This window comes from Pristis pectinata, chromosome 15 (genome assembly GCF_009764475.1).
Source record: "Pristis pectinata isolate sPriPec2 chromosome 15, sPriPec2.1.pri, whole genome shotgun sequence".
NCBI classification, from domain to species: domain Eukaryota; kingdom Metazoa; phylum Chordata; class Chondrichthyes; order Rhinopristiformes; family Pristidae; genus Pristis; species Pristis pectinata.
This window is the reverse complement of record NC_067419.1, coordinates 242,472-314,560: the sequence shown is the minus strand read 5'-3', so window position 1 is coordinate 314,560 and position 72,089 is coordinate 242,472. Positions and strand designations below refer to the sequence as shown.

Sequence of the window (72,089 nt, the reverse complement as noted above, 5' to 3'; positions counted from 1 at the left end):
TCCAAGCACATTTCCTTCCTTTATCCTTGAGTGATTTTACCCTCTCCCAATTAGCTTCTTACTTTTGATGTACGTATAGAATGCCTTGGGATTCTCTTTAATCCTACTTGCCAAGGAATTTTCATGGCCCCTCCTGGCTTTCCTAGGTCCTTTCTTGAGTTCCCTTCTGGCTTCTTTTTAATCCTCAAGTGCTCTGTTCGATCCTAGCTTCCTAAACTTTATATTTTTTTTCATCTTGACTAAATTCACTACCTCTCTCGACATCCACGGTTCTCTGACCTTGCCATCTTTCTCCTTTCTTCTACTGGAACATACCTGTCCTGTACTCAGTGAAGTTGGTCTTTGAACACCCTCCACATGTCAGATGTGAACTTTCCCAAAAACAGGTGTCCCCAATTAATTCTCTCTAGTTCCTGCCTAATGGTCTCGTAATTTGCCTTGTTCCAATTTAATACTCTCCCGTAAGGTCCATACTTATCCTTATCTATAGCTATCTTAAAACCTAAGGAGTTGAGGTCACTGTTCCCTAACTGTTCTCCCACTGACATGTCGGTCAGCTGGCCAGGCTCGTTACCAGATCCTGTCCGGCCCCTCCTCGTGTTGATTTACGAAACCCTCCTGGATGCACCTCTCAAATTATGCCCCGTCTAAACCGCTTACACTAAGGAGGACCCAGTTTATATTAGGGAAGTTGAAGACTCCACGACAACAACCCTGTTCGTTTTACACCTTTCCCTAATCTGCCTGCATATCTGTTCTTTAATGTCCCAGTGACTGTGGGGTGAGGGGATGTTGGGTGGGTTCTGCAATGTAATCCCATCAGTGTGAATGCATCTCTCTTATTTTTGAGTTCTACCTATATATACTCAGTGGACGAGCCCTCCATTTTGTCCCCTCTGGGTGCAGCTATGATATTGTCCCGATTAATAGAGCAACTCCCTCTTTCTTTTACCTCCCTCTCTAACTTTTCTAAAACATCGAAACCCTGGAACATTAAGCACCCATTCCTTTCCCTCCCTCAACCAAGTCTCTGTTATGGCCACAACTTCATATTTCCATGTACTGATCCATGCTCTACATTTATCTATCTATCTATCTATCTATCTATCTATCTATCTATCTATCTATCTAGCTAGCTAGCTATCCATCTACCTACCTACCTACCTACCTACCTACCTACCTACCTACCTACCTACCTACCTACCTACCTACCTACCTACCTACCTGCCTGCCTGCCTGCCTACCTATCTATCTATCTATCTATCTATCTATCTATCTATCTATCTATCTATCTATCTATCTATCTATCTATCTATCTATCTATCTATCTATCTATCTATCTATCTATCTATCTATCTATCTATCTATCTATCTATCTATCTATCTATCTATCTATCTATCTATCTATCTATCTATCTATCTATCTATCTATCTATCTATCTATCTATCTATCTATCTATCTATCTATCTCTCTCTCTCTCTCTGTCTGTCTGTCTGTCTGTCTGTCTGTCTATCTATCTATCTCTTCCTCTCTGTATTCGCTAGCATTTTGTTGTTAACTTCAATCATCACGTTGGCCTGGAAGATGCAAAACTTGATGTATTGTATTTTTTTCTGGAGTCTTAATAACTGGACAAGGGTGGGGCTCACAACGACATGACGTGAGACGTTTCAGAAACAAACTACCATATTTAAATCAAAGGCATTCCTGGCTATGGAGCGAATCCAACTCAGTGTGCAAAGACAAATCAATAACACAAGATGTCCAGGGCGGGACTCCAACAGCAGAGATGTAGTTCGGGTTAGTTTAGCAAATGAGAATGGTTCGAGTACAAACATGAAAACAAAGGAATTGTTGCATATCCAGGCAAAAGAAGCATTCATGGGAGTTCATCAGATCAACTGAGGTAGCAGAGAAGGGTAATCTCATTGGGCTAGAATCCAGGAGGGGAGGGGGACATCACCCGCATACTGCATCTCTACCCATTCTTGGATCAGAGATAAACTAAACATACAGAATACAATTAAACTAACATTGAAAACTGCTTCTTTTCTTTACATGGAAGATGTTCAACAGAAACACAAGGAGACTCTACGGGCAAGTACTGAAAAACTGAGAGTGAACACGATCCTGATGAGGGAGAAGGTTAAGGTTTTCCAGCTGGCTGATCGGTACGCTGAGCTCACGGTCATTTCCACTGTTCGAGATCGGAGACTTGTGGAACACGAGCTGCTGGTAAGAGGTCGCGACCATGAGGAGTGGAGAGAGAAACATCTCCGGGGAGAGCTGGAAAAAATCCGGACAGATCAATTGGTTCAGAGCCGCTTTTCTCGGAGTAAATCAAAATCTGGGAGTTCGGTAGCAGTGGCCGGAGTCCCGGGGATCGGAAAAACAACTATGGTGCAAAAGATTGTTTATGACTGGGCCACGGGAAAAATATACCAACACTTCCAGTTTGTATTCAGTTTCAAATTCCGAGAGTTAAACTCCATTAACTGTAAAAAATGCCTGAGGGAACTGATTCTGGATCAGTATCCTTATTTTGAGAACATTCTGGGAGACATCTGGAAGAAGCCAGAGGGATTGCTGTTTATATTCGATGGTTTGGATGAATTCAAGCACACGATTCATTTTGCTCACAGTCGCGGAGACACAGAACTTCAGCACATATGCCCAGATCCCGAGAGGAGGTGTGAAGTGTCTGAAATTGTGTACAGTTTAATCCAGCACAAGCTGCTCCCAGGGTGTTCAGTGCTGGTGACCACCCGCCCCACTGCTCTGCATTTACTGGAAAAGGCGGAGATCAGTGTCTGGGCTGAAATCCTGGGATTTGTTGGTGAGGAACGGAGGGAATATTTCAGTAGATTTTTTGAAGATCAGAAGGTGGCAGCAGCTGTTTTAAAACACTTGGAGGAGAACGAGATCCTCTACACCATGAGCTACAACCCCTCCTACTGCTGGATCCTCGGTCTGGCACTAGGCCCTTTCTTCACACACAGAGACAGGGACCTGCAGCGAGTTCCCAAGACCATCACCCAACTATATTCCTACTATATTTACAACATCTTGAAAAACCACGGACGTGAGACTGAAAGCCCCCGTGATGTGTTACTGAGGATTGGTCAGATGGCCTTCACAGGAGTGTCCGAAAAGAAGATTGTGTTTACAGATGGAGATTTGATCAAGTACAATCTGCAGCCTTCCCAGTTCCTGTCCGGGTTCCTGATGGAAGTGTTGGAGAGAGAGGATTCTGCCCGGAGCGTGGTGTACACATTCCCACACCTCACCGTCCAAGAGTTTGTAGCTGCACTCGCACAATTCCTCTCTCCAGATCCCGGTGATGTCTCGAAACTCCTCACTGAAGCCCACAGCAAGAAGGATGGTCGGTTTGAGATATTTCTTCGTTTTGTTGCTGGTCTCTCCTCCCCAGGGTCAGCTCGGCGTCTGGAGGAGTTTCTCGGTCCATTTCCTCATCAAACAACCTGCCAAGTGATTGACTGGATGAAGGAGGATGTGAAACGTCAGTCTGAAAACTCATGCAGTGAAGCTGGAAAAAGAAGCCTCCTGAACACATTGCACTTGCTGTTTGAGTCTCAGAACCGTGGACTGGTTCAGGCCGCACTGGAATCTGTGGAAATACTTTCATTCAGTGGATTGCGACTGACCCCAATTGACTGCACGGTCCTGTGTTATGCCATTGGGTTCTGCGATACAATAAAAGACCTCGATCTGTGGGACTGTCACATTCAGGGTGAAGGACTCCAGCGGCTGGGACCCGGGCTGCACAAATGCCAGAAGCTGGGGTAATAATGATTTGTCTGTTGGTGTGAATTTGAAAACTGTCCCACTCTTTGTTGCTGAAACATGAAAGGGAAGACACATTTCTGTTGAAAAATACAAAAAAAAGCAGATTTAGCATATTTTCCAAAATTTGTTAAAGGATCAGCCAATGGAACGGATCTAAAATGGATTCTTGTCTACGAATGTTGAAGTAGATTAACAAATAAAAAAAAACAGAAAATGCCAGACAAACTCAGCAGGTTAAACAACAAACATGGAAAGAGTAAACGAACAAGGATCAGAAAGATCTTGGTATATGGAAAGGAAATATTTAAGTACATGGGTAGGAAAGGTTTAGGTACATGGATAGGAAAAGTTTCGATAGGGAATGTTTCGAGGGATTTCGGCCAAATGCGAGCAAATTGGACTAGCTTCAATGGGAATCCTTAGTCGGCATGGACTCGTTCGGCTGAAGGACATGTTTCCCTGCTGTGTTTCCCTATAACTCGTTTACACTTATTCAAAACTGGGAACGAGAGATATAAACACAATAGGCTGATCCAGAAGATTAAGGCACATGTTATCCATGATACCTTGGTAGATTGGATTCAAAATTTGCTTGGCCATAGGTAGTAGTGGAAGGTTGTTTTTCTTATTGGCAGTTTGTGACTAGTGGTGCTCCGCAATGATCAGTGCCGGTACATCCATTAGTCCCGATATTAGTTAAATGTTATGATGAAAATGGAAGTAGGCTGATTAGTAGGTCTGCAAACAACGGAGAAATTTGCGGAGTTGTGGATAGTGGGGAAGGTTATCAATGTATTCGGCAAGATACAATCAGTTGGGAATGTAGGCAGAGAAATGGCAGCTAGAGTTTAACACAAACAAGTGTGAGGCGTTCCACTTTGGGATGTCAAATGCAAAAGGGAAGTTCTGGTCGCCGCGTTACAGAAAGGATGTGGAGGCTTAGGAGAAGGTGCAGAAGACGTTCACCAAGATGTTGCCTGGGTAAGATAGTGTTAGTTATAAGGGAAGGTTGTACAAACTTGGATTATTTTCACTGGAGGGTAGGAGGCCGACGAACGACCTGACAGAAGCTCATAATTTATGAGAGGCATAGATAGAGTAGATAGAGTCATTTTCCCAAGGTAGAAAGGTCAAATACAAGATTCAGAGGTTTACAGCGAAAGGAGTGGAAATTTAAGGGAGATTTACCTGGCGAGATGTTTTACACAGAGAGTGATGGGTGCGTGGGACGGGCTACCTGGGGAAGCTGTGGAAGGAGATACGATAGCAAGGTTAAAGAGGCATTTACACAGATACCTGAACAGGCAGGAGATTGGGGGATCTGCAGGTGGCTGTGCATTTTAAATTGGCAGCATTGTCGGCATAGGCATCGTGGGCCGAAGGGCCGGCTCCTGTGCTGTACTCTTAGAAATTTCTATATTCTTTGACCTCCGTGGCTGTCTGCCCGGAATTTGCACGTTCTACGCTTGACCGTATAGATACTATCCATGTCCTTCCCAGTTGCTAGATGCGTGCTTGATAGGTCAATTGGCTTGTGGAAATTGCCACTAATGTCAGTGGTTGGGGAGAGACTAAGGTGGAGGTCGAGAGTAAATGGCGATGTAAGACGAGTAATAGGCAACTGCAGTATCGCCTACTTCTTCCACCGGTCAGACAGCTGTGGCTTAAGCGCCCTCGTACACAACTTATTCAGTGTCTGTAAACTATTCTAGTCTACACAGTGAGATACTGCAGTGATACTGGGGATTCCCTGTAATATGTCACCGATCGTGGAGGGAACTTCCGAAAATGACACCCAAAATTGTTGGACCAATTGAACAGGAAACGTTTGTTAAGACAGATGTGCACTCCAAGATCTGGTAGCATATGAACAGTGAGAACTTGCAACGAGACAGAATAAACGATTTGTCCCATAAAATTCTGGGGGTGGACTTATTCTGAGCATTAGGCCCCATTTCAATACGAACCCGAGACACAGCACCGATTAATATAATGCGCAGAGTGCGATCATTTAAAACTGAATATTGTCACTTCAATAACAACCGGTATTTCAGAAACAGCAGAAATGACAAAGCTTTCTCCAAACGTATACGGGCGGTCGGTGAGATCTAGTTTGAATGAGTTTATTTCTTACTATGTTTGCGTTTAGACTAGGTCAAAATGATTTGAGAGACTCAGGGGTGCAACTATTGTCTGCAGCTTTGAAGAACCCGGAGACCAAAATACAGAAACTGGCGTAAGTACCAGACTACGAATGATTATGTGTCCAGTCACTCGATGTATGGAACTGAACATTGGGTTACTAATTATTTCTGCGGATTTTCATTGCATCGTGTCTCTTTGTGTCTCCTACCATCGTTTTCACTGACATCCAGGCTTGATCAAAATGGTCTCACAGAGTCTTGTGCTGAAGATCTCGCTTCAATTCTCCGTTCAAATCGCTCAATAACGGAGCTGGACTTGGGTTTGAGCGAATTGAAAGATTCAGGATTGCAAGTCATATCTGCGGCTCTCAGGAACCCAGACTGTAAAATAAAGATACTTCGGTCAGTTCCAGACTGTGAGAGTTTGTGATTCCAATCAGCTGCTGTCTGTCATTAAAATATTGGGGAAGGTCATCAGTTGGGGGTGAAAGTACTTGCTTTTCATAAAAATATCTACCACAGAAAGAAGAGCCCAAGCAATCGCGCGGAATATTAAACATCCATTTACAGTAATTCTGTTTTATTTTCCCCAAATTCCCCGCCCTCCACTTTTTGCCCCTCGCGGACAAAGTAGGGAAAATTTACAGTGGCTAAATATACGAAGCACCACACGATGTAGGGATAAAACCTGCAGGGAACTCAGAACAAGCGGGTGCAGACTCCACAAAGTCAGTGCCGAAGTCAGGATTGACTACGAGGAGCTGGAGCTGGGAGACAACAGCTGTAACAGCTTGGCAGGTGTGCCGCACAGGCCCCTGTTTCTCCACGTTCAGAAATTCGGCGCTGGGTTTGACTTACTCTGGCAGCGTCATCTTCTGCCCTGCCGCCTGTTTTGCCACTTAACACTGTGCTCCCACAGTGGAGTGTCTATTGACTGCAGCAGGGTAGCGCAGACTTCTCGGATTTCTTAATTTAAGGCCAAGAAATGTATCCACTGAGCCTGCGGCCCAAGTGAAATAGCCCCAGTGAGAGCAATGGGCAGGAGCGGCTGCTGAGAGAAAAATCAGTCGATCTTTTCACTGCAGTTCATTCGGGTCAAGTGTTTACAATTGCATGGACTTTTAAATGACGATTGTAAATGTTGATATTAATATACTTGCTGTTGAGTGTCAAACATTCACAACTGTTCAATTTCAGAGACGCATTTGACAGTGGTGAGGCTGGGGCAGCTCCTTACCAGTTGCTCAAAGCTTTCTGTCTGCGCATCCGGATACGAAGGATAGGATGCCTGCCGCTGGCCAATAACTGGGAGTTGCTTCATTTAGAAGACTGAACCCAGTACTATGTTGGAAGGAGCTGTGCAGTCCCATGAGAAACATCCTGCAAACTCAGGGTCAACGGCAGATCTGCGTCATCACTAATGTCTGCGTCAGTGAGATTAACGCGTTCTGGCCTTACAAAATTCCTGATATTTCTCTCTTTGCTGCACAGTTTGTATAGGGCCGGTCTCACGGATTCTTGCACCGATGTTCTCATCTCCGCTCTCGATCCAATACTTTCGCTGGAGGGTCTGGACCTAAGATCAAACTCTTTCACAGACCAATCTGTCCCCGCCCTCCGCCACCTCATACGGAGCCACCAAAGTCTTAACAGGGTCTGGTGAGTGTTTTTGTTCATTTTGATGTAATAAAGTAGCAATGGATCCGTGGGCTTTTCTGGAGATATTTCTCTGTAAGTGTTGTTGAAATATTAACCCTAGTGCGCTGCCATTAACACTGTTGTGAAATCTGTTCATATCCTTTTTTTCTTCAATCTGTTACAGGCTGTGGTCGAATCGGTTCAGTTCAAACGGGAAGAAGGATTTGGACTCCCTGCATGAATGCAGATCCCGACTGGTAATAGATCTATGAAAATCGCAATCTATTGTCACGTACCAGCAACAAAAGATGCACACCAATTCATGTATAAATGTTTAAAACTATTTTATTAATAACTACTTATGATAATAAGAAAAATAAAAGTAAAAATTGTTGGAATGTTAGAAGTAAAAATATTAGATCTTAAACATTAACCCCAAAAACTAAACTCGAAGTGTGTGTGTGTGGCAAATTCCCAAACTACAAGTCTAGAAATAGTTCTCAAAGTTCAGTTCCACAACCCGTAAGGTGAAACGTGAGCAAAGGCTTCTACAAAATCACATTTGACTGAAGAGGAAATGTAGAGAGAAAATAGAGAGTAATTACGAAATCCAAATGTTCCACGATGGAAGTCATACGACACCTCAATCACTGATGATGTTGTCGTGGTTTACCGAGATTCGAGACTGACCAGGAGACGCAGAAGATTCTTCAAGAGGTTAAACCTTTATTTGCAAACAAAGGCTTTGATGGTCAGAGAGCTAGGTACTGATCGCCCCAGAACACAGCTAACGGCCCCTTTTTATACCCCTCCCTAGCCCCATTAGCATAGCTTAATCACGTTAGTTTCAACTACATATTTACATCTTATCACAGATCACATGTCCCTCAACCTAGTGTATTTCGCCACAATTGTCTTCTGATCTAATTACAACGTACTTGTATTTTGTCACAGTTATTTTCTGATCCCTAGTTATCTCTGCAGTGCAGACATTGTTACTGGGTGCCGAGTCATGCTCAGGTTGCTGCGCTTGCATCACCCTCGGATCAGCTGACTCTTCCCGCGCGCGGGATTTCTCTTACCTCTGTAGTGCAGAGCGCCCTTCAGTGAAGAAGGAGAAGGAGACAGCGCCATCTTGGGCACATAACAGATTATGAGTGGACATGTGTGTGCAACCTTTATTTTCCATATATTCTATAACGTCCATTCCTTTGTTCTGAAGTATCTTCCACCCCGAAAGTCATTCGAGACGTGGCCGTACACACAAATATCTGTTTCCTTCTACAGGTTAACGACAAAGTGGACTCCACTGGGTTAGTCGAAAAATCCATACGTGGATTGTAGTGACAGACACAGTTATTGTTTCTCACCCATCGATACAGGGACCAGTAGGCTGCTCTCTCTCTCCTCTGACTGACTCTGACTGACTGCTCCAAGAACGTCATTACGTCCTTTTCTCCTGTTGTCCTAACACACACACACACACACACACACACACACACACACACGACTGTGCTAGGTCTTAAAGGGACATTCACCAATAGTAACCTAATCCATAATAGTATACACGGGATCTAAATATTTTGGCCAATCTCCCCACCCCCACTGCATCACCACCAGCAGCACCATCATCCGGGTTTAAGCCTTACCGTAATTTAACTGAGCCGAACCAGTTCTCTCCTCCGCTGCGATATCAGAGGTCCACACACGCGGCCACGTGGCCCAGCCACCACCCCCAAAAGACAGTTTCTGCCGATAACCGAACCTGGGTGCCCACAACTCAGTGCAATAACAAAGAGGAGGAGTCCAGAACAGGAGTTAGGCTTTGATATCAACATTGGCGTTCAATGTCCCTGGAGTCTGAATTATCCGTGGAAGGCATAATTTCGGGCAGACTTCTGAGGATGGTGCGGCTGGAATTTTTATTCTAGCCCATGCATTATCCTTCCGATGTAATCACAATTTGTCAGGTTATTCAACATTGATCCTGGATTGTTCTGTCAATCTGCAGAAAATTTCGGCATTATTTTGAACAGTAATTACAATCAGTGAAATCAGTGGTTCCCTAACTGTGGAAATGTGGTGATGAACAGGGGTGATAGTTCAACTTATCCATTCATGGTCTTATGTATATTCATGGTCCACTGATGAAATTGAAATGTGAAATATCCGCAGCTGGTCTTGTATTTCGGTGTTTGGACACTCAGTGTTTTAGATAGCTGTTGTGACAGTCAAAGTAATAAACCGTTGTCGGTTCTTAATTCTCTCTGTGAACCACCATGGTTTAGAAAGAAAACGGGGTATCGTTTATTCAACTTGTGTGGATCCGAACCTGGTGTAACGATCCGATGGAGCATCGCAACAAAGAAAGCCATATTGTGCAGCGAACAATGTTGGGTATCATTCCGTTAGATAAGATGGGGTAGCAAATCAGGACATTCTCTCTTCTCTCCTCTTCCATCGGGTAGAAGATACAGGAGCCTGAAGGCACGTACCACCAGACTTAAGGACAGCTTCTACCCCACTGTGATGACTATTGAACAGTTCCCTTATACAATGAAATGGACTATGAATTCACGATCTACCTTGTTGTGACCTCGCACCATATTGCACTGCACTTTCTCTGTAGCTGTGACACTTTACTCTGTACTGTTATTGTTTTACCTGTACTACATCAATGCACTCTGTACTGACTCAATGTGACTGCACTGTGTAATGAATTGATCTGTACGATCGATTTGTAAGACAAGCTTTTCACTGTACCTAGGTACAAGTGACAATAATAAACCAATACCAATACCCATACCAAATATCAATTTTGATATGCATCTATTAGTACATTGAATCCAGCTATATCCCCGAATTACAACGTTCCTCTCTTTGGTTCAGAAATGATTGGGTTAGCACCAACATTATCTTTTGAATAGGGTCACAGCAGTGAGGTGTATAAATACCGCCATTTCTTGTGCCAGGATAGGAACTGGAACAAGCTGTGAGTCAGGGATAGACAAACAGCGGTAGTACAGGTACAAACTTAGGGTCAACTTGCCCTGTGACGTGACTAAGATGCAGCTGCTCCCCTCAATATTACCGGGTCGGTGAACAAAGCATTTTCTTCGGCCTATGTATGATAAACCTGGTTGTTGAACCACGCGACCTTACGGATGGGAACACGCATCCCCTCCCCTTTCTATTAACCCCATTACAGGAAGAATCTCTGTGCGATCAAACTGAGTTCGTTGAGCTTGAGTTGTGTAGCAACAGAGACGGTCCGCACTTGAGTGCAACATGACCGAGCAGATGTTCGGTCTGCTTCTCCAGTGCAAATGATGCAGGGTGCTTAATGGGTTAATCTTCACACAACAGGACAGTACAACAGACATCTCTGGTTAATATACTAGGAGTGAGAGACTGAGTCGGCCGCTCTTGTTTTCACACAGGAAGCTGCATTGTGAACCAGAGGACGGTTAGTTCTCTGCGTACGAACATGGGGACTAAACGACCCAACCCTGCCAATTTGTGACTACTAAGACTTCTGGATAGTCTAATTCTTGGTCTCTGTAACTGGCGGGTATATAGCCGGCCTCATCGTGGAATATATAGCGGGCTCGGTGGTCTGGGTGTCCCTATCCTGTCCCGTGCAACCGTCCACACGGCGAAATGCGCTCAGCTCGTTACTGGTCTAGTAGTCCGAGGTTTGAGGTGGGTCAAGCTTACATTTTCTAGCCTCTGGGCTCAGCGTCGGTATCCAAATGCCTTATTGAAGGTGATCCTGATGCACTGGTGGTGGGCATAGGAAGTTACCCGGGAGAGTGGCCGGATTCGGACACGCTGGGATCCAGGGTGGACCGGTCTGTGTATACACACTGATTGTGCTTTCACACACCTCACGGTTGTACACAGATCGTGGCGCACACCTACACTCATCCAGCTTCACATTGGGCAGGATGGTATAGTTACATCATTATCCACTGAATCTCTCTCCGTCGCCGATTTTATTGTTTTCATCATGAACGGACGACCTGCAGCGAACTGTCGGTGGACCGATGGCGCAGCAGTAGGTATCTGTATGCTCGCGGGGCTGGGGGTCTTTCTGATGGGGAAGATGTGAAAAGAATGCAGCAGCATGTTAGTGGGGGTGGGTGTCGCACTGATGGGGAAGGGAGGGGAGTAGAAATGAGCAACTTGTTCGTGGGAGTGAGGGTAGTTTTGTTGGGTAGGGTTGGAAAATAATGGAGCAGAGTGTTAGTGTGGATGAATGGGGGTGGCCAACAGACTCCGGGGATAAACCAGCCTCTTCATGGGAAGTCGAGGGAAGAAGAAAGGACGGGCTTCTCTTCTCCCTGTGCAACAGGACGGAGAGGCTAAAAAGCCTCACATTGTCGCCATGACAAGGATGAACAGAGAGATTGCGATCAGAGAGTGGTAGAGAGAAGAGAGTGATGGAGAAAAAGGATCAGGAATGGATAGAAGAGAACATGAGGGAGATAAAGCGAGAGAGATAAAGAGAGCGAGAGAAGGACAAGAAGGAGAAGGAGGATCATGGATAGAAAGAGATTAGATGAGACCAGAATGGAAGGAAGGACAAGGCCAAGAGAAGACAGGGAGAATCCAAAGGGCTTGGCGTGGGTGGCGGGAGGAGACAAAAGGAAAGGAAGGAGACGGAGAGAATCAGCAGTCCGGCTGATAAAGGGTTGAAGCCGCACCGCTATTCCCAGGATCAGGGCCGTGCTGAATCCCCCAAATCTACACTCAGTCCTTCCACCCTATCATCACTTTCCACCCACCCGTCACCCTCCACCCCTGTCACCAAGCCCTCCCAAAGCACCGTCCACCCCAGTCCACCCACCACCTCCATCATCCTTCTCCCGCTAATGGAAGATCACCCCTAGGTGATAAACTCTCCAAATTGCCACTCACCACCCTGTGAGGAAGTTTACGAGATACCGGCCTCTCTACCTCCGAGAGAGGTTTTAAACCACCTCACCTTCTCTTCATTCAGCCGCCGTCATAAACTCTCCCAACATTCCTCGTTGGAAAATTAAGATAAAGAAGCCGGACTTCTGTTCTGAGATTTGTTCTGGTTTTATCAGGATTTTGTGGAGGGACCGGGGATGAGAGTTAACCTCCATATCCCCCCCACCCTCCTTCCCCCATCTGCCCCCCCCCCCCCCGGCGTGTCTGCTTCTGCTGTTGTGTGATTGACGTTCGTTTGCAACAATAGGAAGGCGGCAAGGCGCTCTCCCTTATTTGACAGTTGCGAGTCACGTGGATGCTAATGATCACACGCACGGCGTGAAGCAGTCTTACTGCGAGCCGGTTAACGCGTGTGTGACGTCAGATCATCCGGGTGGGACGTCTCAGCGTGGTCGCGAACAGAATGTGGACATTCCCAAGGTGTTCCGGACTCTGCTGCTCTCTCCACAGATGTTGTCTGACCTACTGAGCGTTTCCTGTATTTCCTGTTTTCATTTGGAACACTTCCGGAGTCTGTCCAGTGAATGACTCCTGGGTTACGGACCGGTCCTGCAGTCACACGTTCGATCGCCACAACAGCTCTGACACATATCTCACAATGTCGCATGTAAAAATAAGCTTTAATTTAATTTAAACACAATGATCTTTTTGATCAAAGTCACTTTGATTAGATAGCTTCATTTTACATAATTTATACTTGGTGGCATGCATTTATTGATCTCATGGAAAGGATACTAGTCAACATTAAGATGAGAAGAACTAGAAGAAGTAATGGCCATTTGTCATTTGCAGCCTGCTCCCCCATTCAATAAGATCACCGCTAATTTGATTACTGCCTCAACTCCACAGGACCGCTTCGTGTTCCTTCCCGCCGCTCCTTGTATTCATTGCCCAGGAAACAGCCATGGTTGCACGGCCGGAAGGAGGCTAGAAAATGGACAAAAAATATCCCATCCCTAAGTGGGTGATTCCTATACATCGAGATGTTCACAGTTCCACACTCAGTCCAGGTCTGGATCCCCACAGAGACTTCAGCTAATTCTTTCCATCCGAACTGAAATGGTTCTCCCGCAGCCTGAAACAAATCGCAGAATAAAGAGGAAATGAAGAGATTGCACAACCGTGTGAATGACAAGAGACTGGGGTTAATAGTTCAACAGCGCTAACTGACAAATATCACCAGAAAAGCTCGTGGATCCACTGATATTTTGGCAAATTAAACATTAGCACAAACACTCACCAGAACCACTCCACACTCGGGAGGGTCAGTATGAGGCGGCGGAGAGCGGGGACAGATCGGTCTGTGAAGGAGTTTGATCCCAGGTCCAGCTCAGTCAGTGAGCGGTTTGTACTGAGCGCGGAGACAAGATACTCGGCACAAGAAGCCTTGAGATCGTATTGCACAGCTTGGATCAGAGAGAGCGTGAGGGTGAAAAACACAGAGAGACAGGAGACGGTGAAAATCCCCGTGTTTATCACTAACACAAAAACAGATCGTAATAGAATTTAATGTCAGACACCCAGTGACTGCAAACACAATCTTTCCCAGGCTGCTTCTAACCCCAGTTTCTGTATTTTACATTCCATGTTCCTCAGAGCCACACATACTAGTTTTACCCCTGAATCTCCCAGTTTATTACCACCGAGGTTGAGCTCTGTCACTGAGCGGTTTGTACTGAGAGTGGAGGCGAGATCCTGGGTACTCGAATCTGTGAGACTGACTGTGTTCACCCTGCAGATCAAACAGTGTAAGAATGAAGGATGCAGAGAGACAAGAGACGGTGAAAATTCACAATTGATGATTCTATTAATGTTCAGTGTCAGACACCCAGTGACTGGAAATGCAAACTCTCTCAGTCTGGGATTTATACCAGTCTCCGTATTTTGCATTTCGGGTTCCTCAGAGCAGCAGAAAACAGTTTTACTCCTGGACTTTCCGGTTTATTATCACCCAATTCCAGCTCTGTCAAGGGAATGTTTGTATCAAGGACGGAGGTGAGATCCTCGGCAGAAGACGCCGTGAGACCGGACTGGAAACAATGAGGTTGAAAGACACAGAGAGACAGGAGACGGTGCAAATCACCATGCTTATCAGCAATAAAGTCGCTTATCATATCATTGTTCAGCGTCAGACACCCAGTGGGTATAAACACAATGTCTCATAGTCTGGTACTTCAGCTTCTGTAGTTTAGAGTCCGGCCTCCTCAGAACCGCGGACATCAGTTTCACCCCGAGTCTCCCTGTTTGTTGAAAGATATGTTCAGCTCCGTCAGTGAGCAGTTTTTACTGACAGCGGAAGAGAGATCTTGGACTCCAGAATCTGTGAGACCGATGTTGTTCCGCCTGGAGATCAGAGAGAGTTAGAGTGAAGGACACAGAGAGTCAGGAGATGACGCAAAACCACAGTGTTTATCAGCAAAACAATTAGTTATCATATTGATGTTCAGTGTCAGACGCCCAGTGATTGGTAAACACGATCTTTCAAAGCTTGTTACGTACCACTGTTTCTGTAGTTTACAATCCAGTGTCCTCAGAACGGGGCACCGCAGTTTCACTCATGAATCTGCCAGTTTATTACTAGTCAGATCCGGCTCCGTCAGTGAGCGATTTCTACTGAGGGCAGAGACGAGATACTTGGTACAAACAGATGTGAGACTGTTAGCACGTAGGCTGGAAAATAAAGAGAGTGAGTGTGAAAGACATAGAGAGAAGGGATACAATTCAAATCCCCAGTGTTTATCAGTATCGGTCTGCTCCGTACCGCAGTTTCTGTATTTTACAGTCCGGGTATCTCAGAGCCGCAGCCAGCAGTTTAACTCCAGATTCTTCCAGTTCGTCACGTTCCAGATTGATCACAAAGCGAGAAAGAAACTGATTCAAACACGTGATCGGATATATTTTGTCTGATCACATGCTTCAAGAATCAGGAAAAATATCAGAGGATTAAGGACCAGAGCTTCCGAAAAAAACAATGACACTTTGCTGTCAAATTCCTTGTTATTCAGAACATACTAATTCTTTACATGTTAACGGAAGTAATATCATGTGAAGCAATTAAACGTTCTTCAGTCGGACGCATTCACTGCTGATCAGAATTTTCCTCGCTTGGATGGCATTCAGCAAGGCCTTTGACATGGCTCATGTGGGAGACCTACCGAAGATTTTGGGTACCAATGGGTCCAGGGCAACTCAGCGAGCGGGATCCAAAATTGGCTCGGCAGTGTGTCAGAGGATGATGTTCGAGGGTTCTTTGAGGGATTGGATGATTGTTACTGGTGGTGTCCCTCGGGGATGGGATCTGAGATCTTTGCTGGTTGTCATATACGAGCATGACTCGGATGTGGATTCCGGAATCATGATCAGTAAGCTCACAGATGACAAGAAGCTTGGAGGAATCCTGGATAGTGCAGAGGTTAGTCAGCTTACCGAGTGATATCGATGTGTTGGTGAAATGTGCTGATAAATGGCAGATGGGTTTCAATCCAAATAAACGTGAGCTGATGCAGTTTGGGAGTACAAATGAAGCCAGGAAAAGATCAGAATGATAATATCCCAGAAAGCAGAGATGAAGAGAGGGATCTTGGAATACAGGCCCAGAGATCTTTGAATAAAAAGGTTGGTTATACCTCAAATTTAAAATCGTACTTTGTTCAGGCCTCAAATCTCGTAATGCGCAGTTCTTGATACCATACTGCAGGAAGGACGTGGTTGCACTGGAGAGGGTGCAGAGATTACCAGGATGTTAGATGACACGGAGCGTCTCCATTGGGCGGATCGATTGGAGAGGCGAAGTATTTTCCCATAGAGTAGAGGAGGTTGGGAGGGGGGCAGGACGACTGAGGTAAATAAAATTATGACGGGTACGGATCAGGTAGACTGCAGGAAACTTTTCCCCGTTTCAGGGGCAGGTAATGCAAGCGGACATAGGATTAGGGGAACGGGAAAGAGATTTAGAGCAGAAATGAGGGGAAGCTCTATTACTCAAAGAGCGGTGAATATGTGGAATGCCCTGCCCGAGAGAGTGGTTGAAATTGGGTCGATGTCAACATCTGAATGTCCAGACGAGCACTTCAATCATGTCGGGATGGAATGATGCGGGCTGAGTGCTGTAAAATGGGATTAATGCGAATGGATGCTTACTGGTTGGCGTGAAACTGGTGGGCCGAATTGCCTTTTTCCATCTCTATGACTCACTACATGGGAATAAAGTGGAGCAACAGAGGACCACCATCCTGGTACAGGGAGAAAGTGCAAACTCCAAGCGTAGATCACCGGGAATCAGAGTGGAACCAAGGATTCTGGGACAATGATGCAGTGGCTAAAAGAGTAGCACCACAGTGCCCTCGCTGTTCCTCAATGCTTCAGGGGAACACGATATTCCTTGTGCACGTCCAAACCTTGTTAGTCCCAGCAAAATGCAACATCTCGTATTCTTCATGTTGAATTCCACCTGTAACTGTTGGGGCAGTTTGCAGGACTTTCAGAAGGGCACTCCCGAGGAGCGTCTCACACAAAATGGGCGAGATTAAAGGGGATTTCCGGCTTCACTTTTATTATTTACCCGGGGAGAGAATTCTATTGGTCACTTTGCTGTGTACGGTGCAGCTGGAAGTCTTACTCCGACTCATTCAGTATCCTGGCGATATAATGATGTTAAATTGTCAAATACCTCTGTACTTGACCCAGGATCTGCAGCGAGCTCGGACACTGTCATGAAGGGTGATGTTTATCATCAGCGGTCCACCTGATGCAAAATGACGGTGGTAAACGAGGGTGACTATTCAACCTGTTACATTGTCGGGGTCAGTTAATTGTGAATGATTGGAACTGAACAGTGGTCAGTTTATTTTGCCGAAATATTGGAAAGTTACTCTGTGTTCATGTTACAATCATGATCGTGAACTTAATAAACGATTATCAGTTCGTCACTGTGGGTTGAAAATCTTGTAAGAAAACGTGACCTCGTTCGCTGAGCCTGTGGCGATCTGGGCTGGGGCTCCCAGCTCTGAATTTCAGACTCTTATCGCGTGAGTGCCAGACTCCCTGTCGGAACAGTTCCTCTCCATCTGCTGTGACCCATCCCCCGATACCCCTGAACCCCAATCAGATCACTCTTCAACTTTCCACATGCCAAGAGGTGCAGCCTGTCTTAGTAATAAAAGAAATAATGTTTAATTTGGTTCAGGCCTTCATATTGATATGACAAGCTGGTTAAATAGATGAGATATTTTCCACTTATAAACCTGGAACAGAATGTATCAGCAGGTAGATGATGCTAGAACTGTATACAGTTCCATGGCTATGATGAAGGTCAGGGAGTTGTGGCCACTCTCTCCGAAATGTTCGCCCACCGAGAGATCTGACAACTGACCAGGTTCATTGCCTAGTTCAGAATACAGTATGGCCTCTCCTCTTGTCGGCTTGTCCACATACTGTGTTAGGAGTCCTTCCTGGACAGCATAGCGGATTGGAGAAACCTGGGCAATTGAGGCTATTGGGCAGTCGGTTAGATGACAAGTTTGTCAGCGCACAGGTATTTCCATTATTTTGAAGGAAAGAGGCGATTCCACGGGGCGGGGGGGGGGGGGGGTGGGTGGCAGTGGGGTGGTGGTGGGGTGGTGTACAGAGGAGATATAATCCAACGGATGGAATAGAGGAATTCTCCAACGACGTTACTATTACTACGGTCTAAGCCAGACGAATTACTGGATTATCAAAGGTAGTTTTCTCTGCAACGGAGGAGGCTGAGTGGAGACGCCGCTCAGTCAGTAGAATGATGAGGGACCGAGGGAGAGCAAGTGAAACGTCAACATAATGGGGCAAACAGGCATATGGGGAACATTAAAGTAATAGGGGGCAATTTTATGGGACAGAGGTGCATTTAACTGCCACCCAGAGGTGGGGGTCCAGAACTCTCTCCATCAAATGCTAAAAGACGCAGAAGCAGTCATCAATTTTTCAGAAGGATTTGAAGGGCCTTGACTGCAGTGCTATGGATGGTGCTTTGAATGTAGGGAAAGCTCTTTGCCCATCGACGTGGAAGGCATGCGCCAAATGCCCAATGGCCTCAATTGCCCAGGTTTCTCCAATCCGCTACGTTGTCCAGGCAGGACTCCTAACCCAGTATGTGGACAAACCGACAAGAGGAGAGGCCATACTGTATTCTGAACTAGGCAATGAACCTGGTCAGTTGTCAGATCTCTCGGTGGGCGTGCATTTCGCAGAGAGTGGCCACAAATCCCTAACCTTCATCATAGCCATGGTGCCATAGGAGCAGACGATATGGTAAAGTCTTTAATTGTGGGAGAGCAAATTACGATGGTATTAGACAGGAACTTGCGAGTGTAAATTGTGAACAGATGTTCTCAGGGGCATGCACAACAGAAATGTGGAGGATGTCTTGGGACCACTTTTACGGGGTTCTGTACAGATCTGTCCCACTGAGACAGGGAAAAGATGGTCGGGTGAAGGAACCATCGTTGACAAGAGAGGTGGAACATTCACTCAAAGAGGAAGAAGGAAGCAGAGTTAAGGTTCAGGAAGGAAACATCAGACAGGGCTGTTGGGAACCATAAAGTAGCCGGGAAGAAGCTTTAGAAGGGATTTAGGATAGCTAAAAGGGAACATGGGAAGGTCTTGGCGAGTATGATAAAGGAAACGCCAAAGGAGTTCTGCACTTACGTGAACAGGAGGATGACTAGGTTGAGGGTAGAATCGCTCAGGGATAAAGGGGAAACTTGTGCCTGGAGGTGGAGGAGGTAGGGGAAGTCCTCAATGAATACTTTGCTTCAGTGTTAACGAGGGAGAGGGACTTTGACGAATGTGAGGTCAGCGTGGAACAGGTTAATGAGGTTAAGAAGGTGTTAGTGTTGGAACTTCCATAAAGATTAGGATAGATAAGTACCCGGGACCGGACGTAATATACCCCAGTTTACTACGGGAAGCCAGGGAAGAGATTGATGGGACATTGACGATGATCTTTGCGTCCTCCCTGTCCACAGCAGTGGTGCCAGAGGATTGGAGGATGGCAAAAGTTGTTCCCTTGTTCAAGAAAGGTAATAGGGTAATCCTGTGAATCATTCGACCTGCGAGTCTTAAGTCAATGGTAAGTAAACTATTGGAGAGGATTCTTAGGGAGAGGATTTACGAGAATTTGGAGAATCATAGTCTTATTAGGGATTGTCAGCATGACTTTGTGAGGGGCAGGTCGTGCCTCACGAACCTAATTGAGTTTTCGGAGGAAGTGACAAAACAAATTGATGAAGGTAGAGCGGTGGATGTGCCGCATATCGATTTTAGTAAGGCGTTTGACAAGCTCTCCATGGTAGGCTTGTGGATAAAGTCATGAGGCAAGGGATCAATGGAGACTTGACTGCTTGGATTCGAAATTAGCTGCCCACAGAAGGCAGAAGGTGGAAGAGATGGAGAATATTCTGCTTCGAGGTCGTTGACGAGTGGTGTTTCGCTGGGATCTGTTCTGGGACTCCTGCTCTTTGTGATTTCTTAAATATCATAGATGAGGATGTAGAATGGTGGATTGGTAAGTTTGTAGATGCACGAAGGTTGGAGGTGTTGTAGATAGTGTGGAAGGTTGTCGTAGGTTACAACGGGATATAGACAGGATGCAGAGTTGGGCGGAGAAATGACAGATGGAGTTGAATCGAGAAAAGTGTGCAGTGATACACTTTGCGAGACCGAAATTGGAGGCTCAGTGCAAGGTGAAGGGCAGAATTCTTGGCATAGTGGAGGAACTGAGGAACGTTGGGGTCCAAATCCATAGATCCCTCAACGTTGCCATGTGTTGATAGGTTGGTTCAGAACGCATACAGCATGCTGGCCTTCATTAATTGGGAGATTTAATTCAAAAGCCACGACGTAATCTTGCAGCTCTTTCAATCTCTGGTTAGAACACACTAGAGAGTCCTGTGTTGAGTTCTGGTCACCTCATTATAGGAAGGATGTGGAAGCTTTAGAGAGGGTGCAGAAGAGATTTACCAGGATTAGAGAACCTGGATTAGAGAACATGCCTTATGAGGAAAGGATGAGCGATCTAGGGCTTTTCTCTTCAGGCGACGGAGGATGACAGGCGACTTAATGGAGGTGTATACGTTTATGAGAGGCATGAAGTGGATGTCCAGCTCATTTTTCCCAGGGCGGCAATGCCCAGTACCAGAAGACATCAATTAAGGTTAGTAGAGGAACGATTAGCGGAGATTCCAGAGCGTGGTGGGTGTCTGGAACGCATTGCCGGGTGTGGTGGCAGTGGCTGATGCAATCGGAGCATTTAACAGATTCTTAGACAGGCCAGTGGATGAAATACAAATGGAGTTATGGGCTGTGTAAGTGAGAAGCGTTAGGTTAATCATGGAGTAGTTTTATATAGGTCAGCATATCCTCGTGGGGTGAAGGGCCCAAACTGTACAGTACTGTTCTTTGTGTGAGGGATTTCCGTTGACGGATCAGACTGGAGAAACTGCGGTTTTTCGCATAGGTGCAAAGATGGTGGGATCGAGATTTGATTATTTTCTTTTAGGTATCGTGGACAGAGATTCTATTCTCACTGCAGTTGGTAAAGAACAATGGGTGAGATAATAACGTTGGCAATTGGGATGTGAGAGGATAAAGCCATTTTATTTCTCGTCTAGATCTCTGTGATTTAGGGTGGTGCAAACAGTGTTAAACTTCAACGGCCAACGTGTAATTAGACAGGCACTTGGAGGAAACAAGTTGCAGGTCAACGGGGAAAGCGATCGAGTTGGAGGGCGAGGCTGGAAAGGTGGGTACTGGGACTGGCGGACCATTGCACTCGGTGTGGCTGCAAACTCTTTGGCCGAAATGCCTGATTCTGTACCTTGTGAAGCACTGATTTTGCATATCGGTCCCGCGCAGATGTATGAGGCATTTTCTAAGGTTGACCACGCTTTGTTTAATCAACCGAACATTTTTGTCTCAGTTGATTCTTGTGTTCGGAACAGTATGTTTCCATTGAGTTTTGGGAAATGGCGATTTCCCAAAGACGATGCAGAAATACACAGCATAGCATGTGTGTAAAGTTCAAGCTATTTTTCCAGAGGCTGGTGCTGACTGAAAGCAGTGGGTCATTTGATGACCTGGTTCGAGTTCCCGGCGAAACTCCTGCAGGGATGTCTTGGGAATTGGTTAAATGATCTCCGAAAAACAGACCTATCTTCCCCTGTCTGAGGTAGGATTCGTACCAATGGAGCATTTTCCATTTGATTCCCATTACCTTCAGTTATACCAAGACACTTTGAATGGTGCAGCCAGTCAAACCCTGCTTTGAATTGAACGGCAGTCAGTCTCAAGTTACACCTGGAATTCAGCTCTTTGGTCCATGTAAGAAATGAGGCTGTGAGTTGTTCTGGAGCCGTGTGTTCCTGGCTAAACTCAGTTTTCATTAATTAATTCGTTAGTTTTGTGAGTAAGTGCAAGGTCATGGCATTTTCGGTGACCCATCTCACCATTTTGCTGATGAGTACGGGCAGACTGGGCGGTAATTCGCCACATCGGATCTCTCCGTTCTTTTGTGAACCGCCCACTTGGGCAATTCTCCACAGTGCCCAGCAGGTGACAGTGGTACAGATCTACTGGGGCAGCTTGGCCAGAGGGTAAATCCGCTGTACTACTTCGGACGTGCTGTTTGCAATCACCGGCTGAGAGGTCAGAAACCCTCAGAAGCTTGAAATAACAGCTGGATGAACGCGCGGAGACTGTCGGAGAGTCTCAGAGCTCCGCTGTTATTTACATTCCCATACCCGCTCCAACACCATCACCCATGTTGGTGCCCCCTCCTTCCTGCCTCCGTCCGCTTATTGTCCACACATTTCACCCAGTGGATTCGCCTCTCTCCACCATCTGGGTCCACCTGCCATCCCTCGCTAAATGGTCCCCATCACCACCTTAACCTCTTACCAGATTCCAGCACTGGTAGCCTTTGTGTCCCGGATCTTCACCCTCCAGCCTGTTGAACATCGTCTCTGTGTGTCCATCCTCACCGTCCACTCCCCCACCTTGCTCCATTTCCATTTTATCATGCTTGCTTCGATTTATTCCACCTGTCACTAACCTGTCTCTTTCATTCCCACCCCCTGGACTGGATCAATCTGACCATCATTCCTCACGACTCCTCGATTCAGCAATCAACTGCAGCCTCCTGTCTGAGGCCTCCCATTCTCCTCTATACGCTGGTTATCTTTTGTACTTCTAGCCCTGATGAAAGGTCCCGACACGAAATGTCGACAATTGTACACTGATACGGATACAATTACGACATTTAAAAGGTATTTGGACAGTTACTTGGATAGGAAAAGTGTGGAGATATATAGGCCAAACGCGAGCAAACTCAGTCAGACAACTCGGTCGCTACTCTTTCCGTCCTGGATAGCTCTGTGACTCAAGATTCCACTTCCTACCCCCACAGATGCTGCTCGACGGCAGATTTCCTCCAGCTGTTTGTACGTTCTTTGGTCCAGTTCTGGCATCTTCAGTTTCTCGTGTCTGCACTTGAATGGACTGCAGTTATTTTCTTTGAAACAGAGAAGTATGAGGTGAGAAAATAGTTGTGCTTAGAAACAAGGTGGACAGAGATGCATTAGATAGGGCAGATCCCTTCCTGTTTGTCGGGAGTCAAACACCAGGAGATTTGATTCAAGGTTAACAGTAGTGGGAGTAGAGGGGAAAGAGAAAAATATACTCCCCCGGAGAATGTTGGGAGTCTGGAACTCATTGCACTAGAAGGTGGGAGAGGCAGAGATCGCAGCGCATGTCAAACATACTTGGATGTGCAGCCAAGGTAACAGGTGGAAAGTGTTCCTTCTCTTTACCGTGGAGACCCAACTGAGCATCATTGTGCCGGCTCTCCCCTTTCGTCATCAGTATGCACAGGATTATCTCGTCACGGTAATGCAGTGACCAAATTAGTCGTGATGGCATGTCCACATGGAAGCTATTTTTCACACTTGTCTAACGTCGGTGGGGAGTGCATCGTTCCTGATGGGCACCTTCTGGAAGCGCAACTTTGGTGAATTGGTTCCAAATGCGCAGGAGGGGACTGTATTGTGAAGAATCATGGCTCTCACGTGACACCACTGATCATCTGGTCGAAAGTAACATCACTGTCAATCAAGGTCTGACTCCACCCACCCATTAGTCCACATTTGACCATTGGCCTCTGTAAACACCTGTGGACTTGGCCTTGGGCCATTGGCCTGTTTGAACTACCAGGGCTGGACCACCCAGCCCTCCAGCACAGTAAAGAGTGCCACATGTGCGTGGTTCACTGTCTTTGGACTGCTCCAGGAATCGTGAAACAACGCTGAAGAGACCAACAGTAAGAGTGTGTACTACATAAGGGTTAGGAGCGTCCTAATTAGATTCCCGGTAGCATAGAACCGTGCCTGCACTGAGTCGAGGGGTGGAAGGCATCGTATTGTTTCTTCCTTGATCGTTTGCGCCCGGTTTGTTGTGTGTGCGTGTGTGCATCTCACCCTTGTTGCGACTCCCCCACGTTGGCGATAACAAGTGTGCCCGTACGTATATGTGCGTTTCCTTCCGTTTATCCTGTCCCACGTTTGCTTTTTTTATTAACTAAATCATTTTGACTCGAAAGACTGTATCCAGAGTCCCTGTCCCTCGAGACCCTCGAACTTGTCTTAAAACAGGGACTAAACATCCTCACACAACTATCATGAGGCAGTACGGTTTGTGTTCACCATTTACTAATTCGAAGTATATTTTCAGTCTGAAAGTAAAGAGAAATAAAACATACAATGTGGGGACACTCAGCAGGTCTGACAGTTGTGGAAATTAAAACGGAGTTGTCGTTTCAGATAGATGACTGTGCGCCCAACAAATTATTTCTCTCTCCACCGATGTGGGTTGTACTGCGGAGCACTTCCAACATTTTTTATTCTTTTGTTTGAAATTTGAGAGTTCCACTGTTTGCAGTGTTTGACTTGTTCCAGTGACCATTCCGTTAACCAAGTAGGCTATAACTGACCTGTTACCTTGGCGTCACTTTCCTGCACGAACCCATTTTCCTTGGCTGTCATGTCCGCGAAAACTCTTTCTCAGTCTTGCGGCTGAATCTCCGCGCCGCTCGGTGACGGGGAATCCCAGAGATTCCCCGCCTTCTCAGTGAAGGTTTCCCTTCGCATTTCAGTCCTGAATAGCTGTCATATTATTCTGACACGTGACCACAGGTTCCAGAAATCCCAACAACGGAAACATTCAACTCTTGCATCTACGTCGTGAAGGCAGCACGAATTTTGCGTGTTTCGTTCACCTCTTTTCTTCAAACCTCAGCAGAGCACAAACCCAATGGGCTTTATTACATTTCACATAGTGATCATCCTCTCACGAGTCAAACCGACGATCTCTCGTTGCACTCGCTCTATGTGGGTCCATCTCAGCTCGGGAGACTAGTATTCTGCAAAACTTTCCAGGTGTGGTATCAACAGGACCAGACACAACCTCAGTAAGATCGCGTTCCGGAACTACCATCGGGGCAAAGAACCAAAACCGCTGCCTGTCATTTCATCACAGCCATCAGTCGGTTGAATGTGATTTAGATGTTGCTGGATGATTCTTGAATGACGGCGACCCGCAGAGCTACGGATCAAGTGACGGAAGACGGGATGAGGTCAGGAACTGGTTTTCCACTGACAGGCACGATGGTCGGATGAACGCCTGTGACGTCACCATTCAGTGATTATGTCTCAAAGTTTCCACAATGAGATGTCATTGACGAGAATCCACAGACAACATAATCGGCGACTATGCACCGATTCTTTCAATGCAACGCATTGCGGTCTCCTCCAATCCAGCGGATCCATCCGGGTTGCGGGTTCAAGGTGGGAACAGAGTTCACAGGGATTATATTTTTCCAGAAAGCCTTTCAGGCATTAAATAAAAAGTTAGAAGCCAACTGTAACGGAATCAGCTAAAGACAGTATGGTCTGAACAGTGGTCACTGGAATAGCGATACCATAGAACTCTATGTTTTGGCGCTCCAGATGTAATACCAGTGGAGGGACATCGCTGGGACTGTCGGTGCCGAGCAAGCGGTGGTAACCTGGCGTAGGGAAGGAATCAGACATGTTGAAACCCGCGGAATCACGAAACACATCAGAGGAGGTGCATGGCCGACATTTTCAGGTTAGGATGGAGGGTCCTGCGCTGCTGTTGGTGCTGTGTCACCCCAGTGAAGTTCGTGATGGTTTGCGAGCAGTGATGTTACATTCGAGCTTGCTGCAGACTTCCAATATAAATCCCCATCTCTCCCCCACAGCGATCCATCCGCCTGTCGTCTCATGTGCTGTTATACCGAGGCCAACTTAAACTTGAGCAACAACAAATCACCTTCCGCCCGGTCACGTTGCAGCCTTCTGGACATCACATCCATTTCTGCAACTTCAGGTAACTTGCTTTCTCTCTCTGTCAGCACTACTGATGTTGACCGAATTAGTTTGATGTAAGAGAAATCCAAGGGGGAGGTAAATTTATATTCGGCGGACAAACACAGGCCAGAATAGTTCCGGTACTACTGTAAAATCACCACCAGTAATGCCAGATTACGACCAAATCGTCACTGTCAGACTGAAGACGCCTCACTGATGTGAGAGTAGAATGGTCATCGCTCGATGTGAGCAGAAGGCCATTATATCATAGGAATGGAACTCCCTTGTCACCACCAGTCAGACATTCGTCGGTTGTTCTTTCTGCGTCACCACGCGAAAGGTGTCAATTTTTTCCTAAAACAGTGCCCGCTCTGGTAGGGCAGGTTACGAGCACGTCGACACAGCGGCGTCTTCACCAGGCATGGCAGAGTCGAATCAGAACTTGCAACCATGACGGGCAACGACACATCAGGGTCCCCACATTTACAGTGAGGTTGAGGGTAGATTACTGCCCGCGATGTTATTATCAGGTCAGAGCAGAATATTCACAGTGCCCAATTTACATATAAAATGTTGCTCACGCATTTCAGGAGGACGAGGAGGGTATGTTCTTCCGGATTGTCAATAATCTCGGCGCGTTAATCAGCATCAATATTAATGGCCAGAACAGAAGAATGTCTTCCGTGGTGTCCCGGCGCACTGAAGCGAAAATGTGCTGCTCGTTTGTCAAGAGACTAGAACTAACATCATCCGTTGTGCAGTTTCCTTTGTTATTTTATTTTCCCTGAATCACATACTTTATATGAATTGGACAGAGCTCATATAAAGTCACACACCGGTCGGGTGCATCGAGTTGAAGAGAGACGTTTACTGACATCCACTGTTGTGTAGATTGTGTAAGGGGAACATTTATGGATATTGTTAATCACTAGTCGGGAGCAGAGATTAGGAAAGAAACATTTCCTTACATCGAGTACTGTGATAAAACGTTGATTTTCGACCTGGTTTTATCTTGTCTGACAGCGAATGCATTTCTCCTATACAGCTCGTGCATTTGATATAAATCTCCGACGCACTCTCGACAGCGGTGTAAAGGTGGAAGACAATTACGCGCTCTCGTAGGAAATGGGACGTGCCCTGATTAACAAGATAAAAGACGTTTACTATCCCATTCTGGCAGCATTTTGCATTCCCGGTAAGTTATGGTACGGATTTGTGTATATATTACAGATCCTTTTTTTGTTAGCCACAGAGTAACACGTTGGTTAAAACGTTCTTGTAGCAGAGTTGCTTGTCTCCCGTTTGGTTCACGGGAATGTGGGGCGATTCCGTGAGGCGGTGAACATGGAGGTCGGTAACATCATTGCGAACTGAGTGCAAGCGCGGATGAGTTACACTCCTCCCTTCCTACCACACTAACACCAACACCAACCACCAACGTCCACCTCACAGAAACAGCATATGGGTCACTGAGAAATGTTACCACAGCAAGATCGTAAACGCTCGAATCTGTCACAAAAGTTGGAGCCATATTAAGCTTCTATTAATGGATTGAGGAGCACAATTGAACAATCTGACATAAGTCACTTGGGTGACGATCTCGTTCTCACTTGTGTGGTCTTTACAGCTCTGCCTAACGGCTCACCCGTCAGGATGGTCAAGGAGTTTATTCATGGGGCTGCTGCTTAAGTTCTGGCTGCACTTCAGCCCGGCGCTGTTGGTTTACGGGCGCCCGGTGCGGCGCGGGGCGGCGCACGCAGCGGATCTCCTGGTGGGTCTTCTGGTGGGCCTGGCCAAGCTGGCCATCCACAGGACGCGGCGGCGGGCGGCCGAGGGTTCCGGCCCGTCGGCCTGCCTGCCCGTCTTCCGCGCTTACGTGCGCGGGCAGATGTCGTTGGAACAGGAGCTCGCGGTCTCCTCGGGCGCCCTGGTCGAGTTCCGCGCTCCGTGGGCCCCTCAGGGGATCGCGTGAGTGGTGGACGACACCAATGAGATTTTGATATGAAGTGTGTGTTGCGGTAGCGGGCGTAGTGTTTCGCAGGTACTAGTTTTCCCTGGTAGTGTCTTTCTGTACTAGCTGAAGTGTATTTGCTGTTGATTGTTTTTTGTAGTTTTTTTTTTACCGAATAAACGTTTTGTACAAAAAAAAGTTTATTCATCCGTACCTCTCCGTATTTTTTTCACTTTTTCATGGCTACATTTTTGCCCCGGTCTGCCTGTTTGTTATTTTTGTTCTGTTGGAGCAAGGGGGACTCTTAGATTAATCACCGCCCCAACTCCACCAGCAGATACCATGATGGGAACTTATGCTGCAACGTTATAAAACTCTGCTTTGGCCAACTGTGTGCAGTTCTGTTCGCCATGAAATAGGAAGGAGCTGCTTGTGCTGAAAGAGTGCACTGGAGATTCACTACCTCTTTGCCTGGACTGGAGGACTTTAGTTATGGGGAGCGATGTAATTGTCAGGACTTGTTTTCTCTGGAAACGGAGGCTGAAAGGGGACCTGACAGAAGTAGATAAGATCATGAGACGAATAGATCCGGTGGAGACTAAGAACCTTTCTGTCGTGCGAGACGTACTAAAAACAAGAGGGAGTATATTTCAGGTGAGGCGAAGGTTTTTTATTGGCGATTGGAGGGTTAAGTGTTTTTACACGGAGAGTAGTTGATATCTGGAATGCACTGTCAGAGGAGGTGGTTGTGTATAATGCAGTTAAACAGAGAGTTAAATAGACAAGACACATGGAAGTAATACGGGGAAATTGGATTTGTGTAAATGGGCAAAAGGATAGGCATGATCGTGGTGGGCCGAAGGGCCTGTTTCTGTCCCGTACGACTGTATGACTCAGTGACTCTATGAGATTCCCCGGCGCGGATACCTCTCCAGAACATATGTCGTTTCAATCAGTCATTTGAGTTCCGTGCGTTGTTTCTCTTACAGATTAATGATGGCGGGGTCTTAAAGAAGTGTAATGTGGTGTTGTCTGAGCGTATTCCAATGCACCTCGGTTATTATTAACACTGGTACTCAATGAACAAAGATTGTCTTCAATATCTCAATGGTTACAATATTCTTCATTGCAATATTCATTCCTTTCCCTGTTGAATTCCGATGGGAAATTCCTCGCGTTTCAAGGCTCTGAATGCACGTGGAGAAACGATAACCACCCTCGTAGCTCTTCCTCTTGGCCGGGATGCAAATGCCGTCACCGTTTCACCACTTTCCGCTCTGTTAACGTGCATAATCCGAAGGAATACCCGAATCGGGATAAGAAAATCGGCGGTTCGAGTTTAGTTCCCTGTTTTGCCTCAGTCCAATGTTTATTCGAAATTTCCCACATATTGTGGATGATTCGCTGCTTGGCCCCCTTACATGCATTCGGTTCCATTGTCTTCATTTGATCACTTAATTATTGAAAAGAAGGGTTTTCAGTGAGGCAATGTATCTGAACCTGCCCACTGTTCTTTCCTGTTCCAGCCATTCCTAATTTTTAACGGTCTCTCTTCCAGCAAACATCCTCACCATCCTGATTCTCTCTAGGGGAAACTGCGGCCTTTCAAACTGTATTCTGTCTATATGGTGGCCATGGTAACAGCAGATCTACTGGTCGTGGTCTGCAATGTAATGTTATATCAGATATTCATGCAAAGTTTTCGCATTCCATTTTTGTCCTACACTTCTGTTCGTATAGTCATTCTGTACGTTAGCAGTGTCAGTGTCGGACTGTCGGTGTATTATACAGTTTTCTTCACGTTTGACCGATTTGTAGCTATAAGTGGTCTGAAGTTTAAAACCCATTTTAGTCCCATGGTTTAGCGTTGCCGTAATATTGCTGATTAACTGTCTGACAATAAAAGGTATCATAGTGGCCAATAAGTCCCGGAGGGCTCTGCGGTGTAAGGATGCTGCGAATCAGAGCGATCCAGAGATTAAAAACAGGATAAAATCCATAACTCTACTCTTCACTGTATCGGGCAGCTATGTAATACTGTGGATGGGTGTTGCTGTATTCGACAGTATGACCGTGTACCGGCGAGCAGATTACAACTCTCGCGAAGTTATCGCCGCTGAAACTGGATACATGCTCATGTATCTGTGTTCCTGCAATAACACGTGCATTTACGTAGCGACCCAATCTAAGTTCAGGGAGCAGCTGAAAACCGTGCTGAAAACTCTTTAGTTAAACAAATACAAACGTCGAACCATTCTGCTCCGGGCTAACTCCCTTATACCCTGCATTACTTTTCTCAATCTGGATTCTGTTTGAATAAAATTGTTAAATGAAAGAAGAAAGAGAAAAATCTGTCAGTGTGAGCACAACCTGCGCACCCAGCATTCTCAACTCACTTTGGCACCCCCCCCCCCCCCTCCCCACCCGCCCGCCCTGCATTCAGACCAAAGCTGCACAGATTGCGCAGCAGCTTTATCCCTGCTGACATCTATGAGACGACTCATGACCTAAGCCGTCAGGGTCGCGAGGGGCAGCCGTGTCACACAACGCAACCCGAAGCAATGTCCATTGACTGTCCCGAGCGCCTTGTGACAGTTGTTGTGCATGGGGTAACCTTTTATTCCGTGCAAGTGTCCTTGATGATCATGGACTGTGACGAGCTGTTCGCATTTTAACAAAATGGTTACGGCACCGGCGACTGTTTATCTATTGGGTCTGTACCAAGAGAATGCCACAGCAATCGATCTTGGCTCACACATTTTGCCTTTCCTTGCAAACTTGTACGTTTATGTTTTCTTCAAGCTTCCTGTTGAACTACCATTGAACGCTGTTGTTGAACTGCCTCCACTACTCTCCCTGCAGCCAGTTCCAGACCCTTCCTGATTATTTGTGCAAAACATATTTTCCCTCATTAACTTTCGGGTTTTGTGAAACCCCTTCATTCTATTCCTCTAGTTTGCAGCCCTCTCGATAATGGGTGCAGTTTTCCTTTATATATTGTCTCCGTAACCCTCAAGGATTTAAATACGGCCAATACATCATTACGCAGCCTTCAATCTTCCAGAGCGAAGAATAACAACGTATCCCGTCTGTCCACATAACTTAACGCCATCCTCCTTGGCACCATTTCAGTAAATCTCACCTTCACTCGAGAAAGACTATTAAAATAACATTAAACATTAAAATATTCAAAATGAGTATATTCACTGAAAACAAAGTTACCTTACTTTAATTACTTAATACTTTCATATTAAAATGTCAAATACGAAAATTTATTCATATTTGAAATTCGACGGCCAGCTTCAGGACTGATCAGGGTAACGCACATTCCGCTATGTAATGGCATTATTATTTGTCTCACCCAGCTGGTTCCATGTGCTTTAATGCTGGAAATAACAGACCGGACGTTTTCTGCGGTGAGAAAAGAATAAAGAACTATGTCTGAAATGTTCAAACTTCCTTTTGAATCTTTTAGACGACAAAAATCTCCAGATCCGGTCTTGATCCAGTTATCGACAGATTATAGGGGCAGCATTTTTATCGAATACAATTAGCATCCATGAATCTCATTCATGAATTTTCAACCCAATGTGACAGCTAGAAATTGGGATTGAAATCAAAGTTTAAAACTATAATAAAACCCGTTAAATCATGCAAAGGCGACAACAAAGACACAAGGTTGTGTGCAGTCCATCATAGTTCATCTGAGGCTATGGGCTGCCGTTATCCGGTCCCGACTGATCTCCATACAGCAAGGGGTTTAGATGGGGTAGAGTTTGTTAAGTGTGCTCAGGAAGGTTTCTTGACACAATATGTAGATAAGCCTACAAGAGGAGAGGGAGTGCTTGATTTAATATTGGGAAATGAACCTGGTCAGGTTCAGTGGGAGAGCATTTTGGAGACAGTGATCATAATTCTATCTCCTTTAAGAGAGATAGGAACAGACAGACTAGAAAGGCGTTTAGTTAAAGTAAAGGGAATTATGAGGTTCTCAGGCAGGAAATTGGAAGCTTATATTGGGAACATATGTTCTCAGGGAAAAGTACAGAAGAAATTTGGCAAATATTCGGAAATATTTGTGTCGTTTTGCATAGGGATGTTCCAATGAGTCATGGAGGTTATGGCAGGATAAGGTAACCCTGGTGTAGAAAGGCTGCAATAAATCTCGTCAAAAGGAAAATAAAAGCTTATAAAAAGTTCAGAGAGCAGGGTAATGTTAGAGATCTGGAATAGTATAGGGCTAACAGGAAGGAGCTTAAGAAGGAAATTAGAAGAGCCAGAAGGGGACACGAGAGGGCCTTAGCGGGCAAGATTAAGGAAAGCCCCAAAAATTCTATGTATGTGAAGAGCAAAAGGATAAGATGTGAAAGAACAGAACCTATCAAGTGTAACAGTGGGAAAGTGTGCATGGATCCGGAGGAAATAGCAGAGGTACTTAATGAATACTTCACCTCAGTATTCACTATGCAAAAAAGATCTTGGTGATTGTGGTGAGGACTTACAGCGGGTTGAAAAGCTTGAGCATATAGCTATTAAGAAAGAGGAGGTGCTGGAGCTTTTGGAACGCATCGTTGGATAATCGCCGGGACCGGATGCGATGTACCCGGGGGTACTGTGGGAAGAGATGGAGGAGATTGTGGAACCTCTGGCGATGATCTTTGCATCATCAATGGAGACGGGAGAGGTTCTGGAGGATCGGAGTGTTGCGGATGTTGTTCCCTTGTTCAAGAAAATGGAGTAGAGATAGCCCAGGGAATTATAGAGCAGTGAGTCTTGCTTCAGTGGTTGGTAAGTCGCTGGAGAAGATCCTGAGAGGCAGGATTTATTAACATTTGGAGAGGTATAATATGATTTGGAATAGTCGGCATGGCTTTGTCAAGGGCAGGTCCTGCCTTACGAGCCTGATTGATTTTTTTTGAGGATGTCACTAAACACATCGATGAAGGGAGAGCAGTAGATGTAGTGTATATGGATTTCAGCAAGGCATTTCATAAGGTACCCCATGCGAGGCTTATTGAGAAAGTAAGGAGGCATGGGATCCAAGGGGACATTGTTTTGTGGATCCAGAATTGGCTGGCCCACAGAAGGCAAAGAGCGGCTGTTGAAGGGCCATATTCTGCATGGAGGTCGGTGACAAGTGGTGTACCTCAAGGATCTTGTCTGGGACCCCTACTCTTTGTGCTTTTTATAAACTACCTGGATGAGGAAGTGGAGGGATGGGTTAGTAAATGACACAAAGGTTGGGGGTGTTGTGGATAGTGTGAAGGGCAGTCAGAGGTTACAGCGGGACATAGATAGGGTGCAAAATTGGGCTGAGAAGTGGCAAATGGAGTTCAACCCAGATAAGCGTGATGTTGTTCAATTTGGTAGGTCAAATATGATGGCAGAATATAGTATTAGTGGGAAGACTCTTGTCAGTGTAGAGGATCAGAGGAATCTTGGGGTCCGAGTCAATAGGACGCTGAAAGCAGCAGCACAGGTTGACTCTGTGGTTAAGGGGGCATTTGGTGTATTGTCCTTCATCAATTGTGGAATTGAATTTAGGAGCCGAGAGGTAATGTTGCAGCTATATAGGTCCCTGGTCAGACCCCACTTGGAGTACTGTGCTCAGTTCTGGTCGCCTCACTACAGGAAAGATGTAGAAGTCATAGAAAGGGTGCCGAGGAGATATACAGGGATGCTGCCTGGATTGGAAAACATGCCTTATGAAAACAGGTTGAGTGAACTCAGCCTTTTCTCCTTGGAGCGACGGAGGTTGCGGGGGTGGGGGGGTCTATAAGATAGAGGTGTATAAGATGATGAGAGGAATTGATTGTGTGGATTGTCAGAGGCTTTTTTCCCAGGGCTGAAATGGTTGCCATAAGAGGACACAGGTTTAAGGTGCTGGGGAGTAGGTATAGAGGAGATGTCAGGGGCAAGAGTTTTGCTCAGAGAGTGGTGAGTGAGTAGAATGGGCTGCCGGGAACGGTGGCAGAGGTGAATACCATAGAGTCTTTTACGAGACTTCCGGATAGGTATATAGCGCTTAGAAAAAATAGAGGACTGTGGGTAAGCCTAAAATTTCTCAGGTTGGGACATGTTTGGCACAGCTTTATAGGCCGAAGGGCCTGAACTGTGCTGTAGGATTTCTATGATTCTATGTTTCTAATCAGTATGGACTAGCAACAATACCTACGCCACGATTATTCTCAATACCGGTGCCCCACAAAGCTGAGTCCTCAGCTCCCTACTTTACTCCCTACACATCAAGACTGCGTGGCCAGATTCTTCTCTAACTCCATCTACAAGTTTGCAATGACACCACCGTAGTGGGCCGTACTTCAAATAACGATGAGACGGAAGGAGATAGAGAGCCTAGTCACAAGGTGCCATGACAACAGCCTTTCCCCCAATGCCAGCAAACCTAAAGAGTTGGTTATTAAAATCAGGAAGGGGATAGTGTACATGCTCCTGGTTACGTCAACGTTGCTGAGGTCCAGAGGGTCGAGAGCGTCATGTTCCTAAGAGTGAACATGTTCTTGTCCAAACACGTGCAAGCCATGGCCTAGAATGCGCACCATCGCCTCTACTTCCTCAGGAGGCTAGAGAAATATAGCATGCCCCTGTTGACCCTCTTTTAATTTTGATAAATGCACCATAAAAATCATACCATCCGGCTGTATCACAGTTTGATAAGGCAACTGCTCTGTCCGTGACAGGAAGAAACTGCAGAGGGGTGTGCACACAGATCAGCACATCACGAAACCAGCCTCCCTCTACGGCCTCTGTCTACAATTCTTGCTGCCTCGGTAAATCAGCCAACACAATCAGAGACCGTACCCAACCATGGACATTCTCTCTTCATCTCCCACTCCCATTTGGGGCAGAAGATACAAAAGCCTGAAAGCACGTACCGCCAGGCTCAAGGACAGCTTCTATCCCGCAGTTATAAGACAACTGAATGATCCCCTTGTGCGATAAAATGAACTCATGACCACACAATGTCCCTCGTCAAGGCCTTGCACCTTATTGTCTGCCTGCACTGCACTTTCTCTGTAACTGTATTCTGCATTTCCGTTATTGTTTTTTCCTTTGGTACTACCCCAATGTACTGATTGTAGTGACATAATTTGTATGGATGGCATGCAAAGCACAGTATTTTCGCTGTACCTCGGTACATGTCGCAATAATAAATCCAATTTACCAATTTTCACTAATTTGCCGCTTTTCCTGCTTGTTTCACAGTCCTGAGCAACTATTAACATTAAAATTCTTTGTATGATTCGTTTCTGGCACTGACTGTTGGAAGTGTACTCAATAAGGTTAACACACCTATCGCATTTTTCCACAAAAGAAGGTGTCATTCTTTCGTTTTCCCGTGTCATTTGCCATACATATATGTCGATACCAGACGGCAATATGAAGGCACGATTTCCGGATTGTATCGTGTGCCAATTTCGTCCCAATAACATAATGAGCCGTATTGCATTCAACGGAAAGTATTGATGTGATATGTAAATTAATAACATTTCCACGGTTGTTAAGGTTCGGATATCTTTCTACTAGAATGCTCTGATTAATCGTCAACCACTTCTAGATGTTTAAGGCTTTTTAAAAAATCTGAAATGCTGCACTTACTGCCATGTTCATTTTCTCCCTTACTTCGAAGATGAAAGTTGAAACATCCATAACATTTAGTACCAAAATGCAAGGCTCTTTGCTCGGGTTTCCCTCTGCTTTGAGTCCAATAAACCTGCACTAATCTTTGCGCCTTTTTTTTTGTTTTACAGCCGATAATAACATAGATTGTACAGTAAGCGATACAATCAAACCGAGATGGAAAATTACATTGAACAGCAGTTCACGGGTGCCCTTTGGAGGCATCAGACGCGCAGGTAATGAGGTTAAAGGGAAATGTAATCGTTGTTGCCAGACTTTGAAACAATTTCTCGAAATAACTGCAATGCTTTGAAACAATTCATAAAACGAAAGATTAAAAAATGTGGAAACACAACAAGTGATTTGGCCGTTTCGAGACTGTCAATTTATAGTAACATTACCAGATCGCTCGAATCCCTTATTCAGAAGTATCTTTCCATCTCTCTGTCTCTCTCCCTTCTCACACGCCCCGGTTTCTTTCTTCTTTCTTTCTTTCTTTCTTTCTTTCTTTTCTTTCTTTCTTTCTTTCTTTCTTTCTTTCTTTCTTTCTTTCTTTCTTTCTTTCTTTCTTTCTTTCTTTCTTTCTTTCTTTCTTTCTTTCTTTCTCTCTCTCTTTCTCTCTCTCTCTCTCTCTCTCTCTCTCTCTCTCTCTCTCTCCTCTCTCTCTCTCTCTCTCTCTCTCTCTCTCTCCTCTCTCTCTCTCTCTCCCTCTCTCTCTCTCTCTCTCTCTCTCTCCTCTCTCTCTCTCTCTCCCCCCCCCTCTCTTTCTCTCTCTCTCTCCCTCCCTCCCGTGCGGTATCTCTTTCTCCATGTCTCTCTCTATCTCTCTCGTTCTGTCTCTCTGTCTCTGTCTCGCTGTCTCTCTCTCTCCATCTCTCCCCTCTCTCTCTGTCGGTCTGTCGTCTCTCTTTCTCTCTGTCCCTCCCCTCTCTCTTTCTCTTTCTAGCGTGCGCTATCTCTTTATCTCTCCATCTCTCTGTCTCTCTGTCTCGTTGTCTCTCGCTGTCCATCTCTGTCTGTCTGTCTGTCTGTCTGTCTGTATGTCTATCTGTCTGTCTGTCTGTCTCTCTCCCCCCACCCCCCAGCAGGGTGGAGACGAGTGTAAAGATGAGACTGAAGGTCGGGTTTAGTGCAGTAATGTGGAGCTCATCCTTACACACAATGCCATCATTTACCTTTAAAAAGCCATAATGCTGTCATCGGCTCCCCGAAGCCACAATCGGGAGTTTTACCACAAGGTAAGAGCACGGAATATGTTGACTAATTTCAGCGTATTTTCGCAAGCAAACTCTCACTTCGCGTTTGTTTTCTTTGGTGAAGTAGTTCAGTAATATTAGGAAACAATTATACTAAAATGTTCCAGCAAGAAAACCTCCTTTAAGAGATTACCTATTGCTCAGTTTTATTGAAAGAGCAAATCATTCAGATGTAATGTGGCACGCCAACACTATGTCTGCAACTGGAAATTGTATTTGAATATGCTTTGCTTGTGATTAATACTGATCTTGCTTGCATCAGGGAAATCTGAAGGCATGTAATGTGTCAATTGGATTATGAAATGGAGCTATATGACAGGCTTCGCAGCACAGAGTATTCACTGCCCCTCTGCTGATTTTTCTGGGCTGCATCGTGCATCAATTTCACCCCAAGCATACAAAGTTCGGGACTACATTCAAAGGAAGGTATTGATGTAAGAACATTCAATAGGAGCAGCAGAAGGCCATTCGCTCCATCGAGTCAGATTTTGCATTTACTAAGCAAATGAGTGAATTGATCTCAATTCAATATGTCCGCCAACCCCGGGAACTCTCTCCCCTTGCCGATCAGGAATTACAGTCCTCGATGGCAAAAAAAAAAACGTTCAAATAGTATTTCCACCGTCTTTGAAGAAGATATTTCCAGAAGCTCACTGACAGATAAACAATTTCGCTTCATTTTGGTAGTAAACATGTGATCGCATAATTGTGTTCCAAAAATTCAGATTTTACAGTTGATTTAACGTACGCCTTTTCTTCTATAAATGTTCTGACCAAGCGTCCATGCCCTTTGGATTTTTGGCGGCACTCTCAATCTGAAATGCTGGATTTATAGTCATGTGCAAATAGTAGACTGTTCAGTTTCTTCATTAATTCAAAAATGAAACTTGAACAATCCTTATATGTTAACACAACGCGCAGTGCCCTTTGTTCGGTTGGGTCTAATAAACTTGCAGCAATCAGCAATCTTTGCCCTCGTTGCATCTTGGTTTTATGGACTGGTAATCATAAGTTTTATGATAGGAGGAAACACCAAACGGAGGATGGAAAACTGCATTCGACAGCAGTTCACGGATGCCCTTTGGAGTCATGATGCTGATATAATCTCGTTAGCAGGCAGAGAATTCTCTCTCGAATTCTCTCTCTCACACACACTCTCTTTTGAATGCACAATGCATTGGTCAACCCACTATGATGCACAATGCCAAACAAAAAATCCTTGTTTTCTTAGTAGAGAAACACAGACATTTAATTCGAATGCCTTTAAGGATCAGTCGTGCATCAGGGCGTAGAGCAGAAGTGTACCGAAGGTGGAATTTATTGCAGTGAGGTGGAACTGATCGTTACCCGTGGTGCGCACTTTTACCTTCAAACTCCGCAACTCGGACACGCTCAGACATTGTGAAAATAACCTCGGGAACCTTCGCACCAGGTGAGGTAACTGAATATACTGACTAACTTCAGAATATTTTGGGGAGCTCTCGCTGCGCTGTTTTTCTTTGGTGTGGAATAGTTCAATAATATTATCAATCTATTGTATCAAAATGTATGTATGAGTTAAGAGTTTGAACGAACTTTTCAAATGCTGCGTTTTATTGAGCGAACAATGTGTTCAGATGCAGTCTCACATGCTAACATTCTGTCTGCTGGCGGAAAACATAGTTTGAAACGTTTCTCGATTATTACATAATTATGGACAGAGTTGGAACAATATATTTCAGCAGAGACAAGTCTACAACTACATTAATGATTCCGAGGCATCTTTGAGGAAAATGCAACAATCATAGAATTACAGAAACTCACGCCGCAGGCCATTCGAAAGAAGCATCTAGTATTCCCGTTTTTATGACTTTGTCCACTGCTCTTGAAATCTCTGGTCTTGATGGATTCATCTAAGTGCTATGTAAATGCAATGACTATTTCTGCCGGTACCACTTTTTCATGTTACAACCTCCTCGCGACCGGGAGTGAAAAAAAATCCCCATCACCTCTCTAACTTTTCTGCCAATTTACACTAAATTTCTGCTTTATGCACTTTGGCCATCGAGCAATGTCATTTTTACATCCTGCTATGTTTCTGGCTTCTCGTATTTTAAAGCCTCAAGCCTGCCTTCAGCCTGCACTGTTCCAAACAAATATCCCAACTTTATCCAATCTTATGTCATGCATACAGGTTTTCCGTCGTGCTTCATGACTTTCCTCTTACCCTTCCCGAAGAAGTAATGCTGTAATGGGGTGAAAAGGGCAGTACCCGGTGTGATATATAATTCCAGTACAATCTTCCTGCTCTTATCTATTTTGCCTTAGTTCATAAAGAGAAACTCCGTTGGGCCTCTTTACTCACCTCAGTTAAGTGTTAAATTTTATGGTCACACCCTACGAAGTCCCTGTTCTGTCACCCTCAATACGTTTTTGCAACTACCAAATGTTGTATTTCTTCAAATGGACCACGTAGATTGTTTGGGGTTCAATTACATTTGCCCTTCTCTGCTCACCTGACCAGACCATCTACGTCTCCCTGAAGTTTAAAGTTTTCCTTCTCACTGCTGTTCTTGATTTTCTTTCACGAGTTCGGCCGCCATTGATAAAATTGGCATTTTCCCCCATACCAATAAATTGCAAAGTTTTAGCAAGTTGCGGTTGTGTGCCAAATCGATATCGCATGTATTGCATTATGTGCTGGTCTGTCTTGTTCTACCGTCCACAAAATGTGTGAATGTACACCTACCACCCTCTTCGGGCCATGTAAAACAATGCCACACTTATGCTCCTCCGCGTTGTTTCTGTCTCAGTGTCAAGATTGTTTGCCACAACGAATAGCAAAATAATTTAACTATTTAAGATATTTCCTGATCTGTCTCGTTGAGTTAGTATTGCCGATGTAATGAAACAATATGTAAAGATCGTTAACGTCAATATAAGTACCGCAAAGAAAGTAGTAAAACGCTGTAAAGCCACGAAACGAAACACAGTGTTAGTTCAGTAAACAAAAAATCCAACCGCCAGAAATATGTTGGAAGATATTTATGGTTAAAATTACGGAGGAAAATGCCGTAATTATGTTACGGTGTTATGTTGGCAGCAGATAGAAACAATACGTTAAATGTAACAAAAGCAATCCAACGTGTCTAGGGTTTGTAGCAAGTAGGATCAGAATTCTCAATAAGATGTAGACCGAGGAAGGAAGGTTTGAAGCATTCAATTGATCACTTCCTGGCATTAGGGAGAGAATTCGAGACAATTAGTGCTTGGTTCTTACTCAAGCATTGATTTAATCCGTGAGAAACTACACAAGGATAAGAAGGAGTGGCTGAACCTGAGAAAGGAGCCATAGCGCAAGGAACAAATGGAGAATGAGATATGTTTTTGTTAGGAACCCGGGGATGTTCAGGAAATTGGTCGACAGGACGTAATATCATAGTGAAAAAGCGCATGAAATACGGGTGCAGGAAGGGGGAGAAGAAGATCATGCAGGCACCGGCATAATGTCACGTACCACCAACAAAAGAAACACACCGAATCATGTATAAGTGTTAGAAATTATCTTATTAATAACCACTTATGATAATAAGAAAAGTAAAAATGTGAGATACCTGATAGAAGTATATGGGATGATGAGAGGCATTTATCGGGTGGATAGTCAGAGGCTTATCTCCAGGACTGAAATGGTGGCCACAAGAGGACACAAATTTAAGGTGTTGGGGAGTAGGTATAAAGGAGATGTCAGGGTAAGTTTTTACTCAAAGAGTGGGTGAGTGCGTGGAACGGGCTGCCGAAAACAGTGGTGGAGGCGGATACGATAGGGTCTTTTAAGAGACTGTTGGATAGGTACATGGAGCTGAGAAAAAGTAGAGGGCTATGGGTAAGCCTAGTAATTTCTAGGGTAGGGGCATGTTCGGCACAGCTTTGTAGGCCGAAGGACCTGAATTGTGCTGCGGGTTTTCTATGTTTCTATTAACCCCAAAAACTAAACTCAAACTGTGTGTGTGGCAAATTCCCAAACTCCAAGTCCAGGAATAGTTCTCAAAGTTAAGTTCAGCAAGTCATAAGATGAAACGTGGGCAAAGGCTTTTGCAAAACCACCATTCACTGAAGAGAAAATGTAGAGCGAGAATAGAGAGAAATTACGAAATCCAAATGTTCCACGATGGAACCCATACGACACCTCAGTCACTGATGATCTCCACTGCTTTCTTCCGAAGTAGCTGCTACCCCGAAAGGCATTCGAGACGTGGCCGTCCACAGAAATACCTGTTTCCCTCTACAGGTTAACGACAAAGTGGACTCACTTGATTACCCCACAAATCTATACCTGGATTGTAGTGACAGACACAGTTATTGTTTTTCATCCATGGATACAGAGACCAGCAGGCAGTGTCTCTCTCACTCTCACTCTTTTCTGACTGAACAATAAACGTCAGCACGTTGTTATCTTGCTGTTGTAGTAATGACGCCACACACACACACACACACACACACACACACACACTACTGTACTATGTCATAATGGGACATTCACCAAATAGCAACCTAATCCGTAACAATAGAAGCAGGGGTTACAGTAACCAGAGATGCACTCACTCGTTCACACTGTTGGTGATCCACTAAGTTTTCGTGAGCAAACTGTGCCTATCGTCTTTATTATATTCCTTCGTTTTTACTGGACGCAGAATAAACCTGGAAAGCAAGACAAATTATTCGTTAACTATTCTTATAAGCTTTACATCAAATTAAATAACACGTTCTGCGCTTTAGGGAATTTACCATTCTCTACAGAAACGGAAAATGGCAAAAAAAAAAAAATCCTAGAAAAAGCGGAAATGGGAATTAAAACAGAAACGTTTAACAGGTCGGGAAATGTCTGTGGATCGAGTAAAACAGACCTTAACTTTACGGGTCAATAACCCATCATCAGAGCAAGGAAATGTCAAAGGTTTTAAAATGCAGAGAAGGAGTCGATCGAGAACGGCAAAAGGATAATAGAGAACAGAACCTGGATCATGCAACCAAGCAAGTACGTATCCCATTTGCCAGCACTTTATCGGCAGTCTTTATGCCTCGACGATTTTTGTGCTCTTCGACATAATCTGTAAATGTGAAAATAACTGCATCGAGTACAGTCAGGCTTGCTTTACACATTCCTGCCACTCTGTGGATGAATATGTCGAGAGGGTTGAGAGTTTCAAGTTCCCGGGTGTTACATCACCAATATCCTGTTCTGGTCCAATCACATAGACGCCGCAGCCAGGGAGACTCACTAGCGCCTCTAATTTTTCAGGACGCTGACGAAACTTTACATGTCCCCGTTAACCCTCACCAACTTTTATCAATGCACCTCTCTGGATGCATCACGCTTGGTTTGGCAACTGCTCTGCCCATGACCGCAAAAAACTGCAGAGAGTTGCGGACACAGTTCATTACATCACGAAAACGTCCATAGACTCTATATTTCTCGCTGCCTTGGTCAAGCAACCAGCATAATCAAATACCCCACCCACCCCGTACATTCTCTCTTCTGCCCCCTCCCATTGGGCAGAAGATTCAAAACCTTGAAAGCAGGACCATCAGGCTCAAGGAACGGACCATCAGGCTCAAGGACATCTTCTATCCCACTGTAATAAGAAAATTAAACGGTCTGCTTGTACGATAAGAGGGAATCTTGACCTCACAATCTACCTCGTTATAGCCTTGCACCTTATTGGCTGCCTGCACGTCACTTTCTCTGTAGCTGTCAGACTTTATTCTGCACTCTGCTACCTTAATGCACTGTGTAATGGATTGATCTGTACGAATCGTATGCAATACAAGTATTTCCACTGTACCACGGTACGTGTGACAATAATAAACATATTCCAATTTCAATTCTGAACTTCCAACCCTTAATTTAAACAGTAAATGCTCTTTAGATATTTCTGCAACAGGGAAATGATTTATTCTACCCACTCAATCTCCCGTTCTCGTAAGTTTAACTCTCAGCCTCCTCCTCTCAATGGAAAATAACCTGTGTATACCCGTCTACTCGTGAGGCTTGCTTTAGTATGGAGTGTCCGGAAAAGTTAAATGACAAAATGAGTGATAACTCAGGGTAAACTAAGGTGATAAATCAATTGTCAATCCGTAGCGGTCAACTGAATGTGATCTGAAATTAGCTGTGGAGATGAAAGAGACTTCTGTTTCTGTCACGGACTGGCTGGATGCAAACTGTTACATTCCTGATCTTCTCGGCTCCATGTCTAAATGAAAGTGGCATTGGTAATCGAAGAGGGATTTTATATCATACCTGTTTCTTCCTTATTGCGTAATGTTTCACATTCATACTTTTTTTCACAGAGCATCAGAATCTCGATCCGTTTCAAATGGTAGTTGAAGTTCCAAACTGAGGGAAGAACCAGCAATTACTGAAGCACAAATGGAGACAGGTACTTTGTACACTTCTACATAAAGTTATGAGAGCCATGATGTGGGCTTCAAATATCTTCAAACAATCTGCATCTCACAGAATAGGCAGTGGACAGTGAAACATTAGATAGAGTGAAGGGAACGGACGGCCCAGGGGAGCATCGTTTTAGTGAACAGGTGAGATTCCCTGCAGTTCCCTGGTATTGGAGACGGTGAGGTAAATTGTCGATCAGCCCGAGGGTGCTCGTCACGAGCAAAAGCATGGACCACGGAGCAGGAGACCACCCACAGTGGACTGAGGAGATCGCGGAGAAACAGAAACAACCCTCAAGTTCAAGTTCATTGTCACAGACATACGTGCACAGGGTATGGATGCCATGAGAACGAGCGTTTTGGAACAGCTGCACAGTACATTGCAAAACATGACAAATATAAGTTAATATAAACTTAAATTAACATCAATTATATACAACACACTAAAATAAACGTAACGACACGTAAGTAGAGAGAGAGAGAGAGAGAGAGAGAGAGAAAAGAAATATAGTGCGATATAGCGTTAGGGGTTTAACGTTCAGTTCAAGAACTGATGCCAGTGGGAAAGAAGCTGTTGTTGAACCTTGAGGTGTGTGTCTTCAGGCGTCTGTACCTCCTGCCTGATGGCAGCATCGAGAAGAGGACATTGGCCGGATGGTGGGGGTCCCTGATGATGGATGTCGCCTTCCTGAGATATCGCCTCTTGTTGATGTCCTCGATCGTGGGAGAACTGCACCAATGATGAAACTGGATTAGACCACTACTCACTGTTGTCTCTTGCGGTGCTGTAGATTGGAGTATCCATACAAGGCCGCGATGCAACCAGTCAGGATGCTTTCCACTGTGCATCAGCAGCGGTTTGTCAGTGTCTTTGGAGACATGCCGAATCTGCTTAAACTTCTAAGTATGCAGAGTCGACGGAGCGCCTTGTTCATGGTTGCATCTATGTGCTGCGCCCAGGATAGATCTTCTGATATGTTGACAGCCAGGGAACAGAAGCAGTAACTTTCACCCTCCACCGCCGTGTTGGAAGATCGCAGTCATAGAAATCTGCAGCGTAAATAGTTTCTCTGGAATCAGAAACACAAATATAAGATGGACAAGTTTTTGAAAAAAGCTGGAATAGTCCTGAACGGTTCAAGAAGGAACTTTCCACTGCATATTGCTGAGGTGCCAAACTGGGACTAATAGACATGATAGTAACCAACTGAACGTTGCTCACTGTGTGGATATTTCTGGGGAGCATAGGAATCAAGGCAATGGGAGGCTGAACATTTTATTTGAATTGCACGCTGTGCAAAAGAGAAGGTTCTTGGGACCAATTCCTCGTATAAAGGTCAATCGTTAAAGACAAATCAACTCGGGTTTAATATCATGTGCACAGATACAGGTGCAATTAAATTCTTTCTTGCAGCAGCATCGCAGGCACACAGTTTCTGCAGAAATGCAGAGCATGTTGAGGCTATCCTCGTTGTTCAGAAGAATTAGGTGTTGTAACTGAGACAATAAGTTTCTGGAGGCTTGACAAGCTGGAGACAGATACGTTTCCTTCCTGGTGGAAGAATCTGCAACATAACTGACACAGATAAAAATATATCTCTCATTTAGGATAGAAATGAAGAGGAACTTCTTCCTTCGGAGGATTGTAAACCTTTGGAAAGCCGTGATAGAGGAAAAGTCATTCAATATATTTGATATCGACAAGTAATATGTTTGACACAAGAGATTATGCAGATGCCGGAACATGGAGCAATACACAAGAAGTGCTGGGATGAACTCAGCAGTTCAGGAACCACCCATGGAGAGAAATAACCAGTCGACGTTTCTGGCCGAGACCCTTCCTCAGGACCGGAAATTTAGAGGGCAGACGCCAGAATAAGAAAGACGGAGGAGGGGGAGGAGCACACGCAGCAGGCGATAGGTGAGTTCAGGTGATAAGCAAGTCAAGGTGAGAGGGATAAGGTAGGTAGGTGAGGGATGGGGGAGGTGTATGAAGCTGAGAGGTGATAGGTAGAAGACGCAACGGGCTGAACAAGGAGGAATCCGGTAGGAGAGGGCAGTGGGCCATGGAATATTAAGGGAAGGAGATGGGGAATAAATGGGCAGGTCACTAGGGCAGAGAAATGAGAAAGAGAAGGGGATGGGCCACAGGAATAAGGGAAGACAAAGGAGTGGGAAGGAAGGACAGAGAAGACTAAAAGGGGAGGAGGGAGGGGTTACCTTAAGGTGGAGAAATCGATGGTGAGGCCATCAGGTTGGAATCTCCCAAGGCGAAATATGAGGAGTTGTTCCTCCAACCTAGGTCTGGTCTCAAACGTGGCAGTAGAGGAGGCCATGTATAGACATATAAGTATGGAGTGGGATCTGGAATTGAAGTGGGTTGCCACCGGGAGATCCTTGCTTTTGCGGCGGACGGAGCGAAGGTGCTCGACGAAGCGGTCACCCAATCTGCGTCGGTTTCATCGATGTAGGAAGGCCGCACCGGGAGCACGGGATGCAATAAATGACACCTTCGGATTCACAGATGAAGCGCTGCCTCACCTGGAAGAATTGTCCTGGGGCCCTGAATGGCGGTGAGGGAGGAGGTGTATGGACATGTGTAGCACTTGGTGAGGTTGCAGCATAAGCGCAGGGAGGGTGATCAGTGGGGAGGGACGAGACGCAGAGTCGCGGAGAGAGCGGTCCCTTCGGAAAGAGGAGAGAGGGGTGGAGGGGAAGATGGGCCTAGTGGTAGAATCCCGTTGGAGGTGGCGGAAGTTGAGGAGAATGATGTGTTGGATGCGAAGGCTCGTGGGTGGTAGGTGAGGGCAAAGGGAACCATGTCCCTGTTATTGTCGAGGGTGGGGTGGGGGAGGGACGATGGGTGAGGGAAGATGTGCGGGAAATGGAGGAGATGCGAGTAAGGGCAGCATTGATGAAGGTGGAAGGGAAACCCCAGTTCCTGAAAAAGGAGGACATCTCTGATGTCCTGGAATGGAATGTTTGGACGACAGGGGAGCTGAGAGTCACAGGGAACAGGCAGGAAAGTAAACTTGTTCAGATCAACAATTGCCTCAGTGCATGCTCGGCAGCAGTGACGTGTCGAAGGGGTGTGGGAACAGATTCACCATTTTTGACAGAAAAGATTGAGTGACTAGAGCATCTAATAGAGTTCTCTGAACATGTAAAAACTGGTCGTTTGCCTCCGTTGTGTCAGAATGAAGGGAGGAAGGTGGAGCAGGTGTAGTTGGATGGGTTAAAAGAACAGTTCCTTGTATTATTTTGTATCTATCTACAAGACAATGCAGATGTAACTGGAAAACCAGCAATATACAAGGTGCCTATGTCTACAGTAAAGGGCTTGACATACTAGACAAGATATGTCTAGTAAACATATCTTTACTAGACCCGCCAAATATGTTCACAACGGTGGGATTTAAAGGACAGAGACCTGTCGTGAACATCAGTGTAAGGAACGCGTCCTGATCGCTGGAACGGGGACAGGAAAATTTTGAAGATGTATAGTCTGCTTACGGTAGTAAAACATTACACTGCGAAATCTTATCAGACAAGATGTTTTAGTGGGATTATTTGAAGATAACAGAAGGTGATTGAATCCTGGTCAAATATTAGATTTCAAGGCGCGTCTTTACAATGAGTGTGATGTAGAACAGTTTGAGATTCGCAGCTCTTTCAGCGGAGGCAATGTTGAGGCAATACTCACATTTTCAAGCTTAAAAAGTAGGACAGAAATAGAAATTTCATTTGAGTTTTGCAGGCGAATGGGGAAATGGAGCTGGAACAGAAAGAGTAACTTTGGGGAGATATATTGTACTTCGTCTCTCTTGAAAAGAGTATTGATCGAAGTGCAAATCAAGGCACCGCTGACGAGGATGCCGGGACTTTGATCAAGATTATACCACGGAATAATGAGCAGCCGAGGAAAAGACACTGGACCTGAAGATAGCTCAGCCAAGATTGCTTAAAGGGATTAAAGGAGGCAGAAGGAACAGTTCACAAAGAACTTGTCAATTCAAAATTAATGTCAGGTAATGGAAAGAGGTCTGGACAAAGTCTCTGCTAAACAATGCAGAGGTGATCACCTGGTCATAGCATATTATCTCCTTCAATAGTCGTCAGGACAATAGGTCCCCAGGTCAAAACGTGTATTTTGACGGTTACACGGGCGGTAAGGGAAGGCGAGAAGGACCAACACATGCTGCAAATGAATTTTCCGTTTTTTGAATGGATTGAGTAACGTAACAGCCCGGGTAGAAAGTTGATAACGTATTCGGTATTCCTCCCCAATTTTGTTTACAGACCCAAGGTCCACATTCACTGAGCTCTTAACAAAGTCGGACGATGAACAACTGTTTCAACTGACAGATTATTTCCGCGAACGACTTGAGGAGGTGACCGTGGAAGCCGCGGACAAAATAAGTTTCCTTTTGACCTGCGAAAGGTGTTTGAGTGGACATGAATACCAGGTGGGTTCGATTACTTCGATGATTTGAGCCGAACATCGCATAACGCTAAATAAACCGTACGTATATTCGAGTTATGCTGTCTGACAGAGTGAAAACAGAAGTAACGTAGAAATTGACAGACAGAACCTGTGTTGATTCTGAAATACATGGTACAGGGAGGCAATATATTCAGGCCAATCTTCCTGTTTTCGTTCAGAGCGTCGAGAAAAAAAGTTCGAATAGAACTCAGGGTGGACGGAAATCGAATGCTAACGTTCTGGTGGGACCGAGGAAACGAGAGACCAGTGACAGAGTTTCCAGGGAATAGACGGAAAAATGGCTTTGAAACCTGGATCAAATAATCAATTATTTAATGTTGAAGCAGGAAACACGAGTGCGTGGCCAATTCCTGTTCCAATTCCTCATTATCCTAAAAGGTTACTGCCAAGGATAAAATGTTTTACTCTCCTTAGTTTACATCTCAAAGTTAGTGGCACTTATAACTTCAGTTTTGATATCAAAACAGAAATACGTGCTTGAAAGAATTAGCAGTTCAGGCAACATCCGTGAATATATAAACCAGTAATGATTCGTGGGCGGACCCTTTATCAGTACTGGGAAGTACAGAAATAGGCTAGAGTTAAGATGAGGATATGTTGGGAGAGGAACAAAAGAACAACTCTGATTGGATGACCAGATGAATAAATATAGTAGGTAAATCGCAGCTGTCATCAGATCAAGAATCGCTGAAGTTGCAATATGTTGTGTATGCCCAGCAGGCAGACTGTACAAATATAAAATATTAGAACGTAGTCAAAACACTTCAATGATGAGCAGAAGCGTTGGATTCGGTTGTAGACAGAATAAGGAGTGAGTTATCTTTGGTTAGAAAGTTCGATATTGATCCCTAAGGACTGCAAATAGTACAGGCAGAAGATGAAATGCTGTTCCTCAAGCGCTCATTGGGCCTCGTTACAACATCGTAGTGGACCTCAGACAGATAGCTTCGTCATTTTGAGAGTTACTATTTTTCTCAAAACTGACCAACAATACATACAGACTCATGCGGCGTGAGGAGTAACTTTATGCTGGTGGCCCCATGCACTTTCTGTCATTGTTAAATCTGGCTGAGGTCAATCGGTCCGACATTGCTCTCAATGTAAACACGAACTCGTGAGATGTGCTTGTAAGTTTGGAGAGGATTTGCATCGTCGACAATAATTTGTGTTTCATGCTGGGAAATAAAAGAGAGAGGAAGACAAAAGTCCAACAGATTTTCAATGTACGAAAACTCCAGTAATCCAGTATCATATCCTTCGTAAATCGTGATGGTTCGGCATCCAAGATATTCTTTAGTGTCGGCAACTGAATGAGTATATTCCCGTCGAGTTTGACTTTTCCCGTGCTGTTGAATGCGAAAGGAATTGTCAAGTGTTTTTTATATCAGCTGTGTTTCATATTATATTCACTCTAATCATAATCGGAGCCCTGTTTCGATGTCTCCCTTTAAACCTAACAGGGCCCCGTTTACCGCGCTGCATTTAAACTCACCGAGAACCCGTCACTGCGCTCCTGTTAAGCTCATCGGGGCCCCGTTACTCGTGCTGCTTTTAAATTCACCAGGCTCCCTTTAATCAGTGGGTTGACCAAAAACGTGCTAAATCGTATAACCTGTAAAGAAAATTAAATAAAGGTATATTGCGGATCTGCAGTGTAACTTTTATTTTACAAAAATCTCACCGGGCCCTATTTCCTGCGTTCCCTTTCAATTCACCGAACCCTTGCTTCTCACATTCATCTCAAATTCGCCAGGTTTTGTTTTCCCGAATCTTCTTAAACTGATAGGTTCGGTTTGCCATTCCCTCCATGATTCCTGGGCACAATACAAAGATACAAAACATTGTGTAAATTAAAAATGTGAAGTAAGTATTTTCCTCAGACCCTGTTTGGTAACCCGTGGGCAATCTCGTCAGTGAATACGTTGTTTTGTCATTATCGTTTGGGAGTCTTTCGCTTTACTGCTCACAATTCTTATCGTTATCTTTCCAGGATATCATTGACTCACAGAGAAGGGGAAAACGGGCAGAAGCTGCGAAACTTCTCCTCCGCCTGGTGATGGAAAAAGACTCCGGTGCTCAAAGGTTGCTGTGGCAATCTTTTGTGAAAATGCAGCACATCTTACCTAAAATTAGACGAACTACTAACAGAAATACTGGAATCTGGTACGGTAAAATCGCGTCCCGATTTAATTTTCCATCTAATTTTGCGCCGTTTATTAGAATTTCACACAGATCTGATTTCCGTCACGCTTCAACAGGTTCCCACCTGGACGAACATTTGAAGGTGATCCAAGATTTATCAAATTACCTGCTCACCTGAAAGGTAAGATACGACATAATTTTGTGTTCCGAGAATCATAATGTTTGCTTGTGGTAACTGAGTAAGCGAGCGAAGGAGAAGAGAAGACAGGGTTATATGGATTGTTTACTGATGCAGGGTAAAGGAGATCGATGTGCGAACGCTAATTAAACTAATTTGCCACCTCTCTGCTGAATCTTTCTGTCTCTATATAAAGTGAATATTCGAATATTCGGCACCTCGGGACTTTGCTCATGCTGAACTTTCGAACAGTTGGGAGAGTACACTAGCAATACACAACCACATTTTAAGTTAATGCGTTCAGATGTTGCACAGTAGCGCAGCCTCTTCGTCAATGTTATACTTCTCCTATAAGTAGATTAACTTCGCGCAGCTTTGTCTCAATAAAACTATATTAACGGACAGGCCTATGAATCCTTCCACCGAATTTCAGTACAGGACAATGCAGCGTAGACAGGGCCAATAGTTCATAATAACTTGATGTAACTTGTGCAGAATAGAAAACAAATTTCTTTAGAATCTTTCGGAGTCTCCCAGATGTTCACAAAATATCTACAGTTCTGTTCTTCCTCCCAGAGCGGGCAAATTTGGCTTTTCTACACATTACTCTTATCTACTGCCGTTTTGCCCGTGTGCGTCTTCATTGAAGTTTCCTACCGCCCTTACTCCTCCAAGATAACTTGATACAAATCCCTTGTGTCCAATGTATCTAATAGCAGGCCGCCACCAACCAACATCTTAAGAAGGTTAGAATTTGAAACCACAATTCAGACACCAATTATTATATGCTTATGTGTTTACTTCCGACCTAGAAGGGTTTCGGATTATCGAGTCTACTCTGGCGCACAGAGCATTCCCCCATTGAATTCCAACCTCTACACATTAGGGGCAACTTACAGTGTCACGTAACGAACAACATTCACGTCTTTGGGATTTGGAGGGAAATTGGAGCAAACCCACGCGGTGACAAGGAGAGAATGTGCACACTTCATGTAGACGACATGGTGGGTTAGGCTCGGGCTTGGGTCGCTGGAGCTGCGTAGCCTCCGTTCTGTTAGCTGCTCCACTGTGTGTTCCCATTTCTCCCAATGTTTGTTATCCTGAGCTGAATCAATTAATTTCAACTCTACAAACCTCTTTTTCATTGTCTGTGTCTCAGGAGAAACTTGGCAGAATGCCGCCTGGGAGTCAATGTAAAAATCACCCACATATGTTTGCCATGTTTACGAATTTTGTTGCCATTTCAGATAATTGCGCCAGGTTCCTAACTTGTGTTCTAATTTGACCAAGTTGAGAGGCGCTGATAGGTGTTTGATTGGAGACTTCGGGCTGTGTGCATCACCTCCCCCCGCTTATATTTCAGTTCCAAAGTGCTGACATGTCAAATTGTACAATCTGATGGAAGTTTTACTGCATCCAGAATGTTCTTTGAATTGTATTTCAATCCATAGTGTACATCTAATTTTTTATTTTTTTTACATTTTCAATTTTATTTTAAGTTTTTTAAAATTTTATTTTCAGCATGGTAACAGGCCCTTTCCGGCCCAACGAGTCCGCGCCGCCCATTTTAAACCCCCATATTAACCTACCCGTACGTCTTTAGAATGTGGGAGAAAACCGGAGCACCCGGAGGAAACCCACGCAGACACACGGGGAGAACGTACAAACTCCTTACAGACAGCGACGGGAATCGCACCCCGATCGCTGGCGCTGTAATAGCGCCGCGCTAACCGCTACACTACCGTGCCGCCCCACTGCTGTTAATCTGCTGTTAATCTGCACATACTATTCCTGGCAAGACTCATTGTTGAAAATTAACCAAGGAGTCGTCTTCTTCCGGTTGCAAATTGCTGTTAAAACTCTTCATTTCCTTATTTGCTATTAAACTATGACTGTCCTCCGTTTTCAAGACGCAGTTATTCTTAATTTCCCCTTTTCAAATGTAATTTTAGGTGTTTATCCCCTTGACTCTAATAATCCTACTCAACTTGTATTCATTCTCTTATTTGTCAATATGCAATGTTGCACTTTGTATCTCGCATAATTTTTGTCGTGGAGTATTTGTGTTTCCCCTCTTTGTTGCTTTGGCTTTTGGAGATCGGAAGCGGACTTGACAAATATAAAAAATAGGTTTGGCACCATCATGCCAAGTTCAGTTTGTCCACGCCATCTTTGCTTTAACCCACTTATGCAGCAGTAAATTTCCACCTAGTGGACATTTGGTCGCCACAGCGGCTCTGTATCCCAACAGCTTCAAGGACCATGGTTCATTCTTGCCCTGCAGTGGTGTTTGTGTGGGGTTGGTTTTTCTTCCAGTAATGTCATGGTCTTCGCTCCAGTTTTCCAAACTCTCAAAGAGTTCCAATGGGTTAGGTGTCTGGTCTAAATTATCTCTTCGTGTCGGTAAGTGGTAAAATACGTAAAAGGCAAAATTGATGGACATATAAGAATGAATAAGTTTTAGGTCAAATGCAATAGAACCAGAAGGTGGAATGACCTCCCCACGATGTCTGAGAAGAAATTCTTTTGCACTTAAACTTACTTAACTTGCATTCACATCATATCTACAGCACCACGCTCCAAACCCAAGTCTTTCCTGAACGTAACGACTGCAAATATATTTTGGGTGAAATGTAAATTTAACATTCATCGCTTACAATGTCCATACTGAAAAATCTAGCCCCACTTCTCCGATACAACATTCTTCTTGCTGATAAAATCTACTGGAGAAGTGGCACATCATCTGCAATATCATCTAACACTCTCCTTCGATTTCCTGTTATAACTGATCTTATTTCATAGATAAGTTCACGGTACTTCTTCAGCTGTTCTATAATTTATTTATCGGAATTTGATTATGAACTGATAAACAGCTGATCAGGCTTGAGGTTTCCAGTTCAAACCACCCCTCGTGCTCGGAAAACGACCAGTGGTCCTGGTCCCTTAATAAACAATGATGAAACGACGCTTCATTAAAATCTCACCTCGTAATTAATTGCTCTAGTCCGTCATCATAGATATCTCTATTAACATTTAATTTAACCCACTTCATTTCTGCATGCCAACAACTGTGTGCAGATCTATTGCCTCTTACCGGTTTTCCAATTATTTGTTCTCTCTCTCTCTCTCTCTCTCTCTCTCTCTCTCTCTCTCTCTCTCTCTCTCTCTCTCTCTCTCTCCCTCCCTCCCTCCCTCCCTCCCTCCCTCCCTCCCTCCCTCCCTCCCTCTCCCTCCCTCCCTCCCTCCCTCCCTCCCTCTCTCTCTCTCTCTCTCTCTCTCTCTCTCTCTCTCTCTCTCTCTCTCTCTCAAAACTTGGAGAATTGCAATTTTCTCAGTTTATATTAACGGAAGAAGAGTGGAGATCATAAACCCATGACGTGGGAAGATTTAGAATCAAATTACGACATTGATAGCAAAGGTATTAATGTAGTAAGATTTGGCATGAAAAGATAAGTCACTAATACAAAATTGTCCAGCGAGGAAAACCGACAGCAGATATGCAGTTCGGGTTATTTTACCGAATGAGAGAGGTTGGAATCGAACTGGAAGGCAAAATAATTATTGAATCTCCAGGCAAAAAACATTCATTGGAGTACCAGAATCAGATGAAGTGAGGAGGCAGAGAGGGGCCGTTTTATGGGGTGAGAAACACGGGGAAGAAACCGATCACGAGTACACTGGAAATCTACTCATTCTTATAGAGCTAATAGAGTTCATATGCAGCGGGGAAACAGACCATACGGCTCAGTTGGTCCGTGCCAATCAAAATGCCCCATCCAATCTTGTCCCAATCTGAGATAAGAGACCAGTAAAATAGACCTAAATAAATTGTATTAACATTAAAAACTGCTTCTTCATTTCCTTGCATGGAAGATGTTCAACAAAAACACAGGGAGACTCTGCGGGTACAAACCGAAACAATGAAACAGAACACGATCCTGATGAGGGAGAAGGTTCAGTTTTTCCATCTGGTTGATCGGTACACTGAGCTCACGGTCATATCTACTGTTCGACATAGAAGACTTGTGGAGCATGAGCTGCTGGCAAGAGGCCTGGACCATGAAAAGTGGACAGAGAAACATCTCCGGGGAGAGATGAAAAAAGTTCGGATTGATAAATTGTTCCACAGCAACTTTTCCCGGAGTAAATCCGAATCTGGGAGTTCGGCAGCAGTGGCCGGAGTTCCGGGGATCGGAAAAACAACCATGGTGCAAAAGATTGTTTATGACTGGGCCACGGGGAAAATATTCCAACACTTCCAGTTTGTCTTCAGTTTCAAATTCCGGGATTTAAACTCCATTAACTGCAGAACAACCCTGAAAGAACTGATTCTAGATCAGTATCCTTACTTTGGGAATATCCTGGAAGAGGTCTGGAAGAACCCAGAGGGATTGCTGTTTACATTCGATGGTCTGGATGAATTCAAGCACACAATCGATTTTTCTGACAGTCGGAGAGACACAGAACCTCAGCACATGTGCCCAGATCCCGGGTGGTGGTGTGAAGTATCTGACATTGTGTACAATTTAATCCAGCACAAACTACTTCCAGGGTGTTCAGTGCTCGTAACCACCCGCCCCACTGCGTTACATTTATTGGAAAAGGCGGAGATCAGTGTCTGGGCTGAAATCCTGGGATTTGTTGGTGAGGAACGGAAGGAATATTTCAATAGGTTATTTGAAGATCAGACGGTGGCAGCAGCTGTTTTCAAACACGTGAAAGAGAACGAGATCCTGTACACCATGAGCTACAACCCCTCCTACTGCTGGATCCTCGGTCTGGCACTGGGCCCCTTCTTCACAAAAAGAGATAGGGAACCGCAGCAAGTTCCCAAGACCATCACCCAACTATATTCCTACTATATTTACAACATGCTGAAAAACCACGGCCGTGAGATTGAAAGCCCCCGTGATGTGTTACTGAGGGTTGGTCAGATGGCCTTCACAGGAGTGTCCCAGAAGAAGATTGTGTTTACAGATGGAGATTTGATCAAGTACAATATACAGCCTTCCCAGTTCCTGTCCGGGTTCCTGATGGAACTTTTGGAGAGAGAGGATTCTGCCCGGAGCGTGGTGTACACATTCCCACACCTCACCATCCAAGAATTTGTAGCCGCACTCGCACGATTCCTGACTCCAGATCCCGGGGATATCCTGAAACTCCTCAGTGAAGCCCACAGCACTACAGATGGTCGATTTGAGGTATTTCTCCGTTTTGTTGCTGGTCTCTCATCCCCAGGGTCAGCTCAGGGCCTGGAAGAGCTCCTTGGTCCATTTTCTCATCAAACAACCTGCCGAGTGTTTGACTGGGTGAAGGAGGAGGTTAAACGCCAGAGTGGAAACACAGACAGTGAAGATCGCAAAAGGAACCTCCTGAACACATTGCACTACCTGTTTGAGTCTCAGAATCGTGGACTGGCTGAGGCCACACTGGGGTCTCTGGAAGCACTTTCATTTAATGGACTGCGACTGACTCCGATTGACTGCGCGGTCCTGTCTCATGTCATTGGGCTCTGTGATGCAATTAAACACCTCGATCTGGATCGCTGCTACATTCAATGTGAAGGACTCCAGCGGCTGGGACCCGGACTACACAAATGTCAGGAGTTGAGGTAACTGTTAATCTGTCTATATGTCTAATTTTATCAATTTCCCAATTTGTTTTGCTTTTGTGTGACGCTCGACCCATCTGTGTGACTCTCTCCGACTCTGTGACTCTCTCCCACCTCAGTGCGACTCTTCCCCACTGCGCTACGACCGCCCGCCCCATTGTGACACTCTACCGCCTCTGTGAGATTCCCTTTATCCCCCCCCCCCCCCCCCCTTAGATACTCTGCCCCGGAACTCTGTGATTATTTTGCCCGGGGACTCTTTCCCCGCTTTGGGACTCTTGTCATTCCTGTGACACTCTTCCACGCCTCTGTGGGATTCTCTCTCTCCGTTCGACGCTACACTCTCCCACTCTGTGTGACTCTCTCTGACTCTTCCTCCTTAGACTCTCTGTCCCACTACCTCTGTGGGAATGTTGCCCTCTGTGGACTCTGTAACCCCCCTGTGGAACTCTCTTCCCCCCGTGATCTCCCCTCTATTCTCAGCCATCCACAGGACTTTCTTCCCCCGCCCCCCCCCCCCGCGGGACTCTTCCCCCGTAGAATTCTACCCCCCACCCCCCGGCACTACCTCACCCTCTGTGGGACCTACCGACCCCCTCCCCCGATGTGATTATTTTCGACATCAATATATCCTCTTCTCCCTTTTCTCAGCTGTAGTTTGCTGCAGACCCCGGTATCGCCCACTCTCAACCACACATGTTGGTGACCGTCCTTTCTACCCCCCGACCAGTGGGTGACTTCACCTCTTACTCCGCACAGTCTCGCTCGCTCGGTCTCGCACACACAGGGAATACATTTACTCAGTTCTCAGGGAATGAGACTGAATGAAGAGAGTTCACAGGCGAAGTAACGACTGCACTTTATTAAAGAAATTACTGACATTCGGTGAATAATCGGGAGCTGAGCTCTGACTGGGAATAATTATGTCTGAATTATGAATTTCCCCAAGTGCTTCTGTAATACCTGAGTTATATCTGTTATATCGGCCCCCGCGTTTGAATCAAATGTTTTCTCACTCTGTCTCCGTTTAGACTGGGGAGCAATAACCTGGGAGATTCAGGACTGAAACTGCTGTCTGTGGCTCTGAGGGACCCGGGCTGTAAAGTACAGAAGCTGAGGTAGGTACCAGACTGTCAGAGGTTGTGTTTACAGTCACTGGGTGCCTCACACTGAATATTAATGTGATCAGTAATTGTGTTACTGATAAACACTGGGGATTTGCACCGTCCATCTGTCTCCTTGTGTCCTTCCCCCTCACTCTCTCTGGTCTCCAGGCTGTACAACGTCGGTCTCACCTATTCTTGCAGCGAGGATCTCGCCTCTGCTCTTAGTACAAACCGCTCACTGACGGAACTGAACCTGAGTGATAATAAATTGGAAGATTCAGGAGTGAAACTGGTGTCTGCGGCTCTGAGGGAACGCGATTGTAAAATACAGAAACTGCTGTAAGTACCAGACCGTGAGAGATTGTGTTTACAATCACTGGGTGTCTGACACTGATGATTAATATCATCAGTAATGGTGCTCTGATAAACAGTGGAATATTTACACCGCCTTCTGTCTCTCTTTGTCTTCACTCTCACTCTCACTCATCTCCAGGTTCTCGTGGAACCGTCTCACAGATTCTTGCACAGAGGATCTCGTCTCCGCTCTCAGTTCAAACCGATCACTCATGGAGCTGGACCTGGGATCAACTCTCTCACAGACCGATCTGTCCCTGCTCTCCGCCGCCTCATACTGACCCTCACGAGTCTGGAGCGGATCTGGTGAGTGTTTGTATTGATGTTTAATGTAATCAGTGGATCCGAGGGGCTTTCTGGTGATATCTGTCTGTAAATTGTTGTTGAAATATTAACCCCAGTCCCCTGTTCGTGACCCTGCTGAGTCATGCTGTTTCCTTCCTCTTTGTTCTTCAATCTCCCTAAGGCTGTTGGGGAATCGGTTCAGTCCGGATGGAAAGAACCAGCTGAAGTCGCTGCAGGGAACCAGACCCGGGCTGAGTGTGAACCTTTGAAAGTCTCAATGTATAATCATCACCGCACTAGGGACGGGAATATTTTTGGCCGATTTCTCGCCATCCTCTTTAGACGTGCGCGCATCACGTTTAAATACCAACGACTTTACCGACTCCGAGCGAGAAGTGAACGCGCGTTTTAGTTTCGGAGGTAGCCCTGCTGCATCGTAAGTCGACCGCACAACATTCCTCCTGCGAATGTCCGAACCTGTATGCTCCCAGTGTGTTTCTGGGGAATTACATGGACAGGGACATCTGGACATCAAATTCAGTGTCTCGGGTTGTGGGGTTATTTTGGGCGAGAAAACTGCTTTCGCTCTCAGGTCTGTGCGGCTGCAACTTCTACTCCAGTTCATTGAGCAGGCTGTAGATATATTGATATTAATTTGTCAAATAGTTCAGTAGTTGACCCTGGATCTGCAATGGTCTCGGACACGCCCTTGAAGTGTGATTTCATAATTAACGTTCCCCCGATGCTGAATAACGGTGATAAACCGAACCGATGATTCAACTGTCACTCACTGTCGCATGTATGTTAATTGTTTGTGATTGGAAATGCACAATGAACAGATTGTCATGCCCACACGTTAGAAGGTTTTTCAGTGTTTAATTTAGAATTGCCGTGGTGAAAGCAATAAACAGTTGTCAGTTCCTGTCTTGGTGTCTGACTTGTGTCTGATTTGAGAAGAATGCGTGACCTGCCATCACAGCGACCCAGGGCGCCCCACACTGGCGGAACAACAACAATGTACAGCAACCGTCTTCAGAGCGCCACTCATTGGCCGAGCGGTGCTAGTGCATTGCAACCGCGGCGAAGAGCTCCCTCTGTGGGCAGAGCAACGCCAATGCGCTACCAAGGACTCCAGAGCGACCCGCACCAGAACAAAAAAGCAACTGCTGGAACAGCTCGGCGGGTCAGGCAGCATCTGCGGAAGGAGCTGGACCGTTGGACAGTCAACGTTGCGAGTCAAGTGTCTGCATCCGGACTGAAAGTATGTAGGGGAGGTCGCTATATAAAGAGGGGAGGGATGGCAAGGTGAAGAAGGGTGATTGGCAGATGGAATCAGGTGGGGAAGGAAGGGTGAAGCTATCACGGGGACTGGGATGGAGGTGACAGCTGGCCGCATCAATTAGCTGCAGCTGTTGAAATATGAAAGGCAAGAAAGGCGGAGCGTGAACTCAAATAAGGGATCAGAGAGAGAGAAAGGGGCAGACAGGAAGCAGGTTACCTGAAACTGGAGAATTCAATATTCATGTCGTCGGTTTGTAAACCACCCAGGAAGAATGTAAGGTGCTGTTCCTCTAGTTTGAGATTACCCTCACCCCGGCAATGGAGACAGCCGAGGACAGACGGCTTAGTGTATGAGTCTGGAGGGAAATTAAAATGGCTGAAAACCGGGGAACTCCAGATGGTCATGGCGGAAGGAGCACTGGTGATCCACAAAGCAGTCGCCCAGTCTTCGTTTGGTCTCAGCGATGAGAGGGGCCACAGAGAGATCACCATATGCAACAGACAACGTTTGAGGAGGTAGGACTGAATCTATGCCACACGTGGAAGGGTTCTGGATAATGGTGAGTAAGGCGATGCAGGAACAAGTGCTGCATCTCCGACCGTTGCAGTGGAGAGCGCCAGTGGTGAGGGAGGGGTGGGTGGGGAGGGATGGGTGGACCAGTGTGGGGTGGAGAACGGGGTCCCGGCAGAATGTGGAGAAGGATGGGGCGGGGAAGATGTAGCTTGTGGCGGGATCCCGTTAGCGCGGGTGGAAATGTCGAAGGATGATGTGCTAGATGCGGAGGCTAGTCATGTGAAAGGTGAGGACTGGGGGATTTCATCTCTGTTCTTTTTGTAGTTAAGCGAGGCGAGAGCAAATATCCTAGAAACAGAAACTGCGTGGGAGGGCTCCATTAACGACAGGAGAATGGAAACCAGTTTTATGGCAAAGGAAGATATTTCAGATATCCGGGAATGGAAGATTTCATGTTGAGAGCAGATGTGACGGAGATAGAGAAACTCGTACAAAGGGATATCATTCTTACAAGAGACAGAGTGGGAAGAGATATGGTCTAGATCGCTGTGGGAGTCAGTGGGTTTGTTGTAAATGTCAGTGGACCATTTGTCTCCTGAAGTGGAGACAGAGATATTCAGAAAAGGAAGAGAACTGTCGGAAATGGTCCAAGTGAAACTGATAGCGCGGTAGAGGTTAGTCGCGAAGTTGATAGAATTGATGACTACATCACGGGTGCAGGAAGCAGCACCAATGCAGTCGCCAACGTAGCGGAGAAACATACGATGTAAATGTTGCTGACGTAATACAAGGCACTGATCACTCTGAGCAACAGCGAATATTGTGGAATCCGTTTATACTTCCTTTTCTCTGAACTCATTCTATATTTAAGGAATCAATGCAATCTTTATGATTATTCTCTTGTCTGGAGCTGAGCTGGAAATATTCTGTTCCTGAGGCCGGTGTATTGTGCAAGCTGGTTTTATTTAGGACCATGAAACTCATTCCTTCATGAACAGACGCTTTCTTTAATCACACACACACACACACACACACACACACACACACACACACACACTCCTCAATAGTGTAACGCTGGTAACCGTTCCACATTTTCAGAAGGTGTGCCTAATTTCTGCAAATAAATGACAGTTACTACCGCATGCTTGTACGCTGTAGCGTTCTCTGGTGCGTTTGCACAAGCGCACTTGTAATTCTTTATTTATGTAAATGATTTGAATGCAAATGCAAGGCTTGATCAGTTAGCTTCTGGATAACTCTAAATTAGGTGGTGTTGTTGATAATGAAGACGGTTACTCGTAGATTACAGCGGTTAAACTGGAAAGAGTGCAGGAAGGATTTACGAGGATGTTACCAGGACTAGATCGCCTGAGTTATAGGGAGAGTTTGGCCACGCTCGGTCTTTATTCTTTGGAAGTTCGGAGAATGAGGGGCGACCTGATAGAAGTGTATAAAATTATGAGAAACATGGATAAGGAGGACGGTAACAGTCTTTTCTCCAGGCAGGGGAGTGCAAAACCTGGGGCAGAGATTTATGATGCGAGGTTAAGGATTTAAAAAGGACCTGAGGAGCAAGGTCTTTATGCAGAGCGTGGTGAGTATATGGAATGAACTGCTCGGGGAAGTGGCTGAGGCAGATACAATAGGACCATTTAAGAAGCACTTGGATCGGTACACGGAGGAGCGGGACTAAAGAAGTATATGGGTGGAATGCAGGGAATTGGGACGATCTGTTTAGGCACCGTGGTCGGAATTAGCGAGTTGGGCGGTATCCGTTCTCTATGACTCTCTATCTCTGGTGAGAGAAAGTAACAAGTTTTAATGTTCTGACAACAGAGTCACTTATCCCAGGAAACTTATCCCAGGGCGCAGAGAATACTGGGAGACTCCATGACATAGTAAGAGGCGGTTGGTAACTTCAGGAGCGGGTTTCCTTCCGTTCCCGCCTCTCCACGGCAATCGCCATCCGCCTCTGTCCAAGGATCTCTGGAGTAGCAGAGAGATAGAAAATACTAAACGTTCTTAAGCATCCAAATAGGCGGTGGAATAATGGCAATTTATTATTGGATTGATCATGACATTGATGGGATCATGAGAGTTCCAGCATCTGCTGGTCATCTCTCTCTCTCTCTCTCTCTCTCTCTCTCTCTCTCTCTCTCTCTCTCTCTCTCTCTCTCTCTATCTATCTATCTATCTATCTATCTATCTATCTATCTATCTATCTATCTATCTATCTATCTATCTATCTATCTATCTATCTATCTATCTATCTATCTATCTATCTATCTATCTATCTATCTATCTATCTATCTATCTATCTATCTATCTATCTATCTATCTATCTATCTATCTATCTATCTATCTATCTATCTATCTATCTCTATCTTTCAATATCTCTGCTTTACCCCGAGGTCAGAAGTTGTCAAGAAGTCAATGTACCTATAGCTTTTCCTTCGCCTGCTCTGGCTTACTTCTTTCCCCAGGAGCCTTGTTTATTTCGTGGCAAAGAGGGTCTCATATTAATCCCCACTTTACCTGCACCAAGCAGACATTGTGATGGATATACCCCGCTCGAAACATTTACCGCTCAGTCACGGATACTCTCACCCCTGCCGTCTATTTGCCAGCCCAGCTGAGCCCCCTGGAGAGCGGTGGTATGGGAAAAAAGTCCAGTTCCACTGACGGCGGTGGACCAGGGTTTCCCGTAATTTGACAGTTCCCAGTACAGGAGCAGGGGAGTCGAACAATGCACCTACCCATGCGGCTGTGGGTCATTTCTCCGGGTAAAGGCAGGAATGGGTTTCCTGTAGCCGCGGGGTTTGGAGCTCGGGGCTGTTCTATAGGGAGAGCAGACGATTGGTGTCGGTGCGCTAGGTCCTTCCGCAACGGCTGGGTGCTGCCTCATGGCTGTCATTGTAATGCTGTCACTGAGGGTGGATAAGCAGTGCCCTATTATTGGATTTTACGGTGAATTAAATCCGCGGGACCTTCTCCATATGAGTATCCACGTATGAATTTGTCTCTCCGACAGTGACAGAGTGCAGGCCAGCATCGCCCAGAATTACATTTGCAATTAACCTCGCTTTCTGTGTAAACGTCACATTTCAATAGCTTCATAGTGAGAAGCTGAGAGTCAGGTGGACATTCTGGCGCCGGACACGGAGGAATAGCCCAGACCAATGAGACTTCTCTGAGGGCGAGAAAGACTTCGCTCACACCAGCCTTTGGAAGGGAGGAAAAATATATTTGCTCACGGTAGTTAACCCGCGACCGCATCCCTGCGAGATCTGTGGTACGGGAATATTCTCCGGATTGTCCAGTGTGAGCCTTCTTTCACACTCCCCTCCTCCCGAGAATACTCCTGTTCGTTTGGCTCCAGATAATGTTATTTTACCTCCAACCTTTCCATATGGGTAGTCGTCTGTCGTGATCTGTGCACTACCCATCCAAGGGATAACCTTCCCACGTCTATTTAGGTCTTCCAGCTCAAGCAAATTATACCTAATTAGTTCAGTGTGATCCCACATCAAGAGTTTACGTAGGCTGTGTTTTCTTGTATCCAAACTAAATTCTTTCTTGCATGTCTTTGGCGTAGCTTAGCAATGTCTGCTGGAACGTTCACTTGCAGCCTCAGTACATTTAATATTCATCACCTTTCATTGGGTTGTTGGCATATTTTACGCAACCAGCTACTCTGGAGAAGTCCTTTTTTTGCAATTGTCATTTACTTCCGCAAATCAAATAGAATATCTAATTTTGAAAAAGATTCAGACAGGGTAAGAAAATCGGACAATCAATGGCAGACGGAATGCTATGGAAGGAACTCTATAAAGAACAACTGAAGAACAGAAGAAAAAAAAGCAGAAGCAGTCCCTCTCGCCAGCTCCACCACTCAATGAGGCCATGGCTCTTGTTTCATCATAGGGCTACTTTCCCCACTCACCTCATATCCATTAATTAGATTGACACCTTCTTATCTCATCACCACAATCCGACAGAATCTGAATTAGAATCAGGTTTATTTCCACTGACGTACGTCGTGAGATTTGTTGTTTTGTGGCAGCAGTAAGGTTCAAAGCACAAAGACATAACCATTGCTATAAGTTGCAAATATAAATAAATGATGCAAAAGAGGAATAATGAGGAAGTGTTCATGAATTCATGGACCGTTCAGAAATCCGATGGCAGAGGGGAAGAAGCTGTCACTGCAACATAGGGTGTGGTTTTTCAGGCTCTTTTTCCTCCTCCCCGATGGTAGCAACGTGACGAGGGCATGTCCCGGATGGTGAGTGACCTTAGTGATGGAGGCCGCCTTCTTGAGGCACCGCCTCTTGAAGATGTCCTCGATGGCGGGGAAGATTGTAACCATCATGCAGCTGGCTGAGTGTACAATCCTCTGCAGTTTCTTTCGATCCTGCGGATTGGAGCCACCGTACCAGGCGGTGATGCAACCAGTCAGAAAGCTTTCCACTGCACATCTGTAGAAATTTGCAAGAGTCTTTGGTGAATATCAAATCTCCCCAAACTCCTAATGAAGTAGAGCCACTGGCGTGCAATTAACGTGATTGAGTTGGGCCCAAGATAGATCCTCTGAGATGTTGACACCCAGGAACATGAAGCTGTTCACCCTTTCCACCGTTGACCCCTCAATGAAGACTGGTGTGTATTCTCCAGACTTCCCCTTCATGAATCCACAATAAACTCCTTGGTATTGCTGACGTTGAGTGCAAGGTTGTTGTTGTGAAACCACTCAACCTGCCGATCTATCTCACTCCTGTACGCCTCCTCATCGCCATCTCAGATTCTGCCAACAGTAGTGCCAGCGGTGAATTTATGCATGGTGTTTGAGCTGTGCCTGGCCACACAGACATGAGTTATAGAGAGAGTAGTGCAGTGGGTACGCACGCATCAGTGAGGTGCATCTGTGTTGACTGACAGCGAAGAGGTGTTAGTACTGAACCACGCTGACTGTGGTCTCCCGATAAGTAAGTCGAGGATACAGTTGCAAACAGAGGCACAGGGGCCCAGCTTTTGAAGCTTGTTGATTAGTACTGAGGGGATGATGATGTTGAATGCCGAGCCATAATTGATAAACAACAGCCTGACATATGTTTTTCTGTTGTCTAGGTAGTCCAAAGGTGAGTGGAGAGCCAATGGGATTTCGTCCGCGGCAGACCTGTTGTGGTGGTGGGTGAATTACAGCGGGTCCAGGTACTTGTTTAGGCAGAAGTTAATTCTAGCCATGAGCAGCCTCTCAAGACACTTTATCACAGTAGATGTCAGTGGCACCGGGAGATATTGGCTAAGGTAGCTCACCCTGTTCTTCTTGGGCACCAGTATGTCCTATTGAAGCAGGTGGGAACCTCCGAATGCTGGAGTGAAAGCTTGTTGCTGTCCTTGAACACTTCAGCCAGTTAGTCGGCACAGATTCACCGTGTCCTACTAGGTACACTCTCAGGGTCAGATGCCTTTCGAGGGTTCTCTCTCTTGATGGATGTTCTGACGTTGGACTCAGAGACAGAGATCACAGGGTCGCCAGATGCTGTGGGGATTCATGCAGATGCAGTGTTATTCTTCCTTTCAAAGAGTACATAATAGACTTTGAATTCATCAGGGATTGAAGCATCACTGCCATTTATGCTGCTTGGGTTTGCCTTTGTGGAATACCATGCAAACAGTGCCACAGTTATCCGATTGTGTCTCTAACTTCACACGGAACTACCTTTTCCCCTCTCACGATGGACTTCCGTAGGTCGTACCTGGACTTCTTGTAGCGTTCTGGCTCGCCGGTCTTCAATGCCGCAGAGCTAGCCCTCAGCAGACTGCGAATCTCCTCGTTCATCCAGGCCTTCTGGTTTGGGAAAACTCGGTAATATTCTCAGCAAGTCATTACCCACCGCCCTCCTACACAGACAATTCCAAATATTCACGAATTATGGGTCGAGATATTCCTTCTCATCCCATTCATATCCGGCCGAACCCTCGTTCTCAGACGTTAAGTTTGTTTCTGGGCACGACTTCTTGGAGGATCGCCAACTGTCCGTCTACATTTGAAGCCTGTAATTATTGTGGATGTTTCTGCGCATTAAGAGATAGCCGTCATGTTATTCTGGACAGGCGTCTTTTTTGGATGGAGTTCACTAACAACAAAAAAGTGTCCCACACATTTGGATTTGTTTACGGGAGATGAGGTGAAGACGGTTGTGCTGAGTGAACCGTCTATACCTCTAAATATGTCCCTTCATTTCTCGTTATCCCCCGAGAAGCCAATATTTACATATAGTCTTTCAATGCTCTCACTTCTGAGGTGATAGGACCTCCTTGAAACAGTGGGAGTGTTCGCGATACAACCCAATGGGACTCTGCACAATCGTGCTACTGTAGCGCTACATGAGTGTGTCCTCTGTGTAAAGAGGAGACCCTCTCACGGTAGGGACTCCGCGATGCTCACTTCTCCAAGGCTGTTGTGGAGAGATACGTCTACAACAGGTCGATTTATGAGGGCGAGGTCAAGTAGTTTATCATTCGTTTTCACTCGCTCACTACCTGATGCAGACGCACCCTGGCAGCCAGGTCCTTCCGGAATAGGCCAGTGCTGGTTTTACTAAGCCACTGTTGGTGATGGACAATGAAGTTTCCCGCCCATAGGATATACTGTGTCTTTTCTGCTTTCAATGTTTCTTTAAAGTGTTGGTCCATATGGAAGAGCATGGACGGCCTGTAGATGGTAATCTGGTGGAGGTTTCCTTGCCAATAATTAACCTGGGGTCGCGTGATTTTATGAAACACTGGAGTCAACGTTGAGGGATTTACAGGTTTCGTGCCGCTACCACTGAGGGTGTAAAGCAAGGGTCCAATCCAGAGTCTGTAGGTATTGATTCTGAGGACAAACATCAAGTTGTTGGACTAATCTAACAATTTACACACCAGCCACCCCCATTCCAATGTGAAGGAACGATAGGGCTGCTCACGACAATTAATAGAGCTCCCATCTCGCAGTACCAGCGATCTGGGTTCAATTATGACCTTCGGTGCTTTCTGTGTGGAGTTTACATATTCTCACTGTGAGCTGTGTGTTTCCACCGGGTGTTCGTTTTTCCACCACATCCCAAAGATGTGAAGGTTATTAGGCTAATGGCCACTCCATTTTGCTCCAAGTGTTTTGGGGAGAGTTGATGGGAATGTCGGCAGAATTGGTTATACAGAAAACAATGCGATTGCTTTGTGACCTGATGAGAGAATGGCCTCCTGAATCGTACAGATTATGGAAATATGAAACTTTGGTATTTTGCGACATCATCCTGTCCAGTTCCTATCGCTGTCAAGTGGGCTGTACAGTGTTATTCTTTGTGAGTTTGAACCTGGCAGTAAGGGTACAAAAATCGGATTGATAGTCTACTTCAGAGGGCAAGACCATGTGATGAGAGTGTGGTTGGGGTCACATTTAGGCTGCACTGGCCGCTGATTTCAGATTTCCTCACCTGAGTATGTATTAGTCAAAATGTTGTGTTTCACTTTTACAAAGGTTGATATTTTGTGGTTGAAATTGTCTGAATTCTACATTATGAACTGAAGTTCTATTTCATACCTCGAGTCTTTGGATTGTTATACAGGTCTCTGGGCTACTACAATGTAAACGTAAACGCTGGACACTACGCATAAGAACATCTCCCATCGTGGTCTTTTCCAGATCGATTAAATCACCCCTTAAAACCTTTCCTCCAAGGACACAAATCTCAGCTTCTCCATTGTCATACTGTCGCTCAAATCCCTCGTCCTTGGAACCATCCCAGAAAATCGCTCCTGCACGCTCTTGAAGATCTTCAGACCCTTTCAAAAGTGGCGTGGCCGAAGTAGAATGAATAGTTCTGTTGCTCCAGTCCAGGAAAAGAAAATTCAAATACAACTCTATATTGCTATACTCCGTTCACCTTTTATGAACACTGGTATTCTGTGTGCATTGCCAGCGGCTGACACAACATGAGTGTACACCGTTGGTGATCACCGGGATCTCTTATAGTTCACTTGCAGTTGACCCAATGTGACAAGGAACTTTAACGTACACATATGTACAAGGCGTCTGTCCCTGTGCATCGCTCGACACTCTTCAGTTTTTTTCCCCAGTTTCCTCTGTATTTTTCTGAAGAGTGAGACCCGACCTTGTTTTGGCTTGAGAGGAAAGCAGATTCTCTCTTCTCTCTGTCTCGGTTGTAAATATATTTTTGACACATTTTATAACATGAATTCCACGAAAAATGCACTGCAGGATTACAGAATGATTTTTTTTTTCATATCCCGCATTGTCGGGGGATATAAGCCTGGGCCAATCTTCTCCCGCTCACATTTTATTCCCTCTATCAGCTGGTTCGGTTGCGACTGACCCCAGTGAGTATGCGTCCATGCAATGACGTCACCACGGCCCACAATCGATCAAAGCGCAGCAATGACGTCATAAGGGAATAGAGACGAACCACCTGCGTGTTGCGGCGCTGCCATGGACGTTACACCTTGTTAGAAGATTGAGTTTACTGGCGGAGGTACCGGAGTGGGGACTCCACTAACAATGGTAGAATGGAACCACGATCATGTGGATAAATGATCAACAGTGCAGCACCAATAATGTCCTACTGCCACAAAGATTCGAGCTAAAATTTCATGAGTAGTGTTACTGCTGGAATGCTGGACGACAGGACATTGTTTCTCCATTAGGATTCCAGGCACAGGGAAGCAGAAAACGTCGGCTTGTTTAATTACCGATAATCAACGCCAGTTATTGTGCAAGTTGTTTTCAATATCAGGTGTCCAACTATTCTATAAAGCAGGGACATCTCATGGTCTGAACTGTACTTCAGCTGAATCACGAAGACGGTGAACTGGCAACTGCGTTCTAATGAAGGTAACGACGGATTGTGGGACAGTTGAGTTGGGTGCAATCTATTAAATATGCTTTATTGTTGTTTCTTTGCATTTAATTTCTGTTATAAATCTTTTTTAACGACAAATATTTAAAATAATTTGCAGCTCTGTATTGGAAGGAAGCCGCCAACATCAGAATGCAATGCGACATTATAGGAAAGTGTGCTACCCTCTTATTACAGTCATCGGAGTCCCAGTTAAGCGTTTCTCGCAGCAGGTTAATTGTTGGGAATTGCACACGTCATACTGTTTGTGCTGACGAGACTGTCACCTTCTTCCATTACTTTCATTCTCCATTTCCCTTTGACATTTAAGAGCAGCCTCGCCGTGTCCCGGTGGCTTCGCTGTGCATTTGAGTTTTCATTGCAAAGAGAATTGTTGCACAAAGTTTATTATGCAACGATTCTCTTTGCAATGAAAGCTCAAATGAACAGCGCACGAATGGGAACAGGCAGTTCTCTGTGAACCCGATTTACCGTCACATAGTTTAAGTCTTAGATCATCGCAGCTGTTTCAGGATATCCATGGAACTTCGGGCTATTTTCCATTATTGCCCGGTGCCGCGATGGGGACCGCTCATCCTGATTATTTGTTATATTTCTGAAACATTCAGCAGCTCTGGTTCTCAGTCTTGAATGTTTAATCAAGATCGGCTCTGCATTTGAGAGAACAGAGGGTCATGTTTTCTCATTAGGGCGGATGGTTAAAGGGACGGATATGTCCCCTGACTCATGTGGATGAGACAGTTATCACGGTGATCTCTCAAAGACGCCTGTGGCACTTCTCGTTGGCCTGCTGTTATATAACTTCCAGCCAACGTAATGAAATCGACTGTTTCTCAACGCATTGTTGATGAATACTCACGGCTGCTATCATCCACGAGCTGGAACATATGTAAAACCGGCACAAAGCGCTTCGTTGGATCGATGCGAATGAAAATGTTTGCTTACATCCGAGTTGTGCAGTCCAGGCTGAAGATGTTCACAGGACGTACGGAAGAACAGTTATTTTGCAAATGCAGTTCAATTGTTAATTATACTTTTTTTTTCTCCTACAGTTAACCTGGCGGGAATCGTCATTCTCTGCCGAGGAAACTGCGGTCTCTCCAAATGTATAACTCACTATCTGGTGGTGATGGCTGCGGCGGATCGAATGGTGGTGATTGTCGAAATCCAATTCTACCAGATAGATGAAATGTTGGTACTGTACGAACACATGTGCAAAGCTCCGTTCTGCAGTGTCCGCCATGTCTCGTGTCACGTGACATTAGATTGTTCAGTGTGGCTTCCGGTTGCTTTCGCTTTCAATCGTTTTGTGGCCATTTGCTCGACAAAGCTTAGGACAAAATACTGCACCCCTAAAATTGCAGGGTTGGTTATTGGCACAATATATGTCGGGTTCTGTTTAAAGAGCATCCCCTTTTATTTCATGTATGTGGAACCAACAGCATTTCCACTGCGCGGTCATTGGGTGCGTTCCAGTCTTCGTTCTCACCTGATGTCTCTACACAGACTTGGACACGCTTATCCGGCTTTTGTAGGCATATGCTATCAGGACTGTGATTCAGCTTTTCGGCTGCTGCACAAGTACCTTTATTCACAGAGTGACCCAGACCAAATTCAGAGAGCAGCTGAAGATTGCGGTTCTCTCCACGTTAATCTGCTTGTTACAATTGTTTGGCAGTGTGTACAGCGGAGATAAAAGTGTCCAATAATTTTCTCGTTTTGGAAAAGATTCCATACCTGTCTTACTGACATACTAGTAAACGATGCTCCTTGAAATTGTTAATGTTCTCAATGAAGGAAATATTCGTTCTCTGCAGTTCTACTGTTTGCTTCTTTAACTGAGAAACTAGGAGACTCTGTTTTCCTGACATAGATTAAGTTGCTTGCCTAATTCCCATTTGTGGAAAATGCAATTGATTCCTTGAAGAGTACACGTCTCTAAGGTCCGTGATTCAAAACACATAGATGCATTTCCGAAGTGTGCATTACATAAATCTTTGCCAATACATGGCCGTGACTGTCAATCCCAACATCCATTCTCTTTCTTGCTTAGTGTTGCGCTTTATTTACTCGTTTCATGTTCTTCACTTCCCCAGCATATTTCTGGGAAATGTAATACGTGTTCCATCCCCAGCAAACATTTTGCTTTCAGCACAATCCCCAGCCTACCTTGTGAAAGATTTAAATACAATTCTGTTTCAACACTTCTCGCTATTTTGGCAACAGTCCAGTGTACCTTCCCTCTCGGCCTGATAGCACTTTAATAATGAGTTAATGTAGGTTACATTTGCTTCCGGAAGTTTGAAGCAGGGCACCATTGCACTGACCATGTTAAACATAAGACATGTTGGAAACAATTCAAAAGCTTTTACATTTTAAATCTTCCACTGTTTGTTAAATTACTTCCTGGGATTCCTCCTTTGAGAACGAGCCATTTTCGCTCCGCTCCCTCAAAGTGTATTCACATACTATACGCATCCCGTGCTTATACTTTTCCCAGAAATGCTGCACTGTAGTCTAATTGAACTGTGATCTTGGATCTTGTGCCCCAGTAAGCCGGGTTACAATGTGTAAGTGCGAAATTATTCTAAACCTGGTCCATCTCCCACCAATTTCTCAAGTGTTCTACACCTGGGCTGGAAATTTGTATTAATACTCCGAGCAACCTCTGGCTGTCTTCCCTTTGATATTGGGAACGAGACTGAATAAACCCTTTGCATAGCCTGCAACGACATGATTATTAAATATGTTTGCCCTGAAGCAGTTTAATAACTTCCGGGGCACGTGTTCACTTCCCAAATGTCTCACTGAAACACGATAAATAATATTGAGGCACACAAAAAACAGGCCTCACGGGCGAAAAGCGACATTAAAAATCAGAACTCCTTTGCAACACATTGCAAGTTGTTAATTCCCTTCAGCTGTGCCAGACCAAAATCTCTGTCCACTTCTGTCTACCAATTTTGATTACCTTACAATTACCCTCAGCGACATTCTTTTATCAAACAACTCATCTGTCTGAGACGACAACCGTGTATTTCCACAGCAAGTTGCCTCCCTCACAACTAATCACATTCACTCGGCTGACTCTGCATCAGGCTGTGTGCATCGTCCATTACTTTGCATTGAGGTAATCATCAACAGAGCATGAACAGTCTGAATATCCAGGCATCTGCCTACGTCACAGGCGGGACAATGGCTGTGATTGACTTAAAGTATTTGTATCCTGCGCTCCTGACTTCTCCAAGAAGGAGTTATTAATTATCTGTTCTTAACCATACCTGTTCTGACTAACATCGAAATGAAACCTTCTGACGCCACGCAGAGATTACCCCCGTTCTCCCTAAATATCCCTACAGTTTGCCTTCTCAGTCTTTCTCCTTGATATACTGAAATGATGTCTTCGTGAATAACCGTGATCCGGTCAGACAGTGATACTTCGTGACTCAGTTTTGCCTTCCTAAGTTCTTTTTAACCGCCTCACTGTACTTTTCATTTTCTCAACGGCCACCACCCCTGACTTTAGTTCTCTATACTTTCGATATGCCTCTTCTCTTTCTCGCCCCCCCCCCCCACCCCCTCTGTCTGTCTTTATCCAGCCCTCGATAAACTTGAAATGCACGGACATGGTAACCTGTTTTTACCTTTGAAAATTGTGACGATGAACCTTTGAATGCTCTCCTTTGAATGCCCCCCCCACGGTGCAGATGTGGACATCCGCAACGAGATACTTCCCATCTGCATTTACGAAGTCTTCCCTAATATTAATGTAATTGGTCTTCTACCGAGTTAAGACCTTTATTCCTGGTCCATCTCTATTTTTTCCATAACCATTTACAAATATCCGTATTATGGTCACTGTCCAAAATGCTGCACATCTGGCCCTCTCTCCACTTAACCAGCTGCATTCCCTATGAATTGCCCAGTAATTCTA

The 72,089-nt window shown here is 45.2% G+C and overlaps 1 protein-coding gene across 1 annotated transcript; it reads left to right on the top strand.

The window, feature by feature from the left end:
• The first annotated feature begins 36,761 nt into the window (after positions 1 to 36,761).
• Positions 36,762 to 57,708, top strand: LOC127578519 (NACHT, LRR and PYD domains-containing protein 3-like). The gene is given in 11 exon segments (XM_052030659.1): positions 36,762 to 36,809; positions 37,090 to 37,105; positions 47,559 to 47,725; positions 49,754 to 49,926; positions 54,756 to 55,008; positions 55,159 to 55,694; positions 56,726 to 56,812; positions 56,969 to 57,139; positions 57,294 to 57,379; positions 57,382 to 57,460; positions 57,621 to 57,708. Coding segments are annotated over 11 exon segments (1,704 nt in total).
• Positions 57,709 to 72,089: the final 14,381 nt, after the last annotated feature.